At 34.9% G+C, this 72,089-nt stretch overlaps 1 pseudogene; it reads right to left on the reverse strand.

Moving 5' to 3' along the window:
- Positions 1-28,188: 28,188 nt before the first annotated feature.
- Positions 28,189-46,256, reverse strand: LOC129252991 (juvenile hormone esterase-like; annotated as a pseudogene).
- Between the last annotated feature and the right edge of the window lie 25,833 nt (positions 46,257-72,089).

A 72,089-nucleotide genomic window follows, 5' to 3' on the forward strand; every position in this document is an offset into this window, starting at 1 on the left:
GTCTACTGCAGCGCCACCTCGAGACGCTCTCTCATTAATTTTTTCAAATAAATTACATTTGAGGTAATTAAAACACATTTCCAATATGACCCAAATCGGACTATAAAAACGGTTTTTGAAAAATCGGGATCACTTGCATTGCAGTGAGTTAATTTTTTGATATATATTAATTTTAAGGAACACAAACCAAATCGAATCATAGAATTAGAATTTTTTCGAGTATCTCTGCCAAAGCGCCACGAAGGTCGACAGGTTTTCCGCAAAATATACTTTTCCTTAGTAAAAACCGCATCGAACATCGGATTTTTTGTGATATCTCAACTGGGCAATTCCATGACAAGTTATCCAAGTGTTTTGGATATTATCGCTCGTTTTTATGAAAATTCGTTTATTTATAGACTTGAGTATTGGAAGTAAACTCAAAACATTTAAAGCATTAAAGGAAAATTTAATAATTTTCAGGTTCATTCTATGTAGATAATTTTTATATAAGAGTTTCTTGAAGTGATATATTTTCGTTTCGTTTTAACATTTTTTATATTTTTTAGAATTTTTTTTTTTAAAAACAGTTTTTTTTATATTTTTAGAATAAAAAACTTATACAGTAAAAAAACTAAGGAAACTGAAAATATTAAAAAAATTCAAAAAACCTTGGTTTTATTCAATATACAATTTTTTTATTTATATTTTTTTGAATTGACAAAGCTTGTTTTCGTTTCAATATTTTTTATTAATTTATTTTTATAAATTTTTTTTTCTTTTTTATTTTATTTTTAAATTTTTTTTTTAATTTTTAGAACAGAATATTTTATAGTTATTAACCTAATATATTATAGTATATAACCTTAATGCAGTAAAAAAAAATTTAAAAAAATATGGTAATTTGTTTTTTTTAATATTTGGTAAAAAAACATTTTGAAAAAAAAATTAAAAAAAAAATTTGAAAAAGAAATTTTCAAAAAAAAAATTAGAAATAAAAAATTTTTCAGGGCGTCTCCAAAATTTTTTTTATTGTTTTTTATATGTCTGTTTTTTTTTTTAATTTTTTTAGAACAAAATACTTGCACAAAAAAAAATAAAAATTAAAAATTTTTAGGGCATCTTCAATTTTTAGGGCGTTTCCAAAATTTTTTTTATTGTTTTTTATATGTCTGTTTTTTTTTTTAATTTTTTTAGAACAAAATACTTGCACAGTAAAAAAAAAATGTTTGATAAAAATTTCTTATATTTTTTTTTCAAAATTTTTAGGAAACAATTTTTCTTTTGCCATTTGTGCAATGAGTCGCCGCTCTTTCTTTCTCATTTTTTCCATTAATAGATAAGACTATACGCAGTAATCTTTGAGAGTTTCATTGATGGATTGCAATACCTTATTAAATAATATTCAGTTACATACAGCGAAACACAGTGAAAAAGTCATTGCAAAATACTGCTCTACGTCCGTTTGTAAATCGATCGACGCGGAGTTCTTGCCCTATTAATGAAAAAAAATTGGAAATAAATTTTGGGGTTATTTTGCAAAAATGAAAATACCAAAAAAAAAAAAACTAAATCCACAAAATTTAGAAGAAAGGAATTTCCAAAAAGAATTTTTTTTTTAAGTATACATAACTTAACAATTTTAACATAAAAAAAACAAAAGAAAGACATTTCTAAAATTATTTAAAGGCACCGAGGATATTTCACCTTTAAACACTTCATACCAAATTTTTAAAGATAAAATAAATAAAAAATAAAAAGTAATTTTCAAAATTCTTCAATATTTTTATTATTATTTTGCTTCTTATTATACTCAAGACTACTAATAAAACAATTTTTCTCAAAATTGGTAAGAAAAAACAAATTTTCGCAACAACCAATTTTTATAAATTATTTTTTTTTATACTTTTTTTTACCATTACCAAAAACATGCTTTGCATGTTTTCCAAATTTTTTGGATTTTTTTTTGGTGTACTTGTAGGCAAATCTTGGAAAAAAAGGAATTGACCTCCTATCTGGTAAAATTTTTCAAAAATATTTGTATAATTAAGTCGTATTTGTATAATTAAGTTGTATAATTTGTCCCGAACACGAACCAAAACAAACCAAAAATATGCCCTTTCGTATTCGATCACAGCGCCACCCTTGGACGGCCTTGGTTTTCCCTCAAGCATACGCCTCACGACGCAAGACAACGCAAAGCAGCTGCTGAGGTGATCGGAGGCTGCACAATATTGGCTAATGATGAAATTGAGTTCCACAACAGAAATTCCTAATTGCTTAGGAAGAGAAACTGCTGCTACTCATTTCAGCCAAAGCAGTTTGCGACATTCCACGCTTTGAGATCCGTCCTACGCTTCTTACATTAAACTTGGGCTCATCCATTAAAGAGCAGCCGAAGAAATCCGCATGGATTCGCTTCTCAAATAAATTCTCGCGTGAATCCAGTGTCTAGCTACTTCATCAGCCTGTTGGTCGATGGTAATTTCGCTATTGGCCTTCATTTTACTAAATAAAATTTTTTTACAAATTTCCTACCAAAATAAATTTCTATCTTTACATGCTTTAACATGGTACAAAATCAGCATGGCTATCAATTTCAGTTAACAAATTTAATTACTCAATTTTACATCCTTTGACAAGAGAAAACAAATAAGCTTAGCCACTTCACATGTTTGGACAGCTTATTTCGGCTTTAGCATTTCTTTTTATTTTTACACTCTTTCTGAGGTGTGTATGCCGGCTCGACCATAAAAACATCGAAAACCCGGCAAAAAGCAAAAGCAGCGAATACTTGACCCAATATTTTTCAGATTGCAAGCGAACAGCTGTACGATAAGGCAATTTAACAGCTTAGCTCAGTTGCTTTGGGTGCAATGAAATGCCATATAAGTGCAGGAATTAATAGCAGTAAAACAAGAACAACAACAACAAATAATCGCAGAGAAGCTAAAATGACAATAAAATCAAAAGCGAAAACAAAAACAAAAAAGAACAAAAAAATTCAATGAGCAATAAAATCGAAATCGAAACCAAAACCAAAAACTCGAAAAATCAAAAATGCAATTAAATGTGACAGCATGTTTTATGCTTGTAAGTGCCATAAGCTACACAACAACAATAGCAAACATTCGAGATTGGCAATTTAATCAAAACAATGTATTTGTGCAAGCAACAACAAATGTGAGTTTTATAATCCCAACCATCTTCTCACCTCTGTCGATCTCTGTCAGCATTGTGTCCAACACTGGCTCGTAATTGTTCAACACGTTTGAGTTGGTGACGTCCTCACAGCGTTACCACACCTTCACTTTTAGCTGTTAGCCATATAACTCAGCATTGCACTGACACATTAAACTTGTTGACATATAATTGCGTGCATGCGTAAATATTTTTTATAACTCAATTTTTTTTTCTTGACCTCAGCCTTTATAATTGCTGGTCACTTAGCATATTTGCATTGTGCTTTTTTTATTTTTTACTCCAACATTGCGTGACCCACTGTTGTAAAGCATTGCAAGGGCGTGACATTTACACTGAAAAATGTTTGTAAACACCTCCTCATCACTTAAGGCTACAGATTGTCGACACTCAATTTAAATGAATTGCTTCACAAGGACGTTTAACGAATGCATAGAATTGGAAATGCAGGGTAGCGCAAAATTAATCACCCTATCGGAAGATTTGTAAATTTTGCAAATGACGGCGTACGTCAATCACATTTAACATTTGAGCTGCATGCAAAGATACAAGCAAAATATTTTTACGTAATAGGAAAGGTTTTAGAAAACCAAATTGGATGATTAATTTTGCGCCACATTGCATGAACTTTGTATTAACACATTCTTCTTTTTATTTTTAACCATTTGCTCTTAAAATTGCTCAACTTTAAGTTATATTTTTTAAGCAATGTATACAAAATCAAGTAAAAAATGCCTTTTGAGTTAAAATAATCGAGTGACAAATATGGTATCAATTGCGTATCGAAAATTATTTGTAATTAATTAATTTATACAAATCTGGAACTTTTATTCTATGTTTCAAGCAGTAGATGTACTTTTGGATTACGTTTGCTTAAAAAAAGCCGCTTATGTGTGGAAAATTTTTAACATTCAGTGCCAAAAGACAGTCAATTAGGAAAATTCTGGAACAAAAAAATTCTTAGTATTTTGTGTATTGTATCCACTGAAACCATACCATCAAATGTAGGCACGGGCAAACACACCTACATGCACATTGGGGTGGTTAAACAAAAAAATTAAGAAAAAAATTCTTGGTGCTACCCGCTAAATTTGTTGAATGGCCAGAAAAATTAGTCACCTATAAATTAATTTTTTTTTTTTAATTTTAATTTTTTTTTTTTCTCTTTTATTATTTAATATTATGTAATATTAATATAATATTATGTAATATTTACCCGTGGCACCCAACACACTGGTAACACTAAGGACCCTTGTGCTCTATGTGAGATCTATTAAGATCAACCAGATATACCTCACCTACCCGCGGCACCAATGCATGATAAAACTAGCTGAACTTAATTACTAAAAATAGTTAGTAGGCACTCATGCAAAAGGTAAGTTTAGCGATTCGCCTTACATCACCCAATTTTAATGTCCTTACAAATTTGTCATTGGTAATGCAGTATAGTCGGAAAATTATCGTCAAATGACGGCATTGTTTAGATGCACTAAATTTTTTTTCTCTTTCTCATATTGTGATCGCGTGTGTGCTGCTTTCTGTAAATTCGTCAGAAACCAAAACTTTACTTTAAACTTTAAGTGCTCAATTGCTTGTCTGTTTGTATACTTCAGTTTTATAATTCACCATTGTCAAATATGATTAACTACGACACCATTTCCAAAAATTATAAACGGTCCAATAGGGTGATTAATTTTGCGCCACCTTGTATATGCTTCTATCAGAGTAAGAAGAATTTACCTGCACTCCCATAAAATTTCCTTTATTTATTGTAAAGGAGTGCAATACGAAGAAATCAGACATTTTTCAAAAATGGCATGAGAGCAAAAATTGTTGTTAATGTTCCATTAGATATATAAAAAATAAATAATAATAACATAGATCCCGTGACAAGAAGTTTGCAGTTACTTGTGTGCAACTTACGCCGAAAATTAAAAAAAAAATGGCAAAACAAACAGCTTAAGCTTAGATTTATGCAAGCAAAATATGGCTTGAAAGTCTGTTGCCGCTTCCAAAGCAATGTGTCGGCTTGTTGCCATCACTAGGTGTGAAAGGACCAAAACCATCGACCAATTTGAAAGCTAAAAAGGGAAAATTGCAAGAAATCACAGAGAACCCTGAAGAGCTCACGACAGAGATACTGCCAATATAGTAAAAGATTTAGATAGCACGTTCCCAAAGCGCACTAAACTAACGAAAGCCCGGTGATTATTAGATGTCTTTGCAAGATTATTAGATGCCCAAAATGTCTCCAGAGAAATGAAATAATAATGAAATAATATCCAAGAAACGTGGTAAAAGTTAGATTTTGTATAAATAATTACCAATAAAGATATCTCAAATTGATTTCTGATATCGTTAGGCCCATTAATACCCAGCTAAAATATAACTCAACCAAGGGTTAACTCTCTCCTCACTCAAATTATATCACTATTAAAAGCTCCATAGAACTTATTTACAAGTAAATCTGTTGATTAAGAGGAAAGCGAAGATGAAAGGGATGATGATGTATGGTAAATGCCTTGTATATCTTCTCTTATATAATATATATTTACATACTCCTTGACTGAATAAAATTAAATAAAATTTATTTTATCTCCTTCAAAATATCACCCGTCTGAAGCAACACACATGCGCCAACGTTTAACCCAGTCCTCCATGCACCCCTGGTAGGCCGGCGAAGGCATGGCCTTCAGCTCCTTCGTCGCATTCTCTTTAATCTCCTCTACCGACTGAAATCTCCTTCCACGAAGTGGTAACTTCAACTTGGAAGCAAAAAGAAGTCGCACGGGGTTAATCAGGTGAATACGGTGCTTGTACGATGGTATTTAGTTGGTGTTTGGTTAAATATTCCAGCACAATTTGGGCTCGGTGCGATGGCGCGTTATCATCATGCAAAATCGAAGAATTGTTTGCCCACAATTCGGCCGGCCAGGCAGACACTAATGATCCGATGGCGCTAAAAACTGGCAGATGTGTGTCTTATAGTCCTACCAACATAAGAAAAAAATTTCGGCCGATTCCCACGTGCGCGGGTCGATTAAATTTAGCATTCCTGGCACTCTCTGATCATAGGGTATTTGTTAAATTTCAAACTGTCAACGCACTTTTCCATTAATTTGGATTTCTTCGTAAATGTCCAAAAAATTATGCCAACAAAAAATTTAAGTTTATAAGTTTTCAGGCTTTCTAATAGATATATTTTTTTTAATGAACCATAGGGTATACCCTATTAAGCATTTTTTAAAGGAAGTTTCGAGAGGATATTAAATAATATCGATCTGTAAACACTTTTTCTGCGGCCGCTGTAGTCGATCGAATTGATATGGGATTACCATTCGGTAGGGCACAGGTTTGAAACCCCCGAGCACAAAACTACAATTTATAGAAACAGTTTTTTCCAATGCTGGTTACTCCTTGGTAGGTAATGGCAAATCTCCGATTATATTTATGCCCTGAAAAATCTGCTCATAAAAAGCCGCCATGTGCCGTTCGGGGGCGTCATGAAATAGTTAATCCATTTATGGAAAATATTAAAATGCAAATAGGAATAGTAGGTCGGTCAAACATCCAAGATGGGTGTAATCGACAATAATGTAAATATATAAAAATTCTTTCCAGCCTAAATGTATTTTCTTAAGATTTCCTCTCTACTTCCTCTAAGATCATCAGTATGCAGCTCAACGCTTAACGCAGGGTGTCTGTATTTATTCGTTTGACAGAATTTTGCTAGGGGATCCATTACAAGTACTTTTGACTTAACGCCCATTGAGACAGTTTGCGCAGCTTACAGGATCACTTCGACAACGCATAATCTGTATAGAAGAATAGATGCCTCCACTGGCCCAGTTCCTGTCTTGATCTTCTCGTTATCATTCGACTGTCACATGGACACTCAATTGTTTCGGCATCATTGGATTGCCTCGGTATCATTGAGTTGCCTCGCTATCATTTAGTTATCTCGGTATTATTCGATTGTCTTGGCGTCAATCGATTGTTTCGATATACAGGGTGACCGATGGGAATCTGACGTTTTTGAAATGAACAGTGCACAGTTATTTTAAATGAAATATTTTATTTTAATACACAAAATTCTTTGTCATGACATGCCATTTAATGGGTGAAATTTTAAGTCTTTCTGTAAAATTGTTCGCAGAGATTCACGGCTCATTCTTAATTCGCGCGCGTGTTTACGTGCAGAGCGCCCACGGCTACGAGTCAGCGCGGCTCTCACACGCTCGATGTTGTCTGGTGTTCTTACTGTCTTAGTCGGACCTGGTGGCTTCTTTTTCACAATAGATCCTGTTGTTCGTAGATTATGAACCCAACTGAGAATCGTGTTGCGACTTGGAACGGTTCCACGACGCCCACGAATGAAACGCACACGAAAAAGTAGCTGCACGGTAATAACAGACCCGCCATTCTGCACAAATGCGTCATATGCAAACATGCGATGTTCAACCGTCCACTGCTCCATAGCTACTGAAACGGTATCGAATGGCGAGATTACTGGCTTGTAATTCGCCTCCCTACTCCTCTCACCGGCAGAGTACTAGCCATCCCAAAAACGTCAGATTCCCGTCGGTCACCCTGTACTTATAATTGAATTTTTTCGGTTTTATTCAATGTCTTAAAATTTGATTGTCTGAGTGTCATTCAGTCGCCTCGGTATCACTCAATGTCTAGGTGTCATTCGATGGTATCGATATCATTCGGCTACCTGTCGAAATCTCAGGATTGCAAAAGCAGCTTCAAAAGTGTTGCGAAGTTAGTTTCTGGTGTTGACAACTTTCACGTTAAACTGATTGTTTTCCACGGCGATGAAAGGCATCTCTTTTAACAGCTCTTGAAGTCAAGTAGTAAAATTTTGATATCTTTGCTGTGATATTGCTTCTATAGATAATCACATAATCACAATTTTATCTATTCGACGGTACTGCTACGTCAGACTCATTATTGAGATCAGATGGCTACCTGGACTCACTTTTAATTATATTAAATTTGAAATGAAATACGACCAGAATCGCATGCCAGTTCAATTTTTTAAACTCCAAATCCAGAAATATCTCAAAAATTTAAATTTTTTTGCAATAAAAACCTATAAATATATCGAGCATAAAATTTTCACCAAAAGCAACGATTTCGCAAACTGATATGCACGTTAAAATGGATGCGTAGAGCCAATAATAAAGTAATCGAAAGTTAAATTTTATGCGGCCATTCAAATTTGTTTGTAAGGCCATAAAAGTTCAGCTTTTAATGGCTGCCATTGGCAATATTTTGCATCATCACTACTTTTTTCGTTTTTTAATTTTTGCTTGCTTACTGAAATTTGAGATTTTTTCGCAAGAAATAAAAAAGAACGAAATTCAAGTTAATTTATGTATACGAAAAATATTTATGCTTTTTACAACACGTTCATTTTACTCTTTCTTCTCTCACCTTAATATCTTTTCACATCTCATACCATCTTTCGACTCACTGACATGTGTCAAATGGCAATAATGTGTTTTAAATTGAAAACGTGATGTGCATTGAAGCGTCATTCGGGTACGGATTTTGTTTGTCTGGATATTTTGAATGTAAAAACTGGTACGAGCAAAGAAAAGTATATATGTATATGAACGAGGGGTGGTTGATAGGGTTGCGAACGAAACGTATGGTTTAATTTTTTGTTTTTTTTTTCTTTTTCATTTTGTTTTGCAATTTAATCTCCCTCAAGTGAGAAACACTTTTAACATCGTTTACGTAACACCTTTATGCCAGTGCGCAAATATTCTTTCGATTTCTCTTCAAAATGGTTTTCTACGGACGCATTCATCTCACTATTGTCCGAAAATCTTCGTCAGCAAAACCTCCTCACTGGGAGGTAGAAGTAAACTGTAGAATGGGTTGTCAATTTCTGTGTATCCCATTGCTCTTAAGGGCCGAATTTTACGATACTCCAATCGTCAGCGCTTGCCGATCTGTATCCATGGCGCTCTATTTTCTCTCACATGCAAATATTCATATAAAATCTGTACAATGATCTGTTCTTTATTTCAATTGGTTTATTTGTAAGCTTCAGTATAATAAGAAATAAACTGAAAAAAATACAAAAAAAAAAACAATTGTTATTCAGAGATTTACTTATGATGGAAATTTTGGTATGGAGCTCAAATGAAATATGTTCCATTATTACTTATAATATTTTACATTTTTAAATTTTTTTGATATTTAGAAAAATAATTATTTAGCTTGAATTAAAAAAAAGAATTAAAAATAAATAAAAATAAGTAATAAAAATGAAATAAAAACCTGGGATCTGTTTACAAATGTACGAAGCAACGCTTTTCAAAAAAATTGTTTTTTTTCAGTTAAATTTTTTTTAGAAAAATAAAAGAGTAATAATCATAGAGTAAAAATATTGCGTGCCTGCTTACCAATATAATGATTTCGATGCATTCGAGCGCTTCGCTAGTGCAGTATTTTGCACTGATTTTTCACTGATTCGCTATGCGTATTTGGATACAACTCGGAAAGTGGAAAATACCGCTATGAAACACTGCGGGATTACTGAGAACAGTCTCAGATTTGATAGATGTCTTTTGAAAAAATTACCAGATCATTTTTTTTTTCAAAACTTTAGAAAAAAATTTTTTTTTTTAAATAAAATTTAATACGCAATATTTTATAACAAGAAATAAATTGAAATAAAACAAATTCAAATGTTGGTATGAACCGAAAATATTACCCCTTAAAAACTTTACACCAAAATTTTCATTGTAGAGTAAATCTTAACATTATCAATTTAAAAAATTATTAATAAAAATTAATAAATAAAATTAATAAAAATTATTAAATTTTTTTTAATTTTTCAGTTTACCTCTTTTTTTATTTAGCCATATAAACCAATTTTCAGAAAAATTCACCATTGCATAAAATTCTCGGATCACTTCATATGAACTTACCTCTTTTTATAAAAGTGCAGAATATTCAAAATATCAGTGACATTTTTTTAAGCCCTTCTTGCAGAAGATATTCATTTTCAACAAGAAATTTACTCGTAATAACAGTGCGATGCTCCAGGTTGAAAGAAAATTGTTACAGAAAATTTTACTGATGCTCTCCCATTCTACACATCACGTTTGCTTTTGGTCAATCTGAAGTCCTTATAAAGTAGAAGATCGATTCTTTCTCTCCCGTTTATTTTCAATTTCACTAAAGGCGACATTGATTGCCTCTCTCTGCTTTAACGTATTAATTTTCCTACACCTACCAGAATTCTTCGTAACGCTCTTCCTTTCTATTTAAATAATTTCAATAAGAATTATGCTTCCAATGCGCCTGTTGAAAGTGCCCTTCGTGATTTTAATGATATCTATAATTCTAACTTGCTAGATTTCTCATTTTCTAAGATTGTATATATCAATTAGATGTAAGTCTGTAATTGAATTTGAATTCATTATTTTTTAGTTTTAGTAGTCAGTCTGAAAAAATGTTTTCTTAGTTTCTTCAAATAAATAAATAAATAAAATAAGAAACTGGCTTATTACTTGAACTTGCATTGAATCGTCTTATTAGAGCCAGTGTTAATTTAACTCTGGTGAACTTTTTAAACCGATCTGCGAAATTAGGCACTTAAATTTAGTTTAACTGAAAGATAAAATTAAACGAGCAAGAAAAAAATTACCCATTATAATGTTATCAGTGGGGAAATGATGAGCTATAGCTAAATACCTTAAATTGTGAAGTTACCGGCCTTCCTTGTATGTGCTCGTATAGACGCAAAAATAAAAAAACCACTTAAGAATTTTATTAAATGCCAAAACCTAATCAAGCAACGCATTTGCGCTCTGTTGCCGCTTTGAAGATTTTTTATGCTCCATTTTGTCTGAAAGTGTCTATGCCATTGCTAATGGTTGAGCAAACCTCACACGCCATTCACACGCCTGCTCACTCTGAAATCTAAAACAGCACAGGTTGGTCAAAAAATTGATTTTTTGTGCATTGTTTGCTCTATCACATCCGAAGCCCTGACTGTCAGTCAGCATCTTACCTGCCCTAAACGAAATTAGTCGGTTTAAAAGTATGAGTCTGAGTAAAGTGGGGAAATATAGTGAATTTTAAAATATTGGTATTAAATTGTAATATTCCCAATTCCTATACCATGCTCGCTTCTATTCGCCGTTTTAGCTCTGATTTTAGTGATTCGTATACCCTGAAGCTCTTGTATATGTATGTCACTAGTTCGATACAAACTTAAATATGCGGTCTTCATTTCGAAACCTTATTTTAATTGCCATTCAAAAATACTTGAACGTATTCAAAAGGTATTTGTTCGATTTTCTCTCCAATCTCTAAATTTTGTGGCCCCAATTCCATCGCATAGTGTCAGATGTAAGCTAATCAATTTCAAATCATTAAACTGCAGGAGAACTATTCTCTCTCTCTCTCTCTGTCATTTGTCTTTGGTTTTATTAATGGAATAATTGATTGCCACTCTCTTCTACAAAGCAGTCATCTTCACATTTCGGAAGAATGAACTCTTTTTCTTTTAATAAGTTAGAAGTAATTATGATATAAATGCTACAATTGATAGAGCCTGGAGAGGGCTGAATTCCTTCTCAAATTATTTATTCTCTAAAATTGCAAAAATGTCTCGTTGACATTATTCAATGGCTACAAAATTACAAAATTACATTTACAACCAGGCAAGTGCCCTGTCCTTCAGTAAAGCTTAATGGCTTGTCTTCTTCATTCCAAGGAAACTAGGTATCTAGGCATCCATATGAACTCAAAACTCATTTGGAAAACTCACATCCTCATCAAAAGAAAATCTTTGGGTTTAAAACTTACTTCTCTCTACTGGTTACTAAGCAGAAAATCCCATAACAAAATTCTCTTGTTTAAGGCCATTCTTAAACCAATTTGGAGAAACGATATCCGGCTATGGCGTTTTGCAGCCAACTATAATATCGAAACACAATACAGATTTCAGTCTAAAGTACTCAGGATGTTAATAAATTGCCCGCGGGATGTCTTCAATGCACAAACCCACAGAGATCTCCAAATGCCTAGGCTTAAAGAGCAAATAAAAAACACAGCAACCTGCTATAAAAAAGAATCAAATGAAAGAAGACAGTCGTCATAAGAGGCTAACAAAAATACAATTTGTTTTTGTTTTTTGTTTATTCTATTATCCTATAACAGGAATACATGTTCGGAAATAATAGGTTCCATGGAAATAATAGGTTTGCACAACGTGGGTGTTTGCTGTTAACTAATACATACAATGCCCTAACTGAACGCATCCAAATCAAACTGAAAAAACTAAAAACTACCAATAGAGCCTTTCCTTATTTAAATAGAACGAGAATTGTATTTTGTGTTAATATAAGCTAAGTAATTTCCTAAATATTTGGCTGCTCAAATGCTAAATTTAAATACATAAATACTTAAAATAGCATAATCACATTGGGCTTCCTGGCTTTAAGTGCACTTTTATATATTCTAATGGAGAGTGGCAGCCACCATAATTTGACCTAGCATGGCATAGTATTACTAGATGAGGATGAAAAAGTAAGCAGGAGTATTAAAAAGGCACGACTAATTGTTGTTGAATGCTTAGTCGAGAAAGTGCGAATCACAAATGTCAAGTCATCATGTCAAAAATACATCTGCAACTTCAAGTTTTGTCATCCAACTTACCCACACATACAACTTGTCAATAATACTTGAATCCACAATTATGACGTAGGCTGCAAGCAAATTGATGAATGAAACAATGGAAAACTCCACCTTTGATGTGAGCATTGCTTTCAAAGCTGTTAAAATTGAACGAAAAATGCTAAAGCGAAAAGATGTGTTACACCTAAGTAATCCCCACAAATGGCAGTTTTCTTTATAGTCGTTTGGATTTCCCTTTTATCTTTTAATTTAAGTTGAAGCTTTTTTTTTGTTGGTTCAGTAAAGCAAAGACGCCCAAACGTGCAAATACCCTTGACAGCTCAAGGATGTCTGAGCTTATAGATACTTAAGATACACAATTTGTTGGGTGTTTTGGCCCAGCTCTTCCTCCAAATAAAAAATCTACGGTTTCCTCCGAACGGCAGATGGTTTTTATGAGGAGCTTTTTCCTGGCATAAATACACACGCAGGTTTGCCATTGCCTGCCGAGGGTCCACCGCTATTAAAAAAGGCTTTTCCTATCATTTGGTGTTTCGTGCCCGGGCTCTACCGAATGGTAGATAGTCGCGTATCAACTCATTCGGCTACGGCGGCCCTAATAGGAAATAAAGGAATTTTCACAAGTGACGTGTAGATATCAGTAAAGAATATTTCCTAGGCAGTACCCTTTATTCATGTCGTCTTTTACATTTGCCAAGTAGAAAGATGAAACATTTTACGTGATAGAACGAAGCGTTAAAATTATTGAAACCTATTATTAAAATGGTCGATTTTTAAAAACAACATATCGTAAAATGCAGGATTCTTTTGGTGTAAACTATCTCTCGAATGAGTGAATATCTCTAAGGGGGGTGAAAAATTTCAAAAAACTGGTTCTATCGAAGATAAAAAAAGTCTGAGAGACCAAAAACTGGACGTTCTGTTCAGAACATTGTTGCTGTAGCGTAAAGTGTTGCTGAACAACCTTCAACATCGATATCTCAACATTTAGGCATTCATGAATCGACTGTTTTGGCGAAAACAATTTTTTGAGCTATAATTTTTTGGTTTATTTTATACTGGGCAAAATTTGGCCTTTAAGTTTGGCAGCACTTTTTTTTGAGTAGCAGTGATAAGTTTAATTTTTCAAACCATGAAAAAGCAGAATTTAGTTATATTAGTAATTGTTGTTTGATGCCTAGTAAAAAAGTGAGTGTCTCAATTAGCGAATCAGCTCACGTTCATGTCTTGTTTTTCTATTTACTCATTGGTGTGGCTAGAAAAAATTTTATTAGAAATTTCAGCTATGGACGTAGGCTGCATGCAATTCCTGTCTATCGAATTTTATATTCGCAAGATGCCGTAGAGAAGAACGCAATGGAAAATTCTTACTTTGCTAAGAGTTTTGCTTATCAAAGTTGTGCTAGGATGTTAATATTTAATTCAAGAAAAACTTGATCAGTTTGGTAAAGCATGAGTGCAGTCTGAGTATGTAGGAAATTTGAATACAAATTGCCAGAAAACTTGTACGTGTAAGTCCAGATTCACTTTCATTATTTATATCTGGAGTACATCGTAAGCTCTTTCTTCACTTCAATTGTTGTTGGATGCCTAAGCGAAAAGTGAAAGTTTGAAGCGGCTCAAAACCCACATTGGTTTTAGGTACTTGACCACCTTATAAGTTTCAAAAAATTAAATTTTTTTTTTACATTTTTTCAATCCTTATACTTTTAAAAATCATCACCTGAAACTGTTTTTTTAAATTCGAATTCTAACAAAGTGAAATCAGTGAAAATGTGCAGGCGCATCCTGCACTCATTACTTGCTGACTCAGCGGAAAGAAAATAGCAAGTTTTAACTTTAAACGCGTTTTTCCAGAAATTACTTTTTTTCGAATGGCGGACACTTTATCTCCGAAACTGCTTAGCCGATTTTAATGATTTTGGTCTTGTTTTATTTTTTAAGATGTTTTGTATGCCAATTTACCACATTTTGCAAAAAAAAAGTTAATAAAGTATTGCTTTTTAAGCATAACATTGTGAAAAACAGGGGTGTTTTCTTAACTTGTTTTCAAACATCCGCCATTTTTTTATTATTTTTTTTTTTTTTGTCAGTTTGTGGTAAATTCTCACGCAAGGAACCTTCCTTTTGAAAATTTTGTTTCTCTCTTTTGTTTTAGAATTACCATTTCTAAGATTAACTGTCCGCCGCAAGACATGATTTTCTTCAGGCCTCGACTTTGGCGCCTTCTGGATATATGTTAAAAAAAGAAATTTTAATAAATCAATTTTTTTTTGTATTATATAAGCTCTAAATAAAAATTAAAAAAAAAATTTATTTTAATATATTATACAGAACATGAAACAAAAATTATTGAATATGTTGTACTTTTTAGCTTTCCAAGGTGGTCAAGTACCTTTAGTCAATTTTTTTGGCGGCGGTCTTGCACATTTTTTCTATATAAAAGGCTTTATATGGAAGAAAATGCATAACACCATCAACAAAATAAAAATGATTAGGAATCTTTAAACTGGTAAAACATTTTATATGTAAATTGAAAGGGCTTTGTAGCATACTCAAAAAAAAATTTTTTTTTTCAAAATGTTAAATAATTATATTATTTTTTTTTGATTCTGAATAAAAGGTTTGAAATTTTAAAGAAAATTTTGCGGTTTCCTAAACTTTTTTACAAAGTTTGAAACTTTAAGTTATTTGGTTGTTATTGCAATATGAATCATATTTTTATTAAAAAAAAAAATAAAAATAAAAATAGTGAAAATTTTGCACCATGACGCGCAGCTATTCTTATAAACACAGATGTACTTATTTTCCACTAGTATTTTGTGCACTATGGGTGATCAAAGGAAATTGGAAAATGTAAGGGAGAAGTTGTATTTTGGTCACGCATTCTAATATGCCATTTGCCATGGCCATTAAAAAGCGCCTTTAACAATTTTTATGAACAGTTGTACGTGCATTTCGCAAGACACTCTGATTTATTAGAGTACGCGATAGAAGGAAAAACAAGACAAGAAAAAACAAAAATAAACAGAAATCGTGTATCCAGAATTACTTTAAATGAAATTAACTATGATATGTTTAAATTTTTTTCGAATTGAAAAAAGTTAAAATAAAAAATGGAGCAGACGCAAAAAAATTATTCCCATTTGGCATTTTTCACTTTTTCACCAATAACGGGCATAATGTGGAATCTAGAGAAAAACTAAATTGATAATGAAAATTTAGATGCTAAAATTAATCTCATTTTGGTTGAGGAATCACTGAATCTTTGAAATCATGAACAACATGAAAGAGGAACGGCGGAGTCTTCAAATTACTAGGCAACTAAGCATAAATCACCAAACAGTTTTTAACCCCGTGCCATTTAGCTCGACGAAACTCGGGCCCAAGTGTTACGCGTCAACGCGTGGTAAACAGATCAGACTGATGCGCGAGAAAGGTCACAATACGAGCCGAAATGTAAATTCCTGTGATGTAGATACTTTGCACCATACTGCTGTTGTGGAAATAAACGCTAATACATACCTTTTGTATTTATTATTTATTAAAATCGATGCATTACATATCGGTCTATTCACGAGCCTGGCTCGTCATATTCATGTTTGGGCCAAAATTTTCATCACGAGTCAGACTCGTTAAAGCATGGCAAGGGATTAGGCATTTCAAAAACACTGTTTAAATAAGAAATCCTATGCATGAGTGCCACGTGAATTTCAGTGACATATTTAATAGTTTAAAATTTCATCTATCTCCTGGTGACGGAATATGGATCCAATGCGACAATAATGATAAACAGAGAATCGTGTGCGAAGCTGAATCCGCTCAATCGGTGGATAAGAGAAACCCACGGATGCCACCAAGATTGCTCTTTAACTATGGTGAAAAAGAAAATTGTGAAGGAACTTTGGCTGCCACGTCACTTGGACATTTGGCAGCCGAATTCTGCACGATCATTTCACATGTATTCACACACTTGTTCAGACGGCAACGAAGTGTGATTGGTTGATTTTTTTCATATATGACCAACACACTCTCAGTTCTTTTGTAAGCACACCCCAAGTGACGTCAGCTCATCAGCTGATTCTGTCAAATTTGCTGAGGAACGAATAACGGTCTGTTAAACAGCACACCTCTAAAAATCTTTTCACTATGAGTGGAAGTTGTGTGTTCAGTGAAAAAGCAGTCCGTTCATATAGAAAAAAAGGCATATTTTCTTTATTTGGAGAAAATGCGCAAAACCGTCAGGAGAAAAATGATTAAAAACCAACTAGAATTTGGAGTCCTTTTAAATTTGCACATTGAATAGGTTATAAACTGCGTATAAATTCTGAAGTTTAAAATTTGGTGAAAATTTTTACAATTTTTATAAATCTTGTACAAAATTTTAAACTTAGTTAGTATGATCATTTTTTTTAGAATAAGTCATATTTTTATATGTTTATAAAAAGGAAAACTAAAATTGATTACCAAAAAAGAACAAAAATATGTATATATGCATATATATATAAATATAATCACAAGTTATTAATATGTGGTGCCCTTATTATTATCACGTCACTCATTTTGTCTTGAAAATTTCAGCAAAAAAGAGTTCTGCCGAGTGCTTTAAAAATTGGTTCAATCGCTTGCTAAAGTATATTGTCCCTCACGAGCAATAGTTTCTGCTTTTCCAAATATATTTTTAACCATAAATGTTTTTTTTTACTTTCCTATCTCTAAAATTAAGTGGCAACCTTCGTGTTTACTCTTTTCAATAAATGATTAAAATACTTATAAAAATTATTTTCGTTCATCTTATTTTTTACTTGAAAACAAAATCGTAGTTGGATCACCCTTTACGTAATTAAAAAAAATTTTGTCTTGCCTTCTAATTATTGCTTACTGTGTGTTCATTTCTCTGCTACAATTCTCTTACACGACACGCAAATAGCAAAAATCAAAATTCAGCCTTACAAAAAGAAAATAAAAACCAATCGCCGTATACCAACAGACGTGATTTGCTCTGCTTCACCTCCAGCCGTTTTAATTCCGCAACCCTGTCGGCCATAATAACAACTATTGTCATCTGCTGTACTTAAGCATTTTTGTTTTAGTTCAAAATCCTCATAAACGAATTTATTTGTGTATTGTTAATAAACGTCAATTATTATTCCTCTATACCATTGACACGCAAGTGCCGCTAACAGTGTCGGCAAGTCAATAATTTATGTAATTCGCAATGTCAATGTCAATGAGATTTTTGAATGCGCCACTTTTGATATCTTAAATAATTTCAAATGCCTTTGTCATTACACGAAGTTTTATGCAGTTCACGTTTTTGTGGGTACTTTACTTTTCACTTCGAAAGATGGGTTAAGGTGTTTGTACTCGCACTCATTTAAATTTAGACAAATGGACTTATAAATCAACGAAAGACATCAAAACCAAAAAATAAAAATTTCTGGAAAATGACATGCGTAACTTTTTCATTTGAACTTTATATACAAATTTCATTCACATTCCTATATTTAGAGTTATGAAAAATGAGTTCAATATTTTTTATTTTTGTGTCATAGCAGCATACTAACGCCAATACTTACGAGGCGTGAGGTTAAAACGTTTGTTGATTGGAAGGATTGAAGAGAGGAGGTATGAAACAGGTTATAGAAATGGTTGGAGTATCATCTACGTTCACTCTGCATATTTTCCATGATCATTTTAGTATACATATAAGGCGCATTCATTACATGTGGTGACACTAGACCAACAGCAATGTTTTGTACGATTGATTGTAACGGCAAAGTATTGCCAAAGTAGAAAACACAAATGAATTCGCATTGTTTCATTCTGTGCCGACAGCCACATGGACACGTCGAAAGAAACAAAGCAAAGCAGCTGATTCACTGATACCACGGTATACATTTAGATATAAGGTGAGTACAGAATGGGAGCCGAGAGCGCTCAAATGACCTCAGAAGCAACAGCGTGTCGAGTGTTGAATTTGCACAGAGGGAACAGCGATGAATTAATTAACTAGATTACCACTGAAAAAGGTATTACATAAGCAGATTCATCATAATGAACCTGAATCGAAGCAAGAGTGCGTCCAGTGACAACGAAAAGGTGCAGCATTGGCTAAAATGATCAAGGCGTCACAATCGGCTGAAGAGAAGATGGTCAGAGGTGAGATTCAGAAGGCATCTTACTGGGCGAATATGAAGAAACAGGCATCAGTTTCATAAAAGAATACAATGTCACAGTTTTGAAAAATCCGAAGAATGTTATTTCGGCACGGTTTCCATGGATACTGACGTCGCTGCTCGAATCAAAGATTGTTTGAGACTCACCAAATTTCCGTGAGGTCTTCGACAGGCCGTGTTGGCCACAAACTGCAGTCTAATGGATTCAGATCTGGACTTCCATACGGCCAATCTTCTGCGGCTATGAAACCAGGTATATTGGAAATATTGTTTTTAGCCACTGCCGGGGCTTGTTTTTTTGCCTTATGAACTGAAGCGGAATCTTGCTGGAAGATCTAAAGTTCTGCATTGCAGGGAATACTGCTCAACTGCCTTCACCACGCCTTCTAAGACATCGTCCTGGTACACTTTTGCCCTGGTCTTAATATCTTTTTCGTAGAAATGAAAAGATGTAACGCCTTTACTAGACACTCCCTACCAAACAATTTCGGAGGCTGGACGGTGGCAACGCTGAACCCATACAAGTTTTTACGTCTTTAGAAGTTTTAGCACAGATTTTGTCGTTTTGCTTATTAAAAATTTCTTCAACAGTGAAAGTTTTCTTATCTGTGAATAGAATATTTTTATAACCGTAGACCGCGTGCCACCGAAGAAGCTGCTCGCATTTGTTGAGTCTAATTATTTTCTGTTGTTGTTTTTCTTTTTTTCTTGAATGTTTATTATTTGTTTATAAAATGTATTCTATAACAAGTCCAAGTTTCATACTTTATACAAGATTTTTAAAAAAATTTTAATTTTCATCAAAATTTTAAGCTGTTTAATCTGAATCAAAGAAACGTAATCAGTTTTAGAGCTTACTAAATTAAGTAAAACAAAGTTTAAGAACGAAGTTGATAAAGTGAATGGCTGATTTTGTAAATTTTTATTCCGTACAAAAACTTGTTGTGATTTGTGATATGGAGAAAATAGGCAACATCGCCAAACTAAAAATCATGGAAAATAAACGAGAATTTCAAACCCTTTAAAAACATTCTGTTTATTGTTCTAAAATAAAATAGTTAATGAAAGTTTATTGAGTTTCTATAAAGCCTCGAAAAAAATTTGAGACTTGTATTAATATCTTCGACCATGGGACTATATCCTTGCTATAGAATAAACTAAACTTTTTCGTCGCCATATATTTTTTATAGCACACAAGAAGAACTGGCCATCATTTCTACATACTTGTCTAAAAAAAAAATTTTTTTTTTGGGTTACGACGTTCTTCCCACAAATGAACTGTATGTGGGTTAGCCTCCCATTTGCTAGCTGGAAACTTAGTCATCAAGAAACACCAAAGTGATATGTGGACAAACTATAAGTAAAGTATGAAAATATGTCCGCCACGAGTATAAGAAATGGAAAATGTAAAAATTACGCCAGCAGAAAAAATGCAAAACACAATGAAGAGGAAGCAAATAATAGCCAAGAACACTGCGAAAAATAAAAGGAAATGAAAAGGAAAAAAACTACAAACTACGGTTGAGCAGACAGTGGTACTGTCGTGAAAGACACGACAAGCTGGTGCTCACAGTAAAATTTGCGCACATAAACGCACACTTGCGCCCGTACGCATGGATGAGCTACTGGACAGACAGACACATGTTCACCTTGAACTCGTTGTTGAACTTGTGCGCCTCCTGACGCACTACAAGGCATTAAGGCATAAGACTGGCCTTAACGCTTACAAATCGAGTCATCTGTCTTTATGTTCGTACATATGTATGTTTATTCCTAGGCACATAAATGGGTGCAAGTAAAATGTGTGTATTAGTACAGACTGTGTTTGCTTTGTGGCTGCTGTTTTTTGTTTTGTTCTTATTTTTATTTACCTACTTGTTTACTTTTTTTTGGCTGATGCTCATAACTTGCCTTCTTTCTTACCTTGCACTGACTCTATTTCCATTGAATTTAGCTACATAAAAATCATACATACAAACCCACTATAATTACATGGATATTTACACATACCCATATATATGTATATGTATGTGTACACTTGTAGACATATTACGTACGTTGCGTGAATTTTTTGCGAACTCATCTCCTTGCACTTTACACTATTTTTATAGATGTTTCTTATTGGCAGCAAGCGCTACAGGGCAGTGAGGGCAGTGGTGGCCGTAGCTAGCAGGTTGTTCCACTTTTGGCTGCCTCTCACTACCTACCAGCAGCAACATCAACAGCAATGCTGTAGTGCACACAAAGGCAGCAACTGCAACTGCAACCGCAATCACAACCGCAACCACTGCCAACTGCTAAGGGCATTGGCAATGGCACTGGCATGAGCAACGACACAGCAAGCGTGGCCTTTTTGTTGTTGCATGTTGAGCCATAAATTTATGCGATGTACAATGCGCAAAGGGATTTCCATGCTTTTTTGTTGGTTATCTGCTACTTGGTTGCTCTTTTTCGGTGGGCTTATATTCATGCACTTTGAGAGCTTTAAAAATAAATTTGGCAAATATTAAGCGAAGCCACTTGAAAGTGCAATAAAATTAATTTTTCAATTAACACTTGTACAAAAATTACCTTAAATTGCTCTATGAGTTTTATGGGATGTATGTGACTTTGAAATAATTTTTCTTCAAACTGTAGCTAATGCAAATCTGTAACATCGAAAATATGGCATACACAAAAAATGCCATTAAAATTAACTTTGCATAATAAGTCGAGTGATGTTTAAAAATCTGACAGTCAAGCCTTTCATCAAATATTTAATTTCGCTGTGCAACATTGCTTTTTCAGCAAGGAGAAGTCAGTTCAGTTGGCACAATTCATTCTTCGCATTCAGTCTCAGCAATTTTTATGCCACTTCACAATTTAGAGCAAATTTTGGCAAAAAAAATTCAATTTTTATGCTTTTTAAAATCAATATTGGGTAAACAAAAATTTGCTGAAATTTGGAAGTTGTTGAAAATTTAAGTTTATACTTTGTTCGGTTGCTTCTCGTTAGTTCAAAGAGCGCAAGTGTTATTAAAGCGCCGTACACAATTAACAGCGAGTGTTAACTACCATTAGGCTAACATAAAGCTGTAAGCTAACATGCATTGCGGCTGACTTAGAATAAACAAACCGACCGTTTAACTTAAAACTAAGCGTTGAGGGTCTAAATAAAGATTGCTGATTTAGCTAATACCAACGGTTTTTCTATAATTGTAATTATTATTTTTTTCATGTTTCTATTTTTCTCATTTACGACTCAAAACTTTAATACGACGCGAAGTTTTTGTGACTCAATTCAGATTTAGCGCCCTGCAGGCTACCAACTGCGGCAAATAACTGATATAAAAAAAATTTAATTATGGTGCATAGTGTTTTATCATTGGCCATTGTGTCATAATAATAATTCGCATAGTGATTTCATTTATGTTTAACAAGGAACTATGCCTCTGATTATTGTAATTTTCAAACAAAATATGGGTTTTAGTCGAACAAAATTACGATTTGTTGTATAGTGTTTTTTCTAACATAGGAATCTATTTATGATTTTTGTAATTTCGGTCAACAATTAGTTTTTACTGCAGCGAAATTTAATTATGTTGCATAGTGTTTTTTTTTCAAATTGGGGGACTTCAGAATTCGTTTTAGAGGTATGGTTCCTTCGGCAAAGTTTTTTATTTTGATCCCTAGAATACGATTTTCACAGAGGAATGAGCGATTTTTAAATCGAACGTACGTATTAACGAATTTTTTTTTACTTTCGAACAACAACGTTTTTTACTGCAAAAAACAAAATTTTGTTTCAAAGGATTTGTTTTTAACAAAGATTTAGCAAAACCAATCAATTGGTTTTTACTGGAACAAAACTAAATTTTGTTGCATGATGTTCTTTCTGCAAGGAGAGAGGTTTTAATATTTTTGAATAACCGATTTTTACTGGGAAAAATTAAAATTTATATTTATTTTTCTGAACAAAGAAATATTTCTCAAGGTTTTGTATTTGCACACAATTATTTTATTTCTTCGAGAATTATCCAATTTCTTATAAAAATCGTTAACAAATTCTTATTCTTCTCATTTTAGGTAAGTCGGCATCTCTATTGCAGCGTCATTTCAACTGACAGTAATTGTTGTAAGTCTTAAAATTTGTATATAAAGGAAAACAAATTGAGATGGTAACCCGGTGCATAGCACATAATTGCATTCTCAGTTTCAATAAATAATAGTACGTAATTACATAACATTCACACCTCCTTAAAATAAATACCACTCGTTAAATGTGCATTTTCATAAGTATATATGAAAGCTCGGGTAAATACCATAAGTATCAGGTTTTCCAGTAAGAAGAGTCGATGTTGACAGGCAAAACTATTGTTTATTAATCAGTCACTCTTACCAAATCGCTATGGTTATACACTGAGCAGCGCATGCAAATAATAAAATGTTAATCGAAATGATTTGAGGGTATGGTTATTTAACGCGGAGGAGAGTTGAATTGAATACTTTTTTTCTTGTAGGGCTTTCCGAGGTAGCAGATCTACGCTAATGAGCCGCAATCAACCGAAGAGTTCCAAAAACCGATAACTCAGGACAAACTCTGTGGTACAGGCATGTCCTTAAAAACATGAATACATACTCTGGGGTAAAAGCTGCTTCAAAGTTTAATTGACGTTATTGTGTTTGCCAATGGACTTACACAAATTCCTCAATCAATATTAGTGCCTTAATGCTTTCTGATGTTGAAGATGGAATTCGGCCACTCTAAACATCAAGAAAATCTTATGTAGATGAGATATCTTCGTATGTTTTTGAAAATCGCCTATCTACTTTTATTAATGTTTAACGAATCCCTTGAACGGGGAGAGTTCGTAAATGCCTGGAGTTGTTGAAAGTAGTAACCATTAATCCAGTATTCAAAAGTGGCAATAAAAACAATATTGCCAATTGTAGACCGATTGCCAAATTATCCACGGTTTCGAAATTATTTATATTGCATGATACAATTTATTTTGCAGTTAATCGTTATATTTCTGCAGGTCCAACACGATTTCATGAAAAGTAGATCCACTGTTTCAAATCTTGCAATGTTTTCTGAATGTGTATATCGTCTTTTCAAAAAAAAAAAATCAAAAGTTTACACCGTATACGCAGACTTTTCAAAAGCATTTTTTAAGGTTATTCACAGGTTTTTAATCCCCAAATTGAAGGCTATAGGATTTTTAAAGTGAATTGAAGCCTATCTCTCCTCTCGGAAATGTGTTGTTAATGTTGATTGCGCGTCATCTATTTCTTTTATTGCGTCCTCTGGTGTATCCCATGGTAGTATACTGGGCCCCCTACTTTTTATAATTTTTGTTAATGACATTTCTAGTTGTATTAATAACGCAACTTTTCTTTGTATGCTAATGGATTAAAAATTTACTCGCGGTGATTGCAAGCAGACTCTATAAATCTTCAATCTGATTCAGCTAACGTCGTTGTTTGGTGTAAAAGAAATAAATTAAATTTAAATAACTATAAGCAAGCGTTTTTATGTCTCTTATTCTCTCAATATTTTTCTCTTATACCAACTTCCTATCACATTAGACTTGGTGTTGTATATGACTCTAAATTCTCTTTTCAAATACATTTAAATTACACCATTTCAAAGTAATATTCCGTACTTGCTTTTCTTTGACGTTTTAGTTCGGACATTTTTGATCCCTATACTCTAAAGCTGTTATACTATGTGTACTTTTTTTGTGCCTTCAAAGCTGAAATATGCCGCTTTTATCTTGAGAAGAGATTATACTTATCATATTAGTTGACTACAACGTGTCCAGAAAGTCTTTGTCCATTATGCTTTGAATTCTTTGCCTTTCACTCATCCAATTCCCTCCTATAAAAGTCGGTGCTTGCTCATTTAGATTATTATTATTGTTCACTAGATATTAGAAGGACTATTCTCTCACTCACTTTCGTCTTCGATTTGATTAGTGGGGCGATTAACATCCCATCGCTACTCGAGAAAATTTTTTTCAATATTGTTCAGCGAAGCTTACGGAATGATTTTCTGGATAGGGATGGTAAGAATTAATTATGCTTCCAATGCTCCGATTTCTAGAAGCACGGGAGAATTCAATTCGCTTTCAAGTCATTTTGGCCTAGATTTTTCTTCAACAAAGAACAACTTCAAATTGGTACTAAATGATTTGTTCAAAACTAAATTCTTAGTATTTATTATCTGATAATCTTTCTCTTTATATTATAAGAAATAGTTATTCATTTATTACAACAAAACTAGTAAATTATGAACTTAATTTATTTTTGATATATTATTTAGCAGTAATCGTTCTTCAGCAGTTTTCTCATGGCAAAAATAAACTCGAAATATGTATTTCCACTGCCTGGTGCGGGGCGACCACTAATAGAAAAATAACTCTTTTATCATTCTACGTTTCTTTCCCGCAATGAGTTCAGAGCCCGGGCGCTACCAAATGTAAGACGTACACAAACGCTTTCGACTACAGTGGAATTATTTTCTACAAATGAAATGAGCTGTGTAATATGCGGCACTAGGATGCTTAGATCACGTCCTTTTAAGCTTATTTTTTCATGAACAAGACAACTCAACTTTTTTCTGGGTTTGCTTTCACTATAACGAACTCAATGATTCCACCTAAAATAGTACCACCAAACATCTTACAGTTGGCCGAGCTTCGATTTCTTCTAAGCAACATTGACAACACATTCAATTCTCTTATGATCCAGCACAATTTTCCAGCTTTCTGCTTCCGGCAGATTTTTATTTTTTTGTGGGCAGCCTTGTTCTTCTTTGGGACATATAAAACTACTTTTAAACTTAATAAAAGCGAAAAAGGGAAATTAAAATTTGTGGATATTGACTTTTATAAGTATGGAATTGATGGAATTTCAGCTTTATTCTTTTTTAGTGTGCCGAGTCTGTGTTACTGGTAGCTTAGAAACAAAATAAAACGAAATTTGTGTTTGTTGTGGAATTTTTTTACGCCGTAGCGAGTGCCGCTGGATTAGGTCGTCCGCAGTAGCTTCGATTTTAATTTCTCCATAATTGCTTTTGAGATTATTAAAAAAATTGGGTGCACGAAAATAAGCCAACAAAATATGACTAAGTTAATTGAATTCTGCATTCATTTCAGCAGTTTCTGCAATTTCAAAAGTGACGTATCAGCGCGTTGTTGCGAACATTCCTTCGAGTGCAGCGATGACTAGAAGCTTATGAACATAATCTTTGCTAAATATTTTTACAGTTCGGTCTACATATACGAGTACTTATAAAGGGTGGTTAAGTTTGAAGGGCCGGTGTTGATTTGGAATAAAATACAATTTGTTTTAGGAAATTATTGTCATTTCTCTTTGTTATGATAATATTGGTATGGCTCAATTACGTATAGAAGAAAATATCGGCCAAATGGCCGCTGCGGCTTCGGCGGCACACCTCCATCCGATGGTCCAAATTTTCCATGACGCTGAGGCATAATTGAGGTTCTATGCCGTTAATGTGCCGAATTATCTCATTCTTTAGCTCTTTAATTGTTGCTGGCTTATCGACGTACACTTTTTCTTTCAAATAACTTGAAGGAAAGAAGTCCAACGGTGTCGTTGACGTTTAGGTGTGGTTCACATTCAACATCGGCACTTGAAACTTAACCACCCTTTATATAACTATGTGTAACTATACAAACTATAAATACAGGAATGAAATATTGTAATAATTCTTATTCCTTATATTTTGGAAGAGAAATTTTACTCACGTTTACTTTCCTATTTCGATTCAATCTTTTCAAAATTTTCACTCAATCCATCCATCTCAAGAAATCTCCAAAGGCATTTCATTCAATTAATCAACTCAACTATTTTTACTCCCACCACGAGTCTCCCTCAGCATCCATTTCAATTAAACAATTCAAAATTAAATAAATCTTGTGACGCATTTCATTCTGGCCAGCACAACATTTCAGTTAGTAGCCAACCGATACTTGAGTTATTCTCCTCTTCTGGCAACGGATTTTATGATATGTCGTTTAGCGAAATGAGTTGTGCGGGTGCGTTGCTGATTCTCCAGCTTAGCAGCGAGCGAATTAACGAAAAGAAAATAAAACAAGTGTTAAAGTATTATAAAAGCAATTAAGGTCAGCAGACAATAGACATTTTATGAGTTCTGCGAAATTAAAAAAAAAATATATTAAGTGGGGCATTTATGGTATGAAATAGCTGGCTAAAATTTAGAGAAAAATTTCGATCGCTAAGTGAATTCAAAATTTGAAGATAAAATCAAAATCATACCACCAAACCAGGTGTAACGCAAGGCTGTCCCCTGCCTCTTCGCTATCGACCTAGCCGACTTTATGAGCCAATTGACTCTGGACAAAAGAGGCATCGTATGGAGTTTCCCCACATATCTTGAGGGTATGGGCTTCGCCGACGAGATCTGCTTCCTCTCTCACAAGCTCATTGACGATCGAAGGTGGACAGACTAGTCACGCTGGTACGCACTATCGGACTGGAGATCAACATCGCCAAGCCGAAGGCAATGAGATTCAACCACAATAAAACTGCAAGCTAAACAAAACAAGGGTCGCATTCAGGTGAATGCATATAAATAGTATGGACGAGTTCGCAAATCTCCAGACTCTCTAAACTGTGAATATTCAGCTCAAGTGTTAAGTCAGTATTGTTGTACGGAAGTGAATCATGGTTGGCCTCTAACGTCAAAATCACAGAGGCTACAACAACAAGTGCTTTCGCATCATCTGTAGAATATTCTGGTCGAACACGAGAATAACACTAGACTGGAACCCGCAAAGGAGCAGAGGTCGCGGTCGGCCAAAAAATACTCGATGTTGCGGGAGCTAGCAGATGCGGATATTACATTGGACTTCGCAAAAACAACAGCCCAGAACCGCGTACGATGAAAGAGTTTTGTCGCGGTCCTATGCTTCCAAGCGTAGTGTACAAGAAAGGAAGAACAAATTGCTTACATATTATAAAGAAACAGCTAGAGATTCCTACTTGAGTCAAACTTAGAAATTAAATAAAAATGAAAAGTTCTACGGCCGTTGGTGCTCTCGGGTCACTGAGATCAGATTTTTGATTATTCATTAGCCTTACTCATTAACCTAATCTCTACAATTCTCACGTCTACAAGCGCACCTGCTTGTTAAGCCGATTTTTGAGGACTACCTTGTAGTGTGCGTGCTCTATAGCCCTCCGGAGATGGTAATCTGAATGATCAAAAATTATTTATTTTTTACAATATGCATACGTATATTTGAATATACTTTAACAATTGAGAAAATAATTATAATTAAGCAAAGCTCCAGCAAATTTTAATTCACCGTAAATAATAGTACGTTCAGACGTATAACAGTACGCCTTCCTTTTATTCTTGGATATAGTGGTTCACAAAAATAGTTGTTTCCACATGTCATAAGTGTCCTTGGCGAAAAAAGTGCCCGGTTGGAACTCTAATGCCCGATGTATTTTAGTATATCCTGTAAGATAAGTTCGGCCAAAAAGTAGGGAGCTGAGAATTTAAATAGATGAAAACGTATTTCATAGAAGTGGAAGTGTTATATTTTAATATTTAATTCTTACACTCACCCCTTTTTCATGAAATTAAATACAAATTTTGTATACTTCCGGATCATAGCTGCATTCGACTCGGAGTGTTTAAAGGTGCTAGGGTTCATCTCAAATAAATACATTAAATCATCCATGTGTTCAACGCGATCTAAATTGAGGCAGAGAAGGAATTATTAAACTTTCAGTTTTTTACAAACACAAATGAAGAGAGCAAAAAATAGGAACTGTAATATAAATTAAACAAATAGAAGGAAATTGTAGAAGGAGTAGAACTAAATGGAATAAAATGAAATAAAAGAAAACGAAATGAGGAGAAATGAAATAAAATTATTTGAAGTGAACTGAAATGAGACTAAACTTTTTATGAAAAGAATTGGAAAGAATTTAAGTGAGATGATATATTGAAAATAAATTAAATGAGGTGAGGGAATATTTTGTAATGAATTTAAGTGAAGTGAGATGAAATTGTGAAATGAAATGAACCAGAATGGTATGAAATTGGAAATGAAATGAACGTAATTTGATCTTGAAATGAAGCGAATCGAAATTAGATAAAATGAGAATTGAATTAAAATTTGATGAAATTATAAAATGAAATGAGTGGAAATGGGATAAAATCTCGAAATTATATGAAATTTTAAAATTAAATGAACCCAGAAATGAAATGAGGTAAAATAAAATGAAATGGAATTCTGAAATGATATGAAATGAAATAAAATAAAATGAATTGAACTGTAATTATATGAAAAGCAAAATAAAATGAAATGAACTGAAATGTGGTGAAATATTGAATTAAAATGAAGTGAAATTAAATGAATTGAAAGGAGGGTAAGTTGTGTAATGCAATTAAATAAAATTTTAAAATGAAATGAACTGAAGTGAGATAAAATTTTGAAGTTACGTGAAATTTTGAATTGGCGTGACCATTGAAACGCAGTTAAGTAAATAAACTGCAGCTGAATTGAGATGCAATTTTGAAATCAAATAAAATGAAATAAACTGAAATTACATGAAATTTTGAAATTAAATTATATGGAATTGTGAAATCAAATTAACGGAACTGAGAAGAAATTTTGAAATAGAATGAAATTTTTTATATGAAATAAACTGAAATGAGATGAAATTTTCAAATGTAATGAAAAATAAAGTAGAATAAAATGAAATAAAGTGGAATGAAATGAAATAAAGTGGAATAACATTTTTTTGAAATAGTATGGAATGAAATGAACCGTAATTACATGCAATTTTGAAATAAAATGGAATGAAATGGAATGAACTGAGATGAGAACAAATTTTGAAACAAAATGAAGTTAAGTAAAATGAAATGAAAAAAAAATTTGAATAAATTTTGAGGTGAAATAAAATAAACTGAAATGAAATGGAATGGAATTTTGAAATGAAATAAATAAACTGAAATGAAATAAAAATTTGAAATAAAGTAAAATGAAATCAAATTAATAAAAAAATTTAAATACATTTTGAAGTGAAACAAAATAAACTGAAATGAAAAGGAATGCAATTTTGAAATGAAATGAACTGAAATGAAATTGTATGGAATTTTGAAATGAAATGAATAAACTAAAATGAAATAAAAATTTGAAATAATGTAAAATGTAATGAAAACAAAATGGAATGGAATTTGGGGTGAAATAAAATAAACTGAAATTAGATGAAACCTAATGAAATGAAATGGGCTGAAATGAAATTGCATGGAATTTTGAATGAAATGAATAAACTGAAATGAAATAAAAATTTGAAATAATGTAAAATGAAATGAAAAAAAATGGAATGGAATTTTGAGCGAAATAAAATAAACTGAAATAAGATGAAACGAAATGAAATGAAATGGAATGAAATTTTGAAATGAAATGAACAAACTAAAATGAAATAAAAATTTTAAATAATGTAAAATGAATCAAATTAAAAAAAAAATTAATTAAATTTTGAAGTGAAATAAAATAAACTGAAATGGAATGAAATTTTCAAATGAAATGCGCTGAAATGAAATTGTATTGAATTTTGAAATGAAATGAATAAACTAAAATGAAATAAAATTTTGAAATAATGTAAAATGAAATGAAAAAAATGGAATAGAATTTGGAGCGAAGTAAAACAAACTGAAATGAGATGGGATTATCAACTGATATGAGCAATGAAGTGGAATGAAGTCAAATAAAGTAAAGTGAAATTTTCTTCAAATATATGAAATTAAATAAATCGCCATCGCATGCAATTTTTAAATGAAATGCTCTGAGATAAAATGAAATTTAAAATAAATGAAGTAAATTGAAATGAACTGGAATGAAATTTTGAAACAAAATGAAATGTGGTAAATTTAAATGACAGGAATAAAACTGATTAAAAAGGATCGTTTTCTCAACTTATCATGTTTATTTCTCCACTCAAAACATTATTAGGTTTAAATATAAATCAAATTCAGGCCAAGTCTGTGTGCGTAATGAATTATGAAACGTAAGATTAGTTTCCGAAATATGTCTGGCGGGTATTTTCTCTATTTCAGACGTTCTCTGATAAAACTGGATGAAAAGGTGTGGAACGGAATGGCATAGAGTAGAAAGAAGTAGCATGGAACAGGAATGAAAGGAAACGGAATGGATTAGAAGAAACCCAAACAGGAAAGAATAATGTGAAATGAAATAAAAAGTACTGGAATAAAAGAAATTAACTAAATTATAGTACAATAAAATGAAATGAAACGAAAGGAAAAAATATTTTTAAATTGAATTAAATGTATTCCTCTAATGAAATAAAATAAAAAAAGATAAAGCGCGAAATGTCAGAAACTATAATCCATATTAAATGAAATAAGCCGATAGTAGAAGAAAAAAATAGATAAAATGATAATGAAGATAAATTCAATGAAATTAGGCGCAATTACAACTCTTCACTAACTCACCCGGTTTTATGGGATAGTTAAAATGGGTAAACTCTCCTCTAAACTCAAAGCTGTAAGGAAATACTCCGCCAGGCATTGCGTTCCGAAGCGAATAATTGCATCCGAGAAAAAGTCGTACAACCGCGCCAAGTTGTTGTGATCGAGGCCTGTGAAGTTCTTTAAGTAACGTTCCCTCAATGCCGCACTAATTTTACTCAAATCCCCCTTATGATCAGCATACATAAATATATCAGGTGCCAACTTTTCAAAATCTTCATAAAACTGTCGCTCTAATCTCGAGCCTCTCATAATATCCACAGCGAATTGACAAAGTTCACCATTTGTGAAACCTATCAAAATAGGCACCTTAGAAAATTCGCCACGTTGCAAACTCTCAAAAGGCGGTTCAGTAAGAAAACGTTCCTGACCAAAGTCATTTTCAATAAGCGGCAGAAAAATATAAATTGGATTACCTTTGCCGAATTCGAAGAGGCTACGCAGCGTTGAAGTAATTTCACAACCGTTAAATTGCTGCCAGCAATTCAAGATCTCTGTTTCATCCATCGCATGCGTACAATTCAAAATACGCGCCTGTTTGCGCAACAGTTCCAATTGTGCGCGTTCCGGCAATGGCTTTTGAGGTGGCACCGATCCACTCATTATAATCGCTTTGTGAAAGAGACCCTGTGACATAGGCGATACCAAATGGAGACTAACACTCAATGCACCAGCACTATAGCCCATGAGTGTGATATCTTTAGGGTTGCCACCAAATAGTTGTATATACTTGGCTACCCAGCGTAGTGCGTGCACTTGGTCTTTGAACCCAGCATTGCCGGGTATTTCGCATGTGCCGAGTTGCAGGAAGCCAAGAGTGCCGAGACGGTAATTGAATGTTATAACTATCAACGGTTTGGATAGGAGATAAACGGGACTGATAAAGGAACTCAGCGAGGATCCGATATAAAGCCCGCCTGGATGAATGAAGACAAGTACAGGCAGTGCGGCTGTTTCAATGATCTGCAGTGAAAAGATATTTTAAGTGAGTTTTCGGGGCATGTTTACTTTTAAAACTCACAGTCGGCGTGTAAATATTCAGTACGAGGCAATCCTCTGAAGCATTTGTGGCGTAGATTGAAGGGCGTAGATTGAAGGACAATCGTGTCCATCGTAGCGTGCATCGATGAAGGAGCGTAACTCCTCTAGTGGTTTGGGATCCTGAAAATAAAAAATAAACCTTGTATTTCATGTTGCTTTATAAAATAATAAAGGCGAGATGACACACCCAGAAAATCGGGCACATTCACCTTGAAGTATGATATTATTTATAAATATATTTAGTTTTCTGAATGACTGTTGTTCGATTTTATTGTGACTATGAAGGCAATGCTTTCACATGGGTTTTGGATATACATATTTGCTTCATATAAAGAAAATGAATATGTTAACAAAAGATTCTTTAGCGATCTTGATTAGTTGAGAAATTCAAATTTCTCTTTGATTAACTGCATTGGGTTTAAGTTTCACATTTCTCTGCCAGAAGGATCGCACAGATGATTGAGGACTTCGCTACATTTGGTGAGACTGCGTTATATGTATGCCACTTCGGTATGCCCACTTCCTCTTGGCAGCGTTTTAGCAGCCACAATGCGCTGACTATTGTGCGGGAGTAATGCTGGAAAGGACACGTTTTTGTTCCTTTCACTTTTTTGAACTTATTGAACCTTATAAATTTTTGTTGCTGACAAACCTTCCAAATGAATATTCCCATTGAAAAAAAAAAACAAAACAAAAATATAAATACTTTTGCTGTAAAGAACTGATCGATCGAAATACTATTTTTGGTACATTCAAATGTTAGACAAAATATTAAAGTATTAAATTTTGATTCTGTTACTCACTGATAGCTTTTCCTTTCAAAACTTCTCAACCAACTAAAATTGTAGAGTAAATTTTATTAAGAATACTGCCCATTAATTGACTTCATAAACTTTCTATGTAGCTTTACCTTAAATCTCAGCTGCCCAATTGGTGGCTTCACGTAGAATATTCCACGAAATGCATAATATTTTTCACCAGTCCAGCTCTTATTAAGCACACCTTTAACCGTAATCTTCCGCTGCTCGACGAAAAACTCCTTTTTAATAGTCTCACCAATGCCTGATGCAGATGAGCTTTCTTGTGCTCGCCAATAAAGCAAGGCAAGACAATGAATTAAACTAAATAATATCAGACATATTATTAGAAACATATCGAGTGCGTATGCACTTGAAAAAATTTTGAAAAATGAAAAGAAGCACACAGCGTCAATGTTTGTAGTCGGCACCTGCGTTGACAGCAAACAAAGTTTATTTTTAAAATTTAGCTGCCAGCTGAGCCTAAGCTTGTCGACTTGAGCGATAAGAGTGCGTTCTGATAAAGAGTTTCATTGTGACGAAAAATTATTGAGTATTTATTTTTTATTTTATATACAAATATTGGAATTTTTTTCCAATTAATTTTAGTAATAGAATACGTGGGTGTTAATATATTGCAATAAAGGGTGGCACAAAATTAACCATTCAACTTTTTACTAAAACAAAAAAATATTTTGAATGACGGAAATCTTTATTTTGACCCTTACGTGCTCCATTGCTTGTCTGTTTGTATGCTGCAGCTGTTTAGCTCACAAGTGTCAAATATGATTGCCGTAGAACGATATTTGCAAATATTATAAATCTTTCCATAATTGATTAATTTTGCGCCACCTGTTATAAAATACTTAGAAGAAAGGATTTTTCAGTTATATGAACCCTGCCTTAATTGAAAGCAAACTTTGTAATTAAATTTTTAGCTAATTAATTTTCACAAATCATGTAGGTAAACGCACTGCCTTAAATAACTACAGCACAGAAACTTATTAATGAGTTTTGTTAATTTCTTTGTTTCTAACTTAATTTCAATATACCTTTTTTATGAAAATATAGTTCACTTTATTATAAAAACTAAAAAGATAATCATAAATACAAATTAAAAAAAAATTGCGAGTGTCATGTAGCCCAAAAGTCGAAATTATTTTTGAAATTTTTTTTTGCCGACGATGTTGGGTGTTTTCTTTCATATTAAAAAATGTCGGGCATTCGTTTTCCCCCGCGCATATAGAAATTAAAAGAAAAAAAATAAAACATCTTTAAAAAACGTGCAAATTTAATGATTTTTAGTTATGAGAGTTAAAATTTTCTTCCATTCAGGTTCATATCATAAATAAGAGCTAAATGAGCTCATGGTTTTTTTTTTGTTGCTTTCAAACATTTTCTTTGAAATCAAACTCATCCTTTTAGATCAAGCTCATACTTAGCATGAGCGAAAACGTTCTCTTTCCCTCGACAAACTGCTAAGATTCTTAAAATAGTCTGGAAAGAGTAATAGATCATCAACATATCTGGCTCACCTATGATTTAAATCCTCTCTCTGTGGCCTTAAGTACAGAGAGCTTAGAAAATTTCCGGCCATCCACAACACCATCTCATTCCATCCCATATCTTCTGTGGTAAGTCGACCATTTTTTAAATATTTTGGATGGGTTTCAAGCATCTGAAGATCGAATTATTCCCATCTATCTGGGTTTTTTTCTTTTCCTAGTTGGCTGCATAATTTTCTCCCCACTACCATCACCCTTTCCTCTTTGTAGTGGGCGCGTACCCGTACTTTAAGCTCATCGCGATATGCTTAGCCTATGTAAAAGAATTTACAGTACACCGAAATAATCTCATGGCGACACACTGAACCCCATTCATGCCAGCGTATGACGAGTAATGTTTTGAAGAGCAAATTAAATTTAATTAAAACTGTGCGATTTATTTCTTCCTATATGAATGTTCATGCACTGATGTGTGTGTGTGTATATGAACTATATTATTATTGCTTCAACACCCGTTACTCGTATGTCTGGTGTGAAAAACATTTCATTTCTTTATTTATGCACTATCGTCAAGCGATCAAATTAATGCGCTCGCATTTCATTCCAGCAATTAAAAGGCATACGAACTAGTATTGCCACCAGCCGCCACTTCAGTTTTTATTGTTTATTTGATTTTGCTTTGCTTATTATTTTTTGTTCATCATTTATAAGTAATTTTGTTTGTTTGCTTTTGCTTTTGCGTGAACTCATAGCCTAAGCATGCGGCATCCCTCAATCGTTTCAATTGGTTTCTCATATTCTTCCATTTGTGTAATTAAATTCTAATTAAACTTTCAACACTCTACACTTTTCGCTTTGTAGTATGAAAATACATAAGCAAAATACTGCCACTATATAAACATGAAATGTGCACGCACACCAACTAAAGTAGGCATCTAAGTATGTACAGGGTGGTCCATGCAGTGCATTGGATTTAATCATATGATCCTGGAAAAAAGTCAATGTCACATCTTCGCGAACGAAATAAATCGCTTTACGCTTGATCAGCATTGGGAACTATTACAAAATTATTTCCGAATTCAATGTTCTGTTGTTTGGGCGTCCATTGAAAATAATATTTTAGGAAGAAACACATTTTCAGCTCGGCGGTTAAAGTAACAAGCAAAACTGCCACATCTGGAATCGAAAAGATTGTCGAGAAGTTAATGTATACTCTTATAGTGACTGTTTATAGACGATTTTGGGCGTTTACATTAATTTTTCTACTGAAACGCCATTTTGGTCCACGGCTAGTTCAAGAAAGATTGGTTAAAATCTATTTTATTACTTTGCCAAAAAACCTCTGGCTAAAAAATGCAATGAGTATTGGAACCAAGCCGCGGAGGTTAGAGTTACAAACGAAATACAATGGTTCTATATGGAAATATATAGTAATTGAATTGAAGTGCAACTTGGATGGTACAATCGCTTACATTCGAAAAAGAACATGCAAATAAAGAAGAAGAAGGCCTACGATGAGCACTACAGTGCCCTGTTAAATGATTTGTTTGTAGACGAAAATGGAAGACATGGACATATACGATTTTTGGATGGCGTGCCATGCCACAAATCATCTTTTGCGCGCTAAGTTCTTTAATTGTCGTCTTGGCGATGGCATTTCACCACTTCGGAGTTGCAATTTGACACTGTGACTCTTTCTTGTAGAGTGCCGTGAAGGGCCTCTATTATGCGAGCAATCCATTAGCGATTCAAGCGCTTAACGCGAACATACAGCAAGCCATTCGCCAGAAACTGTCATCCAGGTCTAGGAAAAACTGAGTTAAACGATGCGCTATAGCCGAGGTAGCTATGTGAATAAAATCGTATTGGGGATACAGACAAAAATTTATGTTGCTTAATTTTGTTAAATTTTCAAAAAGAAACTCCGATAAGGACCACCCTGTATGCATGAATGTACGTATTTATGTTCATAATTAAAATCAAAAGAACAATAACAAACAAACAAACAATTAAAATATATTTCATTTTAAGTGGCAAAGTCATAAAAAACATCAGCACCAGCGGCAACAGTAATTAACAACAACAACATCAGAGAAAATTGAACAAAAATTTAATTTGAAATGATGAAATTTATGAGACGCATTCATTTAAACTTGCAAATGATGTGAGTGATTATCAAGCTAGGAATAAACACATTATTAAATGTGTATATGTGTGCGTGAGTGTAAAGTTCATAAATTTTGTGTGCAGGTGTTATAAAGCGGTAGAGATTTTCAATGCTTTTCCCAAAGCCAACTGCTCTTAGGTTGGGTTAGGTTGGGTTAGGTTGTGCGGAAGTGTCAACACACTAGCCCCATGATTGGGCCAGTTGTGATGCTATATTGACTAATTTTCCTCTTCTTAACCAAAGCAAGGCGTTAAATCGACGACTTTCATCCATTGGCATGTCTTTAATTTACATACATAGCTATTTCACCCAGATCCCCAAACAATTCTGTGACCTTCAATACGCGTTTTCTTCTCCAAAGTGCAGGACATTTCAAAGCTGGCATCTTAGAGTTTCGGTCTCTTGTTCGTTCCAAGAACTTCTTCAGAAGTCTTTGTGTGCACTCTCATCCTTCCGCCTATCGACTAAAAATAATAAGGCCTGTGAGCAACCCCATTGCATTCATAATTATTTTCAGCTCAGCCTTAGAAGAGTTTGGTTGTATTGAAGGTGCCAATGTCTTTCAATCTAACGCCTAAACCTTTGTGAAAATTTCCTTTGTAATAAGCCAGCAGGTGAGGAGCGACATGCCTAAGCTATTTAAGTTCGCGGAAATTGGAATGGAAGTGTCTTTCTTGCCGGCTTTTCTGTTGTTTTATTGTGGTTGTTTATGCGTTTATTCCTGGAACAAAGGTCACAAGGCGAATTACATTGAGTGACGGAGCAATTTTAATTAATTAAGAAACTCAAATCACTTCTTTTGTAACTCAGGAATTTAATTTTTTTTTAATAATTTGAAAGATAAATCAATTTTATTTAGCTGTTTTAATGGTTTCTAAAAATGGATAGATTTAAATTACCATCGCGCACAAAATTGTTCTTCACTGACTCTAAAGTTGAAGTGGAATCATGACTTCATAGCTTGCTTGTGTTTTTTTATGAGACGGGGCTTCGATGTATTTTTGTGCGCTGAACACGGTTCTGGAACACGGTGCAAAAATGTCCATCAGGTAATGGGTTTGAAGAAAGTGGGGTTAGAAAACTATAAAAATGTATTTCTAGGTATTTTCGGAGTTTTTTACCCCCACTTTTCTACAAAACCTGACGTGCAAGAGACTTCAACCTCTACTCAAATTAAAGATAGAATCTTACCCTAAAATAATTAATGAAACGGAGTTAGCTCTTCAGATCCCAGTGATCAGGATGGAAATGAATAATAATTGATTACAAATCCGATAAAAAATTTTCTCAAAGTTCAAAATGGCGCATCCAAGATGGCGGACGAAAATTCATAAATATGGGTTTTACATTGATATGATGGGAATTTTTAAACATCAGAAGTTTTTCAGTGCACAAAAATGCATCGGGAACCAGTATCATAACCAAACAATAGTAAAAGGAAGCGGGTTTGAAAACTTGTGTTACCTATTATTGGATTGGATGCCTTAACTCGTTCCAATTTGATGGCTTTCAGCTTTCAACTTCTCTACGCAATAGCTCAAAAAACCCCTCTTTGCAATAATAAGATAAAAAATCAATTGCAGTCAGGTCTAAAACCTTGGTGGAACAAAGAAATGTGGAATTTTTTATATAAATTTATTGTGAAGTATATTGTTTCAAACCATACAGAGTTAACAGAGTTCTCAAAAGAAACGGTTTTCAATAACGCACTGTAAAATCTATTTATGTAAGGAAGATCTGACCATGGCTTAGGTCAACCTAGAAAACCCTACACGATGAACTTTATTTCAAAAAACACTTAATTGAAGTCAACTCGTCGAAAAACAAGAAATTTAATTTCAATTCATTTCCAACGACGGTTTTCTTGCCATAAAAAAATTTGCAAATATTCAACTTCCCAGAACGTATTTAGCGCTTTGAATTTGATTATTTAGGCGTTCATTTGTGAAATGTTTAAAAAATAAACATTTCACACAGATGGCAATAAGCAGTGCCAACGTCACCCACGCTGTGCCAAACCGCAGCACTCACAAACATACATATGTATTCACTCATACACACAAGCGTAAACACATTCACGCTACAATCAACGCAGTTGACAGTGAAAGTTTATGAAGAAAATTTGCTGAATATGGCATAGATTTTTACTTGATGGCCATTAACCGAACTGTGTGTGGGGGGTGTGGCATTGTGGGCGACAGCTTCCCGCTGAGTGGCTAGAATGACTAGAATGGGCGCATGGCTGAATGAGAGAATGACTGAAAGACCGAATGACTGAAACCGAGCTGATTGAATAAGTGAGTGGATTGGCAATGTGTGTGTGAGTATATATGTGAGTCGGCAAGTTAATGAAATCTGCAGTGAAATGCCAAACTACACAGTAAGCATTGTGGTTCATGAACTGGGAGAAGTCATACTAGTCTCAGATTGACTAGTGTCAGATTGACTAGAATTTTACTAGTTTCAAAACGACGAAGTAAAGCTGCATGCAACACCAATATTCTTCTATTAAAAAAATGCTTAAAATATTGAGTTTGCATACAATTAGCAATACCCGAGTATAGGGTCCGGCACTCGAAGTGTAACCAACTTCAGATTGTGGATGACTGCAAATGACCTGACTGAATAGTCAATTCGTGTGAGAGTGTATATGTGAATCGGCAAATGAATGAAGTCTGCAGACTACAGAGCAAGCATTGCAATTCATGAATTGGGAGAAATCATACTGGTCCCAGATTGACTAGTTCCAGAGTGACTAGAAATGTACTAGTTTCAAAATGAAGAATTAAAGCTGCTTTTAAAAAATAGTCTTCTATTAATAGGACTATGAATAAGTTCGTGCGGTTTTACAACACTTGGCGTAACTTGATTATTATTCCATCGATCCACATTTCCAAACATTCATTGGAGAGCTACTGTCGTAAGGCACAAACGTCAGTATAAGTTTTTTATTTGAAGCGTAAACAACAATATTTTTACCACACTTGAAAATGTCGAATTTCGTGCCAAATAATGTGTTTTTGCGGGGAATTCTTCTTCATTATTTTAATATGAAGAAAAAAGCAGCCGAAAGTCATCGTATCTTGGTGGAAGTTTATGGTGAGCATGCTCTAGCTGAGCGAACGTGCCAGAAGTGGTTTGCACGCTTTAAAAGTGGTGATTTTGGCTTGGAAGACGAAGAACGCGAGGGTGCGCCGCCAAAGTTCATGGATACCGAATTGGAGGAATTGCTCGATCAAGATCCGGCTCAAACGCAAGAAGAGGTTGCAAAAACTTTGGGAGTTGATCAATCAACCATTTCCAAACGTTTAAAAGCCATGGGAATGATCCGAAAGGTAGGCCATTGGGTGCCGTATGAATTGAAGCCAAGAGACGTTGAACGCCGTTTTATGGCATGCGAACAACTGCTTCAACGGCACAAAAGAAAGGGTTTTTTGCATCGAATTGTGACTGGCGATGAAAAGTGGGTCCATTACGACAATCCAAAACGTCGGGCAACGTATGGATACCCTGGCCATGCTTCAACATCGACGTCGGCGCAGAATATTCATGGCCTGAAGGTTATGCTGTGTATCTGGTGGGACCAGCTGGGTGTTGTGTATTATGAGCTACTGAAACCGAATGAAACGATTACGGGGGATGTCTACCGACGACAATTGATGCGTTTGAGCCGAGCACTGCGAGAAAAACGGCCGCAATACGCCGATAGACACGACAAAGTTATTTTGCAACATGACAATGCTCGGCCACATGTTGCACAAGTGGTCAAAACATACTTAGAAACGCTCAAATGGGATGTCCTACCCCACCCGCCGTATAGTCCAGACCTTGCGCCATCCGATTACTATCTCTTCCGATCGATGCAACATGGCCTGGCTGACCAGCACTTCCGTAATTACGATGAAGTCAAAAAATGGATCGATTCGTGGATTGCGGCAAAACCGACCGAATTTTTCACAAAGGGAATCCGTGAATTGCCAGAAAGATGGGAAAAAGTAGTAGTAAGCGATGGACAATACTTTGAATATTAAATTTGTAACCATTTTACGTCAATAAAGTTTCAAATTTCGAAAAAAAACCGTACGAACTTATTCATAGTTCTATTAAATAAAATTGCTGAATGTCTCAATGATTGAATGACTGAGTCTGAGCTTATTGAATGAGTAAGTGAGTGAATTGGTAATCTATGTAAGAGTAAGTATTTGTGTATGTGAATCAAGTCTGCAGGGAAATGCTAACCAACTCAGCAAACGTTACAGTTCATGGATTGGTGTTTAATGGAATAAGTCATACCGATTCCAGGTTGACTAGTTCCAAGTTGGCTAGTTCTGAATAAGCTAGGATTGTATTGTACTAATTGCAAAAAGACTAATTAAAACTGCATGCACAACAAATATTCCCCTATTAAATAATTTTTTTTTCAAATATTGCCAAAATACTCAGTAAGGAGAAGTCATACTGGTCCCAGGTTAACTAGTTCCAAGTTGACTAGAATCGCAATTCACAATGACGAATTAAAGCTGCATGCAAAACAAATATTCTCCTATTAAAAAATGCTCCGAGTATTGAATTTGTAATAATTCACCCAGTTCTATTTAGCTTTATAGTTTTTTATCATCTGGTCACATTGTCCACTAACTATTCGTGTGTATCATTTTTTCGCTTTATTAACATTTTTTCCGAGTTTGTTCTTCTTCTTCTACTTCGAGCAGTCAAGTCTCTCTCTCGCAATTGCAGTGTTGCCTAGTTTTGGATATAAAAAAGCACTAAAATACCCATTATATAGAGACGAAAAATACCAAATTTTTATTGAATTACTTAAGGGGGAGGTAGGGTTTAGCGCTAAAAAAAACACTTTTTTTGTGAATTTTTTACAGAAATATGGCTTAAGATACTTTAATAAAATCAATTACATGTTATTGTACATCTTTTCAATAAGTTTTTAAAAAATATTAATAATAAAATATTGACAAATAAGCCCATGACAGAGTTTTTTTGGAGATATGTTTTTCGAGAGGTGCTCTGCGGTGCCAATCGGCATTCGTCGTCGAATCATCTGAAACTAAAAAAGTCGAATTTTTCAGTTAAAGTATGACGTAATGCTCCCCCCTACATTAATAAATTTTTTTTTTTTTTTTCATTTTTGTAGTTTGGTGGCAAAAAAACGTAAAACGAGCATTTTTGGCGAAAAATTTCGCCATATTTGTAAGTGAAAAACAACCTTAAAAAACAAAAAATAAAAAAAACAGTGTAGGGGGGAGGTATTTTTGATTTAGAAAACGTGTGCCAAATTTGAAAAGAATCGGTTGAATAGTTTCGGAGTTGTGATTGGCACCGACTTTTAAGAAGTCGTTTCGGGAAAAACGCGTTTGAAAAAATGACTCTGAGAAATTATCGATGCTCCGCATTCGAGGTAGAGTGCCTACAAAGGCTACAACTTTGAGAGTTCTGCTCCGATCCACTTAAAATTTTGACACAACATTCTTGAAATGATTTACTATAAGATGAGTGAAGAAAAAAATTTCGATTTTGTGACCCTACCCCCTCCCTTAAAGAACTTTGTATGCGTGACAAATTCTCTTTACTGTGTGCGTTTTCTAAAATAAATGTGACAGAGTTTTGAAAAACTTATGTTAAGAGAATCTCTTTAAAAAAAGGGCCGAAAACTTTTTTTTTCCTATATTTGAGGTTATGTAACAGGATGAGGTACTCATTTTTTAAAAAGGTCGTTATGGTTTATTCATTATTCTCTGCTATTTGGGGAGATGCAGAAGAAATTGAATCGGTGCAATACCTCCCTTGTGAGTGCCATGCACTTCAAAGAAGCCGTGCCAAATATATTGGCGATTATTTCTTTGATGACCTGGGAAATTTGGAAAATGTCTCACTAGAGGGAGCAGTTACCTTCTTAAAAAGATTTAAGTGGTTTAAGCAACCAATCCTATATTCTTACATAACCTCAAAAGTAGCTAAAAAAGTGATTTGCACTTTCAAAACCTGAAATTTTATAAGAATAAAGAAATTTTGAAAAGTATGAAATCTTCTCACTAGAAGCTGCAAGGGTAACCTTTTTTAGCCTTTTTTAATTTTTTGTTTAACTTACAGTTTTGGTAGATTTAAATTTAAAAAAATAAACAAACACCAAACCAAAAATTTTCGCATATTGGTTTTAAAAAAGCAGTAAATTTATTACGAAGAGCAAACAGTTGGCAGCGCTGCAAAAACGCTGCATTAATGTGACGTCACGCCCTCTCTGATGGGCGCATTCTTGGTTCAAACTTGATGATTTTGCCGCAAATTGGAGAAGACTTTTTTTGTCTATTGCGTTAACTTGCGTAATGTCAATACAACAGCTGGTTAGGTCGTTAAATGGTATAATTCTGGATATGCTATGAATGGACACTTTGTAGTACTCGCCATCTTGAAAATCCCTTTTGAAAATACCAAGCATCGGATCAGAATAAAACACGCATCACGTCAGCTGCAAACCAAACTGATGGTAGTAGCAGTGGCAGTTGTAGTTGTAAGGGTTGTAGTTCAGTACTAGAAGCTTTAACTGCAGGGTTAAATAAAGGAGCGCGCGTATGTGTTTGATCTGCTTGTGTGTGTGTGTGTGCGTGTGCGAGAATGGATTGACTGAATTCGTTGGGGCTTCCGTGGCCACCGCCGTGCTGTAAGTCAAACAACAGCGTGATGAGTTCATTCATAGGAATGGAAAAAACACAAACAAAAAAGCGCATGCAAATATTTACAATTCTTACACGTTTACGCTTTGTTTACATACGTGGTCGAGAAGGACAGGCAAGCAGGCAGTCAAATAAGCACACGAGCACACATGAGAAATAGACTAACACATCCGTATGTATGTATGTATGTATGCATGTCCTCTGCCACATGCCAGCACACAATTGCCAGCTTTTATGCACCGCCTAGGTGCCAACACGTGCGATTTTAAGTTGTTGTCCTTTTTGTTGTTGTTTTTATTTCTTCCCCTAACGCAGCAGCACTTGATTTAAAATAGCCCTAAGCTGCTGTGCTCCTACTGTTACTGTTGCTTGTTCTACGCCCTCTCTGTATTACCCACCGCTTTTTCGCTTCTTCTCTTGCTGATCTACCTCTCACAACGAACTCTGCAATTTTCAATTTCAAATAGAAGAGTGTAGCAGAAACTTTATTTGGTAAATAAACTGACAATCAAGATATTCAGGGCATAAAACGAATGCGATTGTGGTGTGTCACTTCGATTTGTTGACTTGGCAACTGATTGATTTCACTCTTTGTACGGAAGCGGAAATGCAGTTTCTCTTAAATTTTATTTCTGTTTCCTCTTAAATTTTACTTTTGTTTTTATTCATTTTTAACACTTCTTGTTTTTATAACTTTTCATTAAATTGAAGTTGTTAAGTGTGAACGTAAACAAAAATTTAATCAGCTGAAGTGATGCGGCCACAACGCAATTGGATTAAGAATTAAATCAACTGGAATTTACTGCACAACTAACGAATGACTTTAAAGGTAATCGCAAAATCGATGTTACTAACGCTGTGCTTTGCAAGCATTTGATGATGCTTTTTACTGTCTTCTTATATATACAATTATTATACAGGGTGATGTAAAATTAATAATTTTAATTTTTGTCGTTACAACCACCAATAAAACTGAAATTTTTCACTGGAATTGTACAATTTATGAGCTAAATGGATTTATTTATTTACTTATTCATTTATTTATTAATTAGGTTAGGTTAGGTTATATTGGCTGGCCGAAGCCACGGAAAAACCATTTTGGTCCATAGCGATACCAGATCAGAGTCCTATTTAGCGCAAATATGCATCACTCAAGATGCGCACACTGTTCGCGAATTTTAGCTCGAGCTCCAGTTTAGGGATAGATTCAAGGCGAGAGAGCCGGAGAGTAGCATAGAAGATGCTCCAAGGTTTCTCTTGAACCCGGCTTATTACATTTCCTGCAAACTTCGTTAATGGTTAATTTAGCTTGTAAGCTAAACCTAACCTGTCCCCTATATGGTTTGCCCAGAGTTTTTCAAAGATGAATGACATAAGATGAATCGGCCTTTAATCTTTCGAGTACAGATGGCCACTTCTAACTGCTTTGGGTATAAAAATGACCCTCGCAACACTCCAATTTGCCGGTACATAGTTTAACCTCAGACATCTCTCGTAAATATTCTTCAACCATGGTATTAGTAAACTTGAAGCTTTTTGTATCATGGCCGGAATGATACTATCTGGACCAGGCGATTTGAAAGATTCAAATGACTTGATTGCCCAAACCAGCCTTTCGTTGGTAATTGCGTCTATTTTAGTACATCTCACTGTTACCCTGGTTAGATCGGTATTGCTTACGTCAACACCGCCTAGAAAGTGGGTGCTACTGAGATCCTCTAGAGATTCTGCGCTGTTTTTGGTCCATGTACCATCCTCCCTCCTGACAAGGTTATGCATAGAAGGATGTTTTGACAATAGCTTTCTAAGCCTCGCCACTTCAACCGTTTTTTCCTTACCTCGAGCTACTTTCAGCAACACGGATTTTCTTTTTAAAGAGTTTAAGTACATCTCTATATTCTTCCCAAATTACCTCACAATCAGCCAGCCTCGCTAGCTTGAGGTTCTCGCGAACATACTGCCTTCTAGCGCACAGCTCCTTGTTCTACCTAGGAGGCTGAGGTTTGCGTTTTGTTCGTGTTGGGGGGACAAGAGATATTGTACGCTTTAGTTAAGGCCTTTATAAGCCTGGTAAGCAAAACTTCAATGTCTTCATGCGAATTTCTCGGTGTATTGTTTCCCATTTCCTTTGTCAGAATCTTTCCATAAAGGTCCCAGTTAGTGTTTCTGGGATTCCTCAAAACTTTACTAATTTTTGTGAAATGGAAATCAATATTAAAGCTGATGTAATTATGATCTGCGAATGAGGGTTCTTCCACAACCTTCCGGTCCCTGATTATAGTTTTATCATCAGTAATGAGAGTTATATGGAGCACATTTTTCTAAGTAGGGCCCACGAATGTCGGCCCCTTGCAAGACTTTACCTAATTATATAATTAAAAAGTGTCTCACCTCTTTCGCTGATGTCGGTGCTGCCCCATACCGAATGATGGGCATTGGCGGTGGCACAAATAAAAAGATCGGGCTTCCTTTCGCCGGCTATTTCTACCAGCATTTGAAGCTCTCTAGATGGTTATTTATTCATTAATGCCTACCGAAATTGAGAGCAGACATTTAAGATAACGTAGATGTTGCAATAACAAGGCCATGCTAATTAGGACTAATCAGACGTTTTACGCTAAAATATAACTGGTCTTTGACAACACATTCAAAGAGTTTAAAGACAGCAGATAATTTAAAAATTGATCTATAATTCGCTCTAAAAATTGGAGCTTCCAACCATCGATAAATATACATTCAGCCAAGGTTTTATTAAAAATAACTTTTAGAGATTGCACCGTAGAGTGATCATTTTTAAACAATGTTACAGAAAGACCATCGACGTCAACTTGGGAAGAGTTTTCTAATCTTTAGCAATCCGTAATGATATCATCATCTGAAAGAACAAGTGGAGCGAAGTCAACAGTAGAAAACAATAGAGAAATTTTGACAAATGGCCGCCAAATGTTCTTCCTGAAGATCTTCATCAGACACGAAGTTCGATGAGAGGAAATCAGCAAAACAGTTTGCAGCATCAGTGACAGAGGAAGCTGTAACGTCCATTTAATTTAATTTAATCCATTTAATTTATCGCCAAGAATTCTTCGGATTTCTTTTTTTTGTTAAGCTCAAATTTGTGAACGTATTCTTTACATAAGCACAATGACTTATTTAAATTACGAACATTATTCCTGTGGAAAATAAAATTATTCATAAAAGCGATTATCATTAAGTAATATACTTAAAGTCCTTAACTTAATTTTTTCTTATATAAGTTCGCAATACTTATAGGTGGAATATAGGAAACACAAATATAATGAAATTCGCATACATAGCTGGTCTACAGGGTCCAGCACTCGAAGTGTAACGAATTAAAAAAGCTATAAATTTAGTTTGGAAAATTAATTTTAAGTAAAAAATGTGTGAAAATAATACAAAATTCAGAATCAATTTACTTTTGCTCGATATAATCACCTTTTGCCTTGACTAAGGCCTTGAGATGGTCCAGAAACGAATCGCAAGCTGTCCGAATGTGACTTCAAGGTCCTTTGGTCCACTCGCGGACAATGCTTTGTTAAGCGCCTCAAAACTGGTGAATTCTTTAGTTCGGACCTCGCTCTCGAAAATCGACCAAAGAGAATAATCCATCGAATTCGCGTTTGGTGAATTTCTAAGCCATAGTGTGGCCATTATGAAGTTCGGAGCGTTGGTTTTTAGCCATTCTGGGTTCACTCGAGCTTTGTGAGACGGTGCCGAGTCCTGTTGAAGCGTCCATAGGGTGCCAAAGCAACCACCAGAATACTTTCCCGATAATATTTAGCATTTACCTTGACGCCAGGCTCGCTGAAAACTATTGAAAAAACGCAACGCAAATAGTATCATTCTGCGTTCAGTTATTGGCGTATTCGCATATTTCCGGATTGTATTTTGCAAGATGTAGAGATTAGCGCCTTTAAAATTGCAGCTGATTGCTTAAGCAGCTTGAATACTTTTTACTCTGCTTACCTGCTTTGCATTTAAGTGATCCTTGGCTGCCACTTAAACGTTCGAATGCTTGTAATCCTATTAATTTTCCGCTTTGCTTTAGCTTTTTCTTTGACTTTTCTACCGTCTTTAGGGAATTTAGCGTACTTTGCTGTTTGCAAATTATTCTACACATACGCCCAGCTGGTTGTTATGTTGCACTTGAGGGTTGTTAAGTAAAATAAAACTTATTGCCTATATAATTAGTTAGTATGCATGACCTTGCAGGCGTCCTCAAGAACGATGACCATGAAAAATATTTTAAAAATAATGGTGGAGGGTTTGTGCTTAGAATGAAGTCTCTTAAAGGCAACGGTGCATCCGGAAGAGTGATGTTTTCGTGAGGGTGAGAGAATGACATTACCGCCAACCAAGAGATGGGATATGCGGGGCAAGGTAAGCAAAGAAGATCAAATTCGATATGAGAGAAAAGGAGGATGAAAATTCGCATCAAAACCCCATGTCCTGCGCCGTACGTTTCAACGAAAGAAAACGACTTTTACTGCTAAATTCTGCTTTTATCAGCGCTCTGAACACTAACGAAAGTCGTCCTTGTCCTGCGCAATGCGACCTCAATGCCAAGGTGGGCAAGGAAAATTCAGCTGAGGTAGTGAAATCTTCAACTTCATTCTGACAGAGAGAAGGCATGCTTCCAATTAGTTTAGGTTAGCTTAGTTAGATGGACGTAGTATCAAATTGTATCACTCTTCAATGCAGGCGTGCGAAATGCTTTGGGTACGTGAGAGTAAAGCAGATATTAGCATTTAATTATTATTAACATATTAATTTCGATAGTCAAGCCCCGACAAAGACTTTGACGACGCCATGGCGCAGATCCAAACTAGTCAATTCCTATAAGAAGGAGATCAAATCTCTTGGGTGTGCAGGTCACATTTTCCTGATTTGGGTTCCTGGACATAGAGACATAGAGAATAATGAAATTGCTGATGAGTTTGCCAGGAAGGGGACTTAATGGGTCTCAGAGATTTCCTACTCGGTCATCGGCATCCCCCCGAATGTTTTTAAAGTGGAATTGCATAACTTATTTCTCAGGGAGGCACAGAAAATATGGAGCTTGCATGAAGAAATGTTTCGAAATGTTTTTATGGCCCCAGTACAATAGAAGGAGGATTCAAAAAGTACTGGGGACTTCTTGCCATTCAGTTTCTAAGCTCGTCGATGTTTATCAGTCATTGGACGATCGGAATATACGCAGAAAAGCTAGATCTCATAATGGTATCAAGGCGCTGCTTACGTGCTACTTGGCGAGAGCCAAAATGGTACTTCAACCATTTCACCTACCTACGTTTAAAACAAAATGAGCAAATAACAGTTCAAGGAAAGCTCGGCGTCAAAAAACCGCAATGACAGCAGGCAAAATTGCTTACTTATTGCTCATAAATTAAGAAGAGGGATAAGAGCTAAATTTTGTATATATCCATTTTTTTCCTTTTGCAAATAAATTACGAAATATTGCAATGAAAACCATTTGAGCTCTTTATCTATAATAATTAATGATCATAAAATTCATCCAAATATCTTACTTTTCATCAGAACTTTTAAGCAACTTTTGAATATCCAGTTTTATAGCTCATTTATCTAATAAAGTGAAGGTTTGAAGAGTCTGCGAAATTGCATGGCTTTTGGACAATTTTTTTCTGCTCTCAATGTTGATCTTTCCTTCGTAAAAAAAAGTTTTTTTGTAAGAAGAAAATGCCCAATACAATCAGCAAAAAAAAAATTATCGTAAATCCACGCGATTTGTTAGACTTTACAAGTAAGCCTCCTCTGTATTATGTTAGAATTGAATGGGCTATAAAACTGCATACTTAAAAATTATCTAAAAATTCTGTTAAAAAAAATTGAAATTTTGATGAAATTTTGATGAAATTTTGATGAACATTTTATGATATTTTCGTATTTCGTATAAAGTTTTTACTTCCGTTCATATGACATTTGTTAAAGAAAGAACTATGTTTTTATTGAAAATTAGTTAAAACTAAATTTAAAAGATTTAATGTCAAAATTTACTTATAAAGTGTTATAATTTTTTTGGGAAACATTTTCTTAATATTTTTCCACTAAGCTGCCTTTGAGCTTATTTTTTTGATTACATATTTTCTGATTTCTTTCATATCGGCCGCAAAATAAGCTTTTGTGTATTTGTACTATATTTTACTATGCCACTCATGCACTGTTGCATATATATATATACTTGTACATGCATCCATTTACTTCTACTTCCACATTTACATATAGATATCTATTGGTTGTTATCGTAGCTATGATTTTCCTCGTAAATGCTGATAGAATTTGAGTCAACTACTCTTGTTTTTGTAATCGCTGTTACTGAGCTGCCAAATGCACATACCCGTCGACTTCAATTTGATTTCTTTGCTGATATGAAGCTATGATTGCACCAAAAATAATCGATTTCGACATTACCGCATATTATTGAAAGTGCATCACATATACGCGTGCATACATGTACATACCCATCAGGGAAAACCTTAAAAAGTGGCACGAATTTCTCTTCAAAACTACTTTTCCTGCAGGAGCTGGCAAATGTGCTTCAGAATAATAGATTTTACTTAAGAAAGTGTGAAATTTATTCGAAAAATATTAAATATACTTCACAATATATGATATTAATGTAGGTAGGTGAAAGCCACTCTGGCACTCCTCAAGTAGCATATTTTAATGTAGTGTAAAAGTAATAAAACTCCATTTTCACCGGCTCCTAACTAACATAGTTAAGCCCTATATTTTAATTCCTATGAAATTGTACTTGTATCAAAACTCATAAACTCTCTTAAATCAACCTCACTGCACGAACAGAAAATGTTATGTTATGTTATGTTCATGTTATGTTAACAGTGTTATTACAAATGTAAACCATTTTTAAAAAACACTTTCAGAGACAGTCATAGCTGTATCTATGCAAACGAAGGGGAAATCTTGAATAAAGTTTTGAGAGGCTGAGTTACGGTTCTGCTAATTACTTTTGCTTCACTTTTTCAACAAAAATATATTACAAATTTTCTAAAATATGCCAAATAGGTAAGAACTTTCATTATTTGGAATTAAAAAGAGCTAAACAAACAATTGAAAATATGAAGCTTACAGAAAACATTGCTCACATAGACCTAAAGCCATCTGTAGCCAAAAAATACCAAATTTAAGCAAAAAATTGCTATTTGTGTTAACTCTACTATAGTGGAAGCCGAGTATTTCTTTATTGAAGTAAGAATTAGTCAACAAAAACAAATTTTCTTACAGACCAATATAGTTTTTTCAACAAATAACTTACTAACAATCTTAACTCGTAAGAAAAAAAATATATAACAAAACATAATAAATCAAATATTTATAAATAATATTAAGTAGTTCAATGAAAGAGTGTTTAGAAGAAACCTATGCGAATCCCAAATTTTTAAATTGTATTGAATTTCAGAGATTTAACAGAGCTTTCAACTACAGTTAAGTCTTTATTGGAAATCTACTACAAAAGTGTATTATGTACATTTTAAGATTTCTTCTGAGATACATTTTATGTTCTCTGAAATATATTTCACACTTTCTCTCTATTTTTAACAGATTCTGAAGCACAATTGTCTATTCTGAAGAACATTTATTGCTTTCTGAAATACATGTAACTAATTAGCAGGGCATTTGATGTTCTCCAAACTATCGCAGACTATTCTGAAGCAAGTTTTATGCCTTCTGAGCTACATATCACACCTTTTGAAGTTGGTTTTATAGCTTGTTAAACCTTCGAGGCTTAATTCTGGATTAAAATTGAAATTATTTGTAAAGTTTAAATGAATTTATTTACATATTTGGGAAGTTTAAGTTGAATTTTGAGCTTTGTTTTATTTTTTATGCCGAATATTTTAGTAGTTCATTTTAAAATATTACAACCCTCTATTATAAGTACTTTTTGCCTTAACCCACAAAAGGGCCGCCGTAGCCGATTGGGTTGGTGCGTGACTACCATTCGGAGTTGACAGAAAATGCAGGTTCGAATCTCGGTGAAACACCAAAATGAAGAAAACGTTTTTTCTAGAAGCGATCGCCCCTCGGCGGGCAATGCAAACCTCCGAGTGTATTTCTACCATGAAAAAGCTCCTCATAAAAAATATCTGTCGGTCGCAGTCCACTTGAAAATGTAGGTCCCTCCATTTGTGGAACAACATCAAGACGCACGCCTCAAATAGGAGGAGGAGCTCGGGAAAACATCCAAAAAGGGTGCACGGGCCAGGTATATATATACGAGGGTGGATTGATAAGTCTTTAGAATTGCGACATCTATCGGTCATTAATTTGCTTAATTATTGTGATCGTTAAAAGTGAACTGTCAAAAGCAAGCTGTCAAAATTTCATAACATATGGTCAAACGGTACTTTTTTGAGAATTATTTTTGCAAAACACTATTGTATTTTTATTAAAAATGGAAAAAAGTGAACTTCGTGCTGTTATAAAGTACTTTCATTTGAAAGGTTTAAACCAGAAACAAATTATTGAGGAGTTGCAGACAGTATTAGGGGAATATGCACCCTCAAATGCAACAGTTTACAATTAGGTAAACGAGATTAAATGTGGTCGGATAAGCACCAAAGATGAGCCACGCTCTGGGAGGCCAAAAGAGGTAACGACTCCAGAAACGGTGGAAAAAGTGTACAAAATTGTCACACAAGATCGAAGAATTAAATTGAGAGAGATTGCTGACATTGTGAACATTAGTTATGAACGTGTGCATAACATAATACATGATGAATTGGGTATGAAAAAGCTTTCAGCAAGATGGGTGCCGCGTTTGCTAACTCCTCTGCAAAAAATGAACCGAATGTCGACTTCAAAAGTTGGTTTAGACATGTTTAACAGAAATCCATCGGAATTTTTGCCTCGTTTCATAACGATGGATGAAACGTGGATCCACCACTATAGACCAGAGTCTAAAGAACAATCCAAACAATGGGTAGAACGTGGCTCAAGTGCTGCAAAGAAGGCAAAGGTCGTTGCATCAGCTGGTAAGGTTATGGCATCTATTTTTTGGGATGCACAAGGTATAATTTTCATAGATTATCTTGAAAAGAGTAAAACCATCACAGCTGAATATTATTCATTTTTGTTGGATACATTAGACCAAAATATTAAGCAAAAACGGCCACATTTGAAGAAGAAGAAAGTCCTCTTTCATCATGATAACGCTCCTTCACATTCATCTTGGAAAACGCAGAAAAAAATAAATGAGTTAGGCTATGAATTGCTCCCTCATCCGCCATATTCGCCAGATTTAGCCCCCAGTGACTTTTTCCCTTTTCCAAATATGAAAAAATGGCTCGGCGGAAAAAGATTTTTGTCAAATAGTGAAGTTATAGCTGAAACAAATGCTTATTTTGAAGATTTTGAAAAAACTTATTTTAGAGAAGGAATAAATATGTTAGAAAAGCGTTGGAAATAATGTATTGACTTAAAAGGAGATTATGTTGAAAAATAAATCAATTTTAAAAAAAAAAAACCAATGTCTAGTTTTTCATTCTAAAGACTTATCAATCCACCCTCGTATATAACCCACGAAAGGGACAAAAAATACCCATAAATTGAGGAGTTAGAGTGTAAGGATCACATAGTGGGATGTAAGGATCACATAGTTTTCTAGGCCGATTTACAATATTAAGATGTGAATGTGGGGTGGTGTTATAGTTAGTGCTGCAGTGGTCACGAACTATAAAAAAAGTGATGCAGCAGGAGACAGGAGGAACTAGAAACTCACCAGCTACTAGTCGACAGAAAACTGTCAAACTTTCTTCTTAAACTTGGTATAAAATACGTTCGGTTTATGGTCCTTATTATTACAGGACACAATCCATGAGGGCGCATGAGGCCACCATTGGAATCATTGATAGCCCGATTTGCCTGTCTTGCTTAGAGGAGCCAGGTAACAGTGAGTGCGCTGCCTTTTCTCTAAAAGGCTACAAATTTTGGCTTCCGATGTCGTAAGAATGAGTAAAATTCGTTCTCTGAAACTGGAAAATTTTTTCAGTTTTACCAAAGAATCTGGAAAATTCTCACAGGACTTGCAGCTATCTCTGTCTGTGTCTTCATTCTATCCTAGCTCTTTCTTTCTGTCACTTTTCTGCTTTCCTCTTTGACTACCAACCTGTTTACTTTCCAGAGCTTCGAATACAATGGGTTTTTGAACCTGAGTGTTTTAGGAATTACCATTCTCTCGATGCTTCTTGGCTCGCCTTTTTCAAATTTCAATTTCAAGTCGATTTCTCTGCAGGGCAATACCTACTCGCATATTCTATTTTATAATGCTCGTAAACTGTAAGTAGCAAAATGACGGTAAGCGATGAGGGTCGAAAGTGTTGAAAGAATCTTCAAATTGAAAATGATGCTCATACTTGTTGTGTTAAAGAGTTTTTCGCCATTTTGCTTTTAAATTTGCTTCCTTGTGCTTTTTGGTCGTGTCCTTGCAGCCACATAATGGTTGTGGTTTAACTATTTTCGCAGCTGCCCGGCTTTTTTTGTAAGAATTTCATATACGCTCATTGTTGCTTTTACACTGGTCATTCTCATTCCACTTTGTTGATTTTGGTTGAAAAAGTTTGAAAGTAGGTTTTGAGTGGACAGCGAATATACAGCGTTGCTGCTGTTGCTTGCCTTCCAAGTACGAAGACTGTATTGGGATGTGTGTGAGTTTAGATGTGTACATTTTTTCTACTTCCGGTTTGAGCGTTGTACATATGTATGCTTGAATGGTACATGTGTGTGTATGTATGTATGCATATTCTCATATCATAATATCGATATCAGATTTTCACATTCCATTTGGCAAATCAATTTTGTAGCAGTTTTGCTTTTGACAACTAAATTTGAGGTTAAAATGGCTTCATTCTATTGTTATCACGTTTTCGATTTTCTTATTGCAGTTCTTTTTGATACGTTTCTTTTTTTTTTGCTTTGTATTCTTAACAATAAAAAACTGATAACATACATTAAACTAGAAGATTTTTAAGAATGTCCATAGCCTTCATTCCCCGCTGTCATCCACAGTTGATGATGCGAATTGAAAAAAATTATTTTTTAATCCAAAGTGATTCTCGAGTAACAAAGATGTTGGCTATACCTGCTATATTCCTTCATCTAACACTTATTTTTAAAAGTAGAATATCTACTAATATTGGCTGTAAAATTTTAAGCAGCAAAAGTGGTGCCCAAATTTCTTTGAAAGCGTATTTCTAGTGGATTTCTTGAAAAAAGAAAATATTGAACGTTGTAATAAAAACTGAAATACCTTTTTTATTATTATTTAAAAACGGTATTTACATGTAAGTAAAACTTTTACGCATTAAAAGTTGTTTTTAGAATTTTTTTAAATTTTTTTTTAATTTTTTTTTTAATTACAAAAAAATTTTTTTTTAATATTTCTTTAATCCCTTTTTTATTTTTCCATTATTCACTTTTTGATATCAAATGTACAAAAATTTTACTCAGTTTGGCTGGGTAATTGCAGAGTTAATAAGCCTTGCGGGTAAATGTCCCAGGTTCGGTTAGATGTAGTGGCTGTTCACTGTGGCACACACTCAGGCTCATAGGTCATTGTGAAGCCGAAAGGAAAATTTGTCTACATCTCTCTAAAACCAACGGGAAATTTTCCCATGAAATTGAAATCACATAGGGAACTTCAGTCCAAATTAGTGGTACCACAATGGGCTTCTAGGATTAAATGAGCAACTCTAAACCCATATGAGGGAGAGCGACTCACATTTCCAGACGTATGAAACTGAAGATATTCGAGGCTAATATGACAGCGTGCACACTACAAACTTTGCAATATTTTCTAAATCTAATCATAAACTTGGAAATGGCCACGACGATTATTCTACATACGGCTCAAGCAACTCACAACTGCCGGGCCCAAGTATCCTCTCGGGGTGCTTTCTAACACTTTGGGAGTTTGGGAGTGAGCCAACGTGAGAAGGCGAATCGTCCCAGGATAGCTGGTTATGCGCTGGGTTTGGGACCCGTCACTTAAAAATCCCCCCAATGAAAAATTAAGCCGAACTCCGGTCCCTAAATAGGCATGCAGCATCGATGTACAGCCTGTTAAAGTTCAACCTAGCAGGTATAATTTGCGTTTTTCTAAAGCGATTTTTCACATGTATTTGATTGATAGATGTACAGTGGAATTTGCTGTACATCGGCGTCCAGTAAGCTTATAGCCATCAATTGTCCCTAGACCGGGATCTGGCGGGTCTTATTAGCTTTACTGTAGCGAGTTGTTGAACAAGCTAGTGACCTGGGTAACACAGCGACATAGGGTGAGGTTCATGACTATGCAACAAAGGGCTGCATTTTCCACTTTCGAATATCTCAGAAAACCTTGATCTCACTTTGTGCATTTAATGTGGTGAAGGGTATGCTCACAATTGCCTATATTTTCAACCTTCGGACAAAATGCTTACGACTGGACATAACAATACACATCTCTCGATTTCAGCAACAGCATGCAATGACAACCGTCAAATGCATTTTTAGTTGTTTTTCTCTATAGATGATATTTATCTTCCTTTCTCGTATTGCTTATCATTAGACTTTACGGATCTTTATGGGAAGATTATAAAAATAATCTATTGATAAAAATAAAGTTGAGCAACACCAGTAAAATTGAAGAAATATTCTTTCCTAAATCCATCAAATTTAATGGGAATAAGTCCAAGGGAATGAATGAAGTCCTACAATAAATTTTTAGCTCACTTTTTACGCCTGCCCACAGACATACTCTCAACTTAACCCGGTAACAAGACTTCTGCAGCAATTGCAACCTTGAAAATCCGCAAAACAAAAACAATGCAAAATGACAGCCACAATAAAGAATAAAAATAATAACTATATGTGTGAGGCAAAAAACTGAACACTGCAGAGATTTACATTTTGCTGCGGTTGCATAATGTGCAACGTCGCAGATATCTTTTCACTTTAGTTTTTTACTGCTCACATTAAGTTAGTGGTTGCTTCGACTCACCTTTCTCCACAGCTGCACAATACTTTCAATGTTCTTATAAATATGTACATATTTTGAAATACGAAGTAGGTAATTCATTTTGCTCTCTTCACCCTGTCGCCTCTAACTCCCAACTTTCATGATTTGCTAGAAGTTATTTACATTTACATGTGCATAAATATTTACTTCCATATGAATGCATTTTCTTGTGATAATTAGATATTTTAATCCCGAAAATTCAGTTTCAAGTCCCGAAATTTTTAATACATTTTTTCCCCAACAAATTAATGCATATGAAAATTTAAGAATAAAATTTAGGCTCAACAATTTTCAACTTTATTTAATTATTAAAATGATGTCATATGCCATTAATTCGAAAGAATGTAACTCGAAATGGTCATATTTTGGTCATATTAGAAAACTAAATTAAATATTTTTTTTACTTCGTCCCAAAAATGTTTATAAGTCAACAAAATATTTGTAATTGTGGTAAGCCACACAAAATCATCTTAACCTCTACTAGTCAATTTATTGTGCAAAGGGCAGTCCAAGTACGATTGCCATTTTAAAAACAAATTTAAAGTAATAACTTTTTTTTCATTCTATGTTATGGCTTTAGTATAAAGACAAAATACAGGGCCCTTATACGAGGCTGTTTTCGATTTTTCATTCGGCGACCCACAGGGTGGGTCCAAAACCCTACGCACAACCAGTTATTCTGTTCTTAAGTGTGCTTTGCTCAATCCATAGGAAGGTGATCCTGCAATTTGCACCAATTACTGCGTGATTAGTCTTCTAAATATCGCCTATAAGGTTCTAGTGAGGGTATTTTATAAGATACTGAAGCCCATCGTCAAAGAACTAATTGGATCTTATTAGTCCAGCTTCAAACCTGGTGAGCTTACTATTGACCAGATCTTCACGATACGCCAAACCCAAGAGAAAACCCACCAACAACAAATCGACACACACCACTTTTTTCTTGATTTCAAAGCTGCTTTCGTTAGCACAAACAGAAACTGCCACTACGCCGCAATTTCTGACTTTGATATCCCCGCAAAACTTATAGAGTTGTGTAAAATGACGTTGAGCACTACGGTAAGCTCCGTCAGAACCGGAAAAGACCTCTCCGTGCTGTTCGATACCAAACGAGGTTTCAGACAAGGCGTTTCTCTTTCTTTGTAATTTCTTTAGTCTGCTACTGAAAAAAATTATTCGTGCTGCCGAGTTGAACAGCTTTGGCACTATCTACTACAAAAATCTCATGCTATTGGCGTATGCTGACGATGTTGATACGAGTATTATCGGCCAGAACAACTGCACCGTATATTCAGCGCACTCTAGTCTGGGGAGAGAAGCAGAAAAAGTGGGTGTTGCGGTGAAAGAGAGTAAAACAAAGTATCTGCTGTCAACGTACAAAGAGGCCTCGCGTCTTGGACACCACGTCTATGTTGGCAACCGCAAATTTGAAGTAGTGAAGGACTTGGTTTATCTAGGTACCAGTGTTAACAGCCAGAATGACGTCAGCCTAGAGATTAAACGAAGGATAAGAGGTGTTACTTTGGGCTCAGTAGGCAATTAAGTAGTAGGGCTTTCTCTTGGAAAACGAAAACAACGCTGTACAAAAGCCTAATCATTCCCGTTCTTGTAAACGGCGCAGAAACTTGGACGATGAATGCAACTGATGAGAGAGCACGGGGAGGGTTCGAGAGAAAAATCTACGAAACAGTTTTGGATCTCTTTGCGTAGACGAAAATGAGTTCCGTATCCGATGGAACAGCAAGATGAATGAGCTATACCGTGATACGGACATAAATAGTGATGCGTATTAACACTAAACCTACCATGGCGGGTCAAATGACCCATTTTAAACTTTTTTTCAGAAGATTTTGGAAATAACATTATTAAATCGCCGTTTTCTTTCACGACTTTTATTAAAAAATACATCGAATGTATTTTTCAAAATTTACTCCTCTCTTGCTAATTGTTTTACCGAGAAATATATGTGATCTGCTCTAACTACCGTAACGGGTCATTTGACCCATGCACAGATTGTGTCTCTTGATTGAGCCGTTTTTCCTATTACGTGATATATTTCGCTCCATTGAGTTATATTTATTGCAGACTGACGGATGAATAGCCAATTTCGTGCTACTACAAACGAGCATTACAGTAAAAATTTCAAGTTATAGTGCTATTTTGTGAATCAAAAATTCTTATTTGATAATTTTACATATAATTCTTATCCCAAAAATGTCAAAACATTCAAGATATTTGAAATCATTGGAAGTTATAAATAACATATATTAGATGAAGAGTGTTCGGAATTCAGTGAGGAGCAACTGTCTGAAAGTAAAGTACAACATAGTACAACATAGTACAATATAATAATTCATATGACAGTACAGATGAATGTGAGTCCTCAGGTAAAGAAAGCGAAGACGAGAAAAAGACCGTTATCGAGTTCAGAAAGTGAAAAATATGTGGAAGGTCGATGTACTGAAATTGCGCCTGATGGTACAATTTGGCAAGAAATAGAACAAAGCTCAACACCTGGACGTTCTCCAATTTATAATATTTTTAGGGAGGTTGTACGCCCGACAGCGTATGCCAAACGAAATATAATGAAGGGCAAAGTAAGAACTGCATTTTCTTTGATTATTGTCAATCGTGTAATGGAGCACATAAGAAAATGCACAGAAGAAGAAGCCTCTCGAGTATTGGGAGCTCAATGGAATTTTACTCCTACAAAAGTAAATGTATTTATTGGTCTTCTATGTATATGCACGTGGCTTATATCAGGCAAAAAATTTGAACATTTCATATCTATCACTAAATGGGGTCTAGCCAGCAACGAAGCCAGCGTTTACAAAATGATAAATTCGCTCTAATCTCAGAATAGCCAAAATTGTTAGAAGCCTGTGTAACATGTAACTATCGATGAACAGCTCTTCGAAAACAAAGTAGATTTACACAATATATGCCGAACAAACCGAATAAGTTTGGTATCAAATTTAGTATCAATTTTGGCTAGCATCTGATGTCAGCACTAAATACATCATAAATGGATTTTCATATTTGGAAAACGAAGAAAAAAGAGGTGCTTCAACTCCGCTTGCGAAATTCGTTGTTCTCAAACTAATGGCACCGTTCACAGGATGCGAAAGAAGCGTCACTACAGATAATTTCTTTACAAGCTTCACTCGCTACGAAACTATTAGAAAAGAGAACCACTCTTTTGGAAACGATTCGCGGAAGCATAAGAGAACTGCCCAAATTAGCCAAGTAGAAGAAAGATGGTGCGCCACGCTTCTCAACAAAACTATATAAATCGAATCATTATTCACTTACCATTTATAAAAGTAAGACAAACAAAAAAGTGCTTTTACTAAGCGCAAAACATAAATCTGTAAGCATTGAAACATATGGCAAGCGTATACCAGAAACGATAAGATTTTACAATAATACTAAGTACGGTGTAGAGATGACGAATCAGATGGCCAGAAAATACTCAATGAAATCAAAATCGCAAAGATGGCCTGCGCAGATTTTCTTTAATATTCTTGACCTGGCTGGAATCAACTCAAGAGTTTTATATCGAGAAACAATCGGCAAAAACACCTCTAGATAACAATTTTTATTTTAATTAGCTGAAGAACTTGCCGAAAGAAGATTTTCAACAGGAGCAAAAACAAAGCAAAGAATAAACTATTTTTATGTTTTTTAAATTTAATATATAAACTATTTTGAATCATTAATTAAAAACAATTGTTTCATTCATGTACTAAGTTGGCCTAATTGATATATTTTTCGCTAGACTTAGTAATATATATAACATTTTAAAGGCGGGTCATTTGACCCACTTTGGTAGGAATAGGAATACATAAAGTAAAGTAGGTTTAGTGTTAAAATACAGCGGCTGCGCTGGCTTGACCATGCCTCGAGGATGAACGAAAGTGCTCCAGCACGGCAGTCCTTCGAGAGGGAACCTACTAGACGACGAGGAAAAGGAAGATCTAATGTACGTTGCGGAGACCAAGTGAGGTATAACGTGGCAGCACTCGGTGTCACCAACTGGCGTCAGCAAGCAGCGAATCGAGCTAGATGGCGCAATGTTTTAGATTTGCCCAAAACTGGCAGCGGTTTTAGTGTCATCTAATTAAGAACGTAAGTAAGTAGGAAGAGGAAATATTCTAGTTTCTTGTCGAATACGATTTCATTCAAAGTACAGTTGGGGCGTCAATCAAAGTAACGCTACGAGTTAACCCGGGTGATGCTAACAATTTGTGGTTCTGTCATACGTATAGCTCCATCCACTGTTCGCCTTAAGACCCAGTGCTATTTCCAGATTAACCACATATCATAGATTTTTAAATAGAAATCTCACAAAAAGGGTACCGGCATCAGGTTAGAGTAGCAGAGCCTGCAAATGACATCACTATGAAGGCTAATAAAGCTTCAACAAATCAATCGATTGCTGTATGGACTGTGTGAAAGGCTGTACCCAAAGATGGGTTCTTTCTTCAGAGCTCTTTGGTATTCAAGCTTGATTGAAATGGCATTTCCAATAGCAGTTCTGAAGGCAAAATTGGGCATCAATGCCAATTTCCAAAAGTCACGTCAAAATGTCATTTCTGGCAATGCACTCATTAGCGTCTCAACAATTACGAGCAGTTTTTCGAATTCTCAGTTGTTTGTTGGAAATTTCCTTTTTGTTCGTACAACACTGTACATCCCAAATGGACAGTTCATAATTTACTGAGTACCAAGGCACAAGGGAATAGAGGAAAATAAGAGAGTTGACGAGCTTGCTAAAGCAGGCACCCGCTTGTCTAGAATGAGTACGTCAGCTATGAATCCCTCACTCTCAGTTTTAAAGACAGAACTAGATTAGGGATTATATCTGGTAGTACAGTCTATATGGAAAGCCTCGACCTCCCACAGGATTGCCAAAATAATGTTTGCAATACGAAAACAACCAACTTTATTCTATCACTAGCAAGGAAGGGGTGTAAAATATTGATTGGAGTACTGACGCGACATTGTCTCACTCTATATCACGATGCTAAAATAGGATTGGTCAAGAAACGTGCGTGTAACGGTTATAGCTTTTTGTGTGGCGCCCGTTTCTCCAGAAGTCCCTTGCGGTGATCATCACAAGCCCTTGGAGATGCATGTAAAATCAATCGGAGAAATTAGTTTTATTAATAGATAATCTTGTGATCGAAGCTTTTTTTGTTTTTTCAAAATTAGTAATATTCTTCAGATTTTCGAGAAAAAAACCGACAGCTAAAACTAAACAATTAGTTTAAAAAAAATCGAAATTAAAAAAAAAAATCCCTTGACCAGGCACGAGTTTTTTTCAAAAATAAATTTTATTGGAATCTACCAAGCGGTTTTTAAGTTACTGTGGTCACCAGTTTAGAAAACACTGTTTTGAGAAAAATGCATTTAAAAATTTTGCTATCCGCTCCGGAGCGCCCGAGCGCCCTTTGTTAATTATTGAATAACTCGGAGAGTATTTATCAGATTCACTTCAAATTTTCACACAATATTTCCAAGATATTACTCTTTAAAAAATACAAGAAAACTCATTTTTTTTTATTCTGACTACCCCTAACCCCTTAGTGTTTTAGGCCCACATTGGCTATCGAATCCGGGACCAAGTAAATGGAGCAAGACACACCTTACCTCTGGGAAAATATTCATTCAAAAAATCGGGATTGCGTATAGGACTAATTCCGAAGTATCGGGATTGGAAATTTCACTAATAGTATCAAGTGTGCTCCTTACTGGCTTAACCCACTCGCATTCACACTCACATTTACACCCACACTCCCTCTCACACTGTTTCTCGTTTTTTCTCTTTCTCCATTTTACAATCGCTCTGAATTAAATTGCGGAAAATTCGCTGTTATTATTATTTATTTGCTTTTACTGCGCATTTCAATTCAATATCATATTTATACAGCTTGGCGCTTCATAATTCATATGCTTACTCATTCGCTGACAGCTGCAGTTTGTATTTTTTCTTTTCATTACTTTTTTATTACCAACGGTTATGAAATTTTAATTTTTAATAGCCGTTGGCAAAATTTAAATACACCCGCTTGTTTCTTGTGCCATCAAACGGTGTTGGGCTTGCGTTATAGATATTATATTTCTCCCGATTTGTTTAATTTTTTTTCTACGCCAAATAATTTTTTTCGTTTTTGCTCATAGCTTGACTGTGGCGCTATTAAAGTTATGCTGCAATTATCGCCATTTTTTGTTGTGTATGTGTGTGAGTGTTGAATGCGTTTTAAATGCATTGCTTGACTTTAAGCGGCAGAAAATGTTTATGTGCGCGTGTGTGTTTGACAAGCGAGTTTGTTGCTGGTGTCTTTTGTTTTTAGCGGCGTTTTTAGTTCTTTTAATTTATTTTTCGATTTGGCTTTTATTCACATTTTCCATGTCAATGCTTTATTTACTGTTTTGGTTTATACTTTTCTGATTTTTTGTTTTACTTTTTAAGATTTTTTTCTTTTGTCTTTAAATTCTGTTCAGGCGTCGCAGCTGGTTCACCTTGAACAACCTTTTGTGGCAGCTTGTCTTGGCTGTGCTTGTCTGCTGTTTTTTTTTTTTTTTTATCTCGTCTCGTTTGCGCTTGACGTACGCCTTGCTTCGTTTCGCTAGGTTGAAGTTTCGATTTCGCCGTCAATTTCGTTTCGCAAGAATTACCAAAAAAGGGGGGAAATAAAAATGTGTTCTCTCAATTATTCTGTATCATGCAACAGCCGCGAACATAAGCGTATTACAAACTCATTGCCGCAATTATTGTGTGTCTTATGGGTGTTGCAAGTGCAAACAAGCAAATTAATGCGACTACGAATGTGTAACGAGGCAGCAATACAACATTTTTATATATTATATTTACAGGTAGAGCTCAAAGTGTATACTAGTATTGGTAACATACGAAAAATCATACAAACGTGTTGCAATTAATACTAAAATGCAATTAATAATGTTGTTTGATTTCTTGGTTGGCTTTTCGTGTGGAAGACTGATTTCGAAATTAGTTCTTGTTAACCTAAAATGTCGAACATTTCAGCATTAATTTTGGCATTCGTTGTGTAATAAAAGTTGTTCATTGAAATTTTGTGGAGTTAACTAATAACTTTGTTGTGTAAGAAAAGAAGAGGAGAGTGATGGAGCGGATGGCATGTTTTATTTTTATTAATTTTTTGTTAGCAATTCTAATTACCTTAAGACATCTTAATGATTCGTATGTCACTATGTCACAAAAATGTACTGATATTACATACTACTCCAAGCAACCAAATATTAAATCCATTCATCCACATGCAAACGCAAACCTTTTCTCAAAGAAATCCGTACCCAAGCGGTTAATTAAACTTGAGCCCCTTAAAGCACACTTCATATTGTGCAAAATTCAAAATTCCCTGAGCGGCGCTTAACAGAGCTGCCTGAAGTGTTACTGTTACAGTCCTTTAGCTCTCTGTTTGATTCGAAAATATGTGACATTAAATAAATAACAAAAGCAAGAATTTTACTATTCACAAAAGCACTGAGTTAGACGGCTCAATGAATTTTGATTTAGAAAAAAAAGCCCACATCGTAGACAATTTTTTAATGCATTTTTTCTCTGTTCTCATTTTAGGTAAGTCAACATCACATTGCAGCACAATTTGGCCTGAAAAGAATTCCTGTAAGTTAAGAATTTTTCTGTAAAGAAAAACATATTGAATTGGCAACCCGGTCTACGTCACGTAATTGTATTCTCAGTTTCAATAATTCATCTTAGGTTTTACCTAACACGCACTCACACCTCTACAAATTTAATGCTATACAAATAAATTGGATTGGTGCATTTTAACTAAAACTACTACTATTCTTATGAGTTTGTAAGAAAGCGTGTGTAAATAGGTACAAATATGCTATGCAAATATCAAATGCCTGTAATTGTTGTGGATAATAATGCTGGCAAATTGCGCTACACAATTCACCCAGCCTGCCAACCCAACCCATATAACCACACCTGCCTGCGGTAACGTAGTTACATATATATGTAGAATACCTACAGTGGCGAACCAAAATGAGTGCAAGATCATATTTTTTAACATTTCCGAAGTTCTTTGAGTTGACCAAACCATATACATAATTTTTTTTTTTTTCAATGAAAAAGATATCCATTATTTGCTCGTATAAGATGGCTGTAGTGATCGATATATCGTAAAGTATCGATCAAACAACTTAAAATTTATGCTTGTTGTCAAGGTGATATTTCACACTAAATAGCGCGAATTGAAGCATTTAATCGATCTCTATGTTTGATTTCGAGGCTGAGCCCCATACCTCAACATCTTATGTCCATATTGGCTTAAATATAGATTTGTTGATCGAAAATTTTGTTACCCAGTGATAATGCAGATTGTTTTGATTGAGTACTCAGTAAAGTGAGCCAAGTTGTAATCTCAGAATACCCAGTTGAATACCCAGGTATTTTGCTTGATTAGCCTGAGGTATTTGGCAGTGATTCAAAGTTACTAGAGAACACGAGCCTTTGCGGAGCGTGAAAGTAATCTGAACTGATTTCTTCCTATTGCCTTTTATACGCCACTTGTTCAACCAGGTACTAACTTTATCAAGGTTGTACTGCAGTAGAGATGAAGCAGTGCAGACAAGATCATTTTTGGCCATTCTAATTGTGCCATCCGCACGTTTAGCTGTGTGCGCAGGAAAACTTTAAAATTTTATGCAAAAAGTAGAAAAATGCAACAAATTTTACTCTAATTCTAATTTTTGAATCTGAATATTTGTATTAATTTTCGGGCACGCAGTAACCTAACGGAGTAGGTAGAACTTGTCCCGGAACTGCCCTGAATGTTGTTTTGCGCTTACTTCCCATCGACATTTAAGTTATATCCATCGCTGAATAAAGGGCAACCAAGTAAAAGGAGGTTGGCCTCTGAGGGCAATGTCTCAAGGGACGTGGTGTCATTTTTGGGCAGTTAACACCGTATTTCTCTGAGCTTCGTATCGATCTCTCTATCCGCAAACTGAAGTTTGAGGGTCGTGCCAGAGCAATCTTTCCAAGTAGGCTGGAAAGGAATGAAGGGAAAATCTGCATATTGCTAGCGTTTTTTCAGACAGAAGTCTTTACGATTCTACAGCCATGCAAAATGCTTAGGGAACGTGGGAACGAGGGAAATGTTAACATTTTTTTCGACAGTCCAGCCGCGATGAAGGTGCTGACCGCACCATGGTGCAGATCCAAACTAATCAACTGATGTAAGGAGGAAATCAATTTTCTTGGATGTGCAGGTAACATTTCCCTGATCTAGGTTCCAGGCCATAAGAATATAGAGGGAAATAAAATCGTTGATTAGCTTGCCACGGAGGGGACTGAATGGGTCTCAGAGATCTTCTACCTAGTCATCGGCATTACCCCGACTGTTGTTAAAGCGGAATTACGCAACTTATTTCTTAGGAAAGTGGATAAAAGAAAGAGTTCAATTTCTTCTTCGGCTATTTTGAAAACTCTTTGGCCTCAGTAGAATAGAAGCAGGACTCAGAAAATCCTGGGGACTCCCCGTCATTCAAATTCCAAACTCGTAGCTGTGGTTACCGGTCATTGGACGATCGGAGCACTCGCAGAAAGACTGGGTTTACCATTTATCTCCATTGCAGAAATTGTGAAAGGTCTTTTCAAAGAAGGAGACTGTTGAGCACTTTCTCTGTAAATGTCCGGGTTTGGCAGCTAGACGATTAAGGTCACTGGGAGGTCTTTCTTTGCAGTGCGCCAACCTAAATCCTATCAATCTTGTCATTACATCATCAGCTCTGTCTGGCTGTGGATATCTGCGTATTGGAGGTCTCATAATGGTATCAAAACGGCGCTTAAGTGCTACTTGGAGAGTGTCAGACGGGTACTTCAACCATTTCACTTACCTAATTACTTGACTCATAAAATGTTAGTAAAATAAGTGCAACTTTTAAACAGCTAAAAAATCGCTTGGATTTTGATATTTTTTTCTCATGGCTTTTTGCACTCTTTTCTGTATGAAAATGAATTTTTTGAGGAGAGAAATGCGGAAGAGCCGTAACCAAAAAACGCGAGGATGTAGCCTTTTAAGACTTGCACTTTATTATACTAAAATTCAATAGGCTATACAACTGCATGCTCGAAATTATTCAAAAATTTGTTGAATTTTACCAATTTTTCTATGAAGTTTGAAGAAAGAAATTAAATTCAATAATATAGGAAAAACACCAAACTTTTTTGGAGGAAGTTGTGCTCTGAGAAATACTCTGGTCGCAGTCCTAAATAATAATATAGTAATTATAATATAAATAATAAATAGTAATTATAATATAATAATAATAATATAAAGTTTTAAGGCTTTATTTGTGGTGTTTTAGTTGAAAAATGAACAATATTGCAAAAAAAATTGAATTCGAAAAACATTGTAAAAACTCAAAAATATATTAATGCACTTAGTTATGCTCGCCACTGTATGTACAATATTATGTATGTATGGTAATTTATAAAGTGTCACTCATATATGCAAATGTAATATAAATATGAGGTGCTCAGGTTCTAGTATGCTATAGTTAGCAACGAATAAAAAATAAATAAACAGATTCAGCATTAGTTATTCGCCTTAGTGTTGCTATTTGTCGTGGCATTATTATAATTTTTATTTTTTTCTCTTTATTTATTGCATAAATTTGTAGTAACCAACCAGGCATTAGTATTTTGCTTCCTTTGCCATGTAATATCAGATAAAGATTGGTTCATTGGTTAGTTTAAGGGGGGGGTAGGGTCACAAAATCGAAATTTTTTTTCTTCACTCATCTTATAGTAAATCATTTCAAGAATGTTGTGTCAAAATTTTAAGTGGATCGGAGCAGAACTCTCAAAGTTATAGCCTTTGTAGGCACTCTACCTCGAATGCGGAGCATCGATAATTTCTCAGAGTCATTTTTTCAAACGCGTTTTTCCCGAAACGACTTCTTAAAAGTCGGTGCCAATCACAACTCCGAAACTATTCAACCGATTCTTTTCAAATTTGGCACACGTTTTCTAAATCAAAAATACCTCCCCCCTACACTGTTTTTTTTTTATTTTTTTTTTTAAGGTTGTTTTTCACTTACAAATATGGCGAAATTTTTCGCCAAAAATGCTCGTTTTACGTTTTTTTGCCACCAAAACTACAAAAATGAAAAAAAAAAATTTTATTAATGTAGGGGGGAGCATTACGTCATACTTTAACTGAAAAATTCGACTTTTTTAGTTTCAGATGATTCTACGACGAATGCCGATTGGCACCGCAGAGCACCTCTCGAAAAACATATCTCCAAAAAAACTCTGTCATGGGCTTATTTGTGAATATTTTATTATTAATATTTTTTAAAAACTTATTGAAAAGATGTACAATAACATGTAACTGATTTTATTTAAGTATCTTAAGCCATATTTCTGTAAAAAATTCACAAAAAAAGTGTTTTTTTTTTAGCGCTAAACCCTACCTCCCCCTTAAGGAGAGTAACCGAAGTGCCAGATATGGCAACTAATCCGTGTGGAGCTCAGAATTACGGGAGAAAGAGAGGACTTTTGGTGAGGAGGGAGGTGTTTAGTCCTAGAGAAAAAGAGTTAAGTCACACAGTCGCGAAAATTAGACTACAACATGAAATATGCACTATCGGTAGGAGCTAATTAATTTCACCGGAACATGGAACACCATAGTCTGCAGTCCCAGATTCACTTCTTACCGGCAATCTTCCAATTTGAATCTTGCTAGCGGTGAAACTGTTAGCCAAAACCAAAAACTGTGTACCTCACAAAGTGGCAAATTCCAGTGAAAAAAAGAGAACAAAAGAACAGGGTGATCTGGCTCTCCCAGCGGCTGGCCCACCAGACTGGCAACCTTATAGCAAGTACTATAGATTTCTTGAATCCACAAGTGGAAGCAATGGTCTGCGCAAGACTGTAGTGCTAATGATGACTATGTTACAAAAAAGAAGGAGTTATTCCCCTAGTTATTTTATTGTATATGTCATCTTAGGAATTCTTCCCCTTTACCATTTAAGCAAAATAGGTGGAATTCAATTCTTCCCGAAAAGCTGAGGTTGGCCATCTATAGAAAACTATAGAGGCATTGTAAAGCTATCTGCTAATGTGGAATAATTTTCATGAATTGTTACTAATCAATTGATCTTTTCAATCTTTTCATCAGGCGCCCATTTACAGTGAGGTAGGGCTCACAATACCTTCGCACTTACAGCGACCGTCGTCCACTGCGTCGAGTGGTCTGACCACTAAGATAATCCTTCCCCTCTTTCTGGGGAGACACCCTTCCCTACTACTACTTTCTATATTACATCGGGAGGGCCCAGAACGGCATCCATAAGCGACCAATTCTATTTACCCTCGTCTGAATCTACCGTATTTGTAGCCAGCTTTTCCTGCTGTAGGGCTCGTCTTCTTGTGTCTCTGTCCGTCCGGCTTCGCTTTGTAGTACTTTCTCGCTGTATCGCTTTACCGCATCCCGCTGTCGTCGCGTTCGAGCATTTTGCTGATTATGTCGCTCGCCGCGATGTCGCCGGTTCCTCACAGCATCTCTTTCCGTGTGTTGTTGTAATAAGAATGGCGGGTGATTCCCTGTCAAGTGATCCAAGCATTTTGTACATAGTCGTCGATTTTTCTGAAAATTTATGTATCTGTAGGCGTCAATATAATAAGAGGTAAACTAAACAAAATTTCATAATCTTAAGATTTATTCAACATTTAAAGTTTTAGTATAGAGTTTTTTGAAGTAAAATATCGTTGTTTATTTATGTTTTGTTTTGTTTTTTGCAACAAAATATAGCTAAAAATTATTTGAGAAAAAAAATAATACAATATATGTAGTGCATTTTTGTTCAAATATTTTGGATATATTTGAAAAATACGATGGAAGTGTCACGAATCTTAAGCAGCTCGTCCGAGCACAAGATGTGTGGCAGTTAGTTAGTTAGAAGAAAATGTGACCAGCTGCTGTGTGTATTCTGCTGCTGAGTACCCGGTGACATGGTAGTCGAAGTTCCCCTCACTTTTTTTCACCATAGCTGGCGGCCAAACCTGATAATCTATCAGCTTTGTCAAAAACCTGGGTTGTGAAATGTTGAGTTACTGGTTTGCTGACAAGCCATTATTTCTGAATTTGTACTCTTGGACCGTAGCAAGCACACTTACGAGATCAAGCCCGATTATTATGCACTAGCAAATAAGTTTCGCGAGTTGTTTGGATAATTCCGATATTGATGCGTGGTATATCTGAGATCAGAATATCTGATTATATACAAATATTTACAATGAAATTCATACTACACGAGGGTTGCCTTTTATATGTCGGGATTAGAGAACAAAAACAAATTTTAATCATCGAAAATCACTTTATTGTTTTTCAAAATATTCTCAATTAAGATCTATACACTTTTGCATGCGTTTGAACCAATTGTCGAAGCACTTTTGCCACTCTGATTGAGGTACCTCCAAAACATGCATTCTGAATGCCGCAACCGCTTCTTCAGGTGTCGAAAAACGTTGACCCCTCAGTTGTTTTTACGAACGGGAATAAAAAGAATTCATTCGGTGCCAAGTCAGGATGACGGCGGATGGCCCATTAATTCAATGTTTTGGGTGCTCAAAAATGCAGTTGTTTGAGCCGATGTGTGAGAGCTCGCATTGTCCTGATGAAGAGTGATCCGTCTTTGGCGATTGGTTTTCCTAATTTCTTGGAAGACAACTGGCAAACAAATGGATGTGTACCACTCAGAATTTACTGTTCTGCGTTGTTCTAGTGGTACGGTAGCGACATATCCAGTTTTTCCGAAAAAACAGGCGGCCATTTGCTTGGAAGTGCTTCGTGCGCGAACAACTTTTGTTGGATTTGGCTCATCTTGAAACACCCATAAAGTCGACTGCTGTTTACTTTCTGGCTCATACGCGTAAATCCATGATTCATCGCCTGTCACGATGTCATAGACGTGTTTCGAAGCCCCGCGATCGTATTTTTTGAGCATTTCCTTCGACCAATCGACACGAGCCTTTTTTTGAGCGATTGACAAATTGTGTGGGATCCAACGCGAACAAATTCTTTTGACAGTCAAATGTTTATGCAATATTGAATGTATGCTGGTCCCATTAATGCCTAAGATTGTCTCAATCTCACGATAGGTCACATGACGATCTTGCAATATCAGTTCGCGCACAGCATCAGTGGTTTTCGGAACAACAACTGATTTTGGACGACCTTCACGAAATTCGTCTTGGAGTGAACTACGACCACGATTGAATTCACCATACCATCGATAAACACTGGTGCTTGATGGAGCTTTATCGCCAAAAAATGAATTAAGTTCATCCATGCAATGTTGCTAAGTTAATCCACGTCGAAAGTTGTAAAAAATAATCGCACGAAAATGTTCACGATTTAATTCCATTTTTTGACCGAGATGAATCTTTTAAGTTACTGTAAACAACACAAATAGCGCTGGTATTTCAAAACGTTCTGAGTACGTAAAAGCCAAAAAATGTCAAACTTTGCGATACAGCTGTCAGATGCCAGATTGCAACACCAGGGTTGCCAAATCCCGACATATACAAGCACCCCTCGTACGAGTATATACTCATGGATAATGGGAAATTCAAATTTTTGTCACAACTCATTTGCATCAAAAATTAAGTTGAATAGCAAATATTTAAAAAAAGACCAAAACGTTAACCAAAAATATGCCAGAAGATAGTAAACAGCTTCTAAACAACTATGTCAAATTTCAGTTTACCTTAATAACGTAGCTTGGCTTTTTCCAGTTACCCGCTCTTTTTTCCCTATCTCGCCACAGCTCTCCTTTCCCCTAACGGTCAGTCAGAGGACAGGAAATTAAAAATGTTACATTTTGTGGCATTGTTGTCATTACCATAACAGCGAATTGTTTCTACTGTTTCTATTGTTTTTGTTTTTTTATCTCTGCTACCGTTGTCATTCATTTCTATATTTTCTACTGTTGTTGTTTGCCATGCGCTTGACAATTTGCCAAAAATTCATTTCCTGCCTGCATATAAATACAGAAATAAAATGTAAACACCACACCAACATAGTTGTTGTTTTTTTTTTTTTTGTTTTAATTACACAGCAGAATAATTTATTATGGAATTGGCTGTGGACCAAATTTTGACATTTCTATTAAAAAAAAAAGTTAATGGAAAAAATAATGAAAAACTCTAGACATTTACAGTAATTAAATATCTCATAACTGTAGATTTGC

Source organism: Anastrepha obliqua, chromosome 1, assembly GCF_027943255.1.
Source record: "Anastrepha obliqua isolate idAnaObli1 chromosome 1, idAnaObli1_1.0, whole genome shotgun sequence".
Taxonomy (NCBI): domain Eukaryota; kingdom Metazoa; phylum Arthropoda; class Insecta; order Diptera; family Tephritidae; genus Anastrepha; species Anastrepha obliqua.